This window comes from Amblyomma americanum, chromosome 1 (assembly GCF_052857255.1).
Source record: "Amblyomma americanum isolate KBUSLIRL-KWMA chromosome 1, ASM5285725v1, whole genome shotgun sequence".
NCBI lineage: Eukaryota > Metazoa > Arthropoda > Arachnida > Ixodida > Ixodidae > Amblyomma > Amblyomma americanum.
In genome coordinates this window covers 103,895,865-103,967,675 of record NC_135497.1, presented here as the reverse complement: position 1 = coordinate 103,967,675, position 71,811 = coordinate 103,895,865, and the positions used below count along the sequence as shown (strand labels likewise).

Here is a 71,811-nt window from a genome sequence, read left to right as displayed (position 1 = left end):
GCTACTCTTGAACACCAACTTTTTTGTTTCTTGAGATATCTGAATGAAATTTTCAGGGTAGGCTAACAGCACAACCATTTGAAGAACTACCAAGTTTCGTGTAGCTGTGGGCACTGGTTCTCAAGTTACAGGAGTATATCAAAGTGGTCCACATAAGGTCGCTTATTCCAGGCTTGGAGAATTTTAAAATAGCCTTGGCACTGTGAAATTCATTACGGTCATTCCTGGATAGGTGCCCCAGGGCAAAAGCTGGAAAAGTTTAGCACAGCACAGAATTAGTTTCAATAAATTAGACCTTCATTAGGCATATTTCAATAACTTGAAAAGGCGGGCTTGTCTTGTGCTCAAAAATTTATTCAGGTGCGGAATTAAAAAAAACCCCATGGAAATCCGATAAGCGGTTCCCGAACAGCAGCCAGAATGAGCAGCCGTGCCAGGCAAGAAATACATTCTGAGAAAACGGCCCTCAAAGGTTGCGAGAACACCAGCTTCCTTGTGTCTTGAGATATATCTGAATGAAACATTCAGGGTAGGCTCTAAACACAGACATTTGAGGAAATACTAAGTTTCATGAAGCTGTGTACACTGGCTCTAAATTTACTGGAGCATATCAAAATGGTTCACATAGGTCCTTTACTCCAGGCCTGGAGAATTGGAAAACAGCGCCGTAACTGTGAAATTCATTATGGTTATTCCTAGTCGGGTACCGCAGGTCAAGACAAGGCCCTTTTGATGAATTTCCTTGCTGAAAAATTTTAACATAGCACTGAATTTAGTGTCGTTGATTAGACCACATTAGCCAATATTAATTGCTTATGACAAATTCCAGGCACAATAATCTGAATAAACGAGCTCGACTTTCCCTCGGAAATTTATTCAGGTATGGAATAAAAAAACCCCATGGAAATCCGATAAGTGGCTCCCGAGATGCAGCCAGAATCTCGATCTCCTCGCACGTCAGGAAATGCGTTTCCAAGTGAACGGCGGGCGACGCGTTCTCACGCCTCGGGGTAGGTGCGAGACAGGAGCTGGAGGCCGCAGTCGCCCAGGTTGATGCGTTTGGTACACAAGGCATGCCCGAAGCAACGCATTCTTGCACCGATGAAGGTGCTGGTACGTCGCTGGAACCGGCGACGCAATCGCTGTCTAGTTGCGATGTAGCAGAAGTTACGCGGCATGAAGCATCGACAGTCCTTGTTGGCGACACGCTTTGCCGAACGAACACACTTCATTGCATGCTTCCGTGCACCGAACACGCTCTTTAGCCTTGTTGGACGCATCGTGACGGACTGCGCAATAGTCAGCAGTCTGCAGGAAGCTGTTCGGACGACACGGCGAGAGATGGTAAAGACGGCGACTACAACGACAAAAGTACAGAGCCAAGTCGCTCCGGCCACCGCCGGAGGGGGCCGCCGCGTCAGCGCGCAGCAGCCAATAGCGGCCGCGCGATCCCCCGTGTTTTCAAGGAGCGCGCCCTCCGGCCAATCGCAGCCTCGCATTTCAAAGGCAGGAAAAGCGAAAGGCGCTTTGAGGGCCCCAATCACATGCGAGCCACGCTCCCACCATGCCGCCGCCTTCGAAAGTGGCAAAAAAAAAGACCAAGAATTCACGAACAAAAGAAGACCAAGATGGCGGCGCTTGGTTCGCTGGCTGAGGAACAGCATCCGCACGAAGTTGGGGTATTTTCTGCGCTCTCTCGCAGCTCACCGGCCACCACGGCTCTTTAGATAATTGATTTGAAATACTTTCACGGCTAATTAGTCATTCATATTTGCAGAAAAGTTAGTTTATGACACATACTGCCGGAATATGCACTTTTCCAAAGCTTGATTTTTCGTGATTTTTCGCTTTTAAAGGGCCACGTCCCCCCTTAAGCGCTGGAGGATGCCGAACAGTGTTGGTCAGGCAGCAGTGTAGTGAAGACAGTCCCGCTTTGGCCTGTGTGCGGTTACTGTGCCATATGCGCTAAACTTGGGCTTTCAACAATTGGCATGCGGCTTTAGCTAATTTGAGCTACTAGTTCTTCTAAGCTAATGCTTTGGTCAGCATCGAGGGCAACAATGAGTCACTCAAGAGTGTTCACAGAAGGGCTTTAGCTTTGTCTTGACATGACTGAAATGTAGCAGACCATGTTTGAGGTTTGATGCTGTGCTCATTGCGCTGGCCCTCTCCCAACTTTACTTGTTTAGATGCTTCTACCATGCCGAGATCGACAACAGGCACTGTGCCCTTGGAGAGAGCAGGAGGATTGGCTTGGCATCTTTTCTTAATTTTGGTGCTTGGCAGACTACAAAAATAAACCGACTTTCTAATCTAAAATTTTAACAGCGCTGAACTGGGGACGTCAGTGCCACATATATTTTTTACGCATGTCGATTTAATGTTCGCTGCTTGTGTAGTGATGTTAGGCCTGACACATGGTGGTGATGCTAACAATTGCCAAAATGTTCACTCTCATCTGCTGCTAATGGACGAGGTTTACTGCATGAATGCTGCCACTCCTTCAGGTCGATGCACAAGTTGTTTTTCGCTATCATTGTTTGGAGGCAGAGTTTTTTTCTCTAGTGCAAGAGCACTATTCCAATGAGTAAACCCCAAGCAACATTTCTTTTGTCCTGTGTTTATAAACTTGGCCTCACTGCTATGGAGAGAGGTTATGTCTCGCACTCGTTAGGTTTCGGCCACGTGGATTAGTACAGTCAGTCCTGGATGCAAATCTGAGTTGAAGGGGGCTGGAGGTTTGTTAGAATTAATGCGGGCCTATTTAAGTGTGGCGGAGCATAAATTTTGGTCTTTTATGGCCGGATAAACGAGGAAGGCATGCAGCATTAGCCGTTAGCTGTAGCTTTCTCATGCTGCATGCGAGCTAGACTGTCCCACTTTTTGTGCAGAACCCAGCCAGAACAGAGGTACCAGGCTGAATTATGGGATGTCTTCTCGGCTGACTGCTTAATTTCCGGAGCAGTCCTCTGCCTTGCCTGAAGTGTAAGGCAGTGGCCGCGGCATGGTGCCAGGTGGCTCCGCGGTGGGACCCACACGCAGTGCCGCCTGCCTATATTCAACTCGGGAAGCCGGGCGACGGCAAGTCTGCCAAGGGTTAGTCTTTCCTTTGTGTGCACGCTAGCCGTGGAATGTGAATGCACAAGACGGGGGTGCAAGCGCAGTGTGTCATGTAAAAGGCAAGTGGTGACTGTAGGTGGTGTGATGTTACTGTGAACTACTGCTTGAGTGAGCTCCATGAAACATGAGAAAAAATTCTACTCAACTCCTCTGAATATATGAATGTGCACTGAGCTGATGCTCAAATGTAGATACACCGTGCATATATCATCGAGGATGCAAGCAAGCGTAACGTAGAACAAGCAACAAATTTTTTGTTTGTCATTAGCCTTGCCTTGCAACTGTTTCTAGCATAGGAGCTGAAAGAAAATGTGCACACAGCAGCAAGGCTGACATGCAGCTGCAATCAGAATGATTTGCAACGCAATGCTGGCGTCAAAATGGCAAAAGTGAACAAAGCTGACTTGAAGTTAATGTATGCTGTGCCTGTGCTGTCTAATCTTGCCTGCCACTGTTGCCGGCTGATATCAACGTCTCGGCCTTTTAGCGAGTGGGCCGGGTTACATGTATGGCACATTGCTTGTGCACTAAAACTACTCTTCAAGTACTTCGTATCCGCTGAGTAGTATAAATTTTCGTATGCAAGAAATTACTGGACAAGTACCTCGCAGCAAAGGGGCATAATTTTGTCTCACTATATTGATGCTTTGCATAGCTGCTGTGATTGAGGGGCCGAATCGCAGCTAGGTCGGCTAAATTTGAATATAACTGATATTAAAAACGTTCCTGGGCTGGGTGACGTCGGCACTCATTGGAAGAATTCCCACTGGTAGAAACTAGTACCGAGCCATCCACTAAGCGTCAATCGTAGCCGACTGGTGCCTTTGGGGCGCTACATATTAAAATTTGGAGAAGCTGTGTTCCGAACAGTCCGAAGCCAAAAGCATATAATTGCTTAGGCAGCTTCTTAGACGGTCATTGGATATAGTCTAGCATGTGCCGTGTATACCCGCGTAATGATCCCACTGTCATAATGAACCCGCCCTCCACTTTCATCGGCCAGAATCTACTTTTTTTTTCAACCTTTAGCTTTTGTTGCGGGGTCCACTTTGCACTCCATCGGCAGTGCGAACCTTGGCAGCGTGCCACTATTGTGCGCCCCCCACCATGTTGCATGCCCTCATTCTGCCCACTTGTATGTTTGCACATGTGCGGTTGGTCAGTAAATTTATTACACGAGCACAGTTTTCCGAAAGTTTAAACGTAGTAGTTGGGAAATCGTGTTTTCTGGAAACGTATTAACCTGGAAAAATATGGCGTAATGCTATGGGACATTTTTAATGTCCGCGATTTTGAGCGTATTAACAGTGATATCGTATGAACTGGGAACATATCAACGATTCATTGTTTTCATTGACATTGGCGTTGACAACGTTCTAGATGCGGATAGTTTTGAGGAAAGGAAGGGCGCATAACTGGCTCCCTGGATAGCCCTGGCTCCCTGGACGGAGTCTGCGTTTACGTGACATTTCACGTCGCTCCGTCCTGTGATGCCATATGAGTGTGCAGTTTGAATCGGAGGACGGGAAAAACTTCTTTGAAATAAATGCATCTTTCGCTCCCAGACGAGCGGCAAACAAGCCATGAAATGCTGAACTATCAATGATTTTGCTAAGCAAAAAAAAAATTGATAGAGTTCTTTCACTGTCCCTCTAATAGTATGTATTTGCTCTCAGTTGTCAAGAACTGGTTATTCCATATGCTTATGGCTACTCTGTATGAATGCTTCCACTTTTGGAGCTCAGTGGCAGCACGGGATATTGGTGACTGTGTCCATAAATCTACCTGCTTTTTGTTCTGCTGCTTTGCCATGCAACTGTTTAATGGCTTCTTGCAGTTTTTGCTACATTCGTGAAACAAGATGCTTTTGGAGGGCATTGGATGAAATCTGTGTTGGCAGAGGCACAAGGCCTGTAGGGACTTTTTTTTTTACTTTAACAGCCCACTCACCCGGCTCATAGGAGCTCTTTCAGTTAGGAAGTTGTGAAATGATACAGTAGAACTACGCTGTTTTTCATGGCGCCACAAGGAAAATTATATCAGCCAGGCAATGTAGCCAAACAATGTGTGTGGAAAAGATTGCGAGTGTTGTATGCCGCTAAGTGTGAAGCGCTGGAGGATGCTGAGCAGTGTTGTTCAGACACCAATGTTGGTCAGGCACCAGTCCTGCTTCAGCCAGTGTGCGGTCACTCTGCCACATGCGCTAAACATGGGCTTTCAAAAATTAACATGCGGATTTTGCTAATTTGAGCTTCTAGTTCTTCTAAGCTAATGCTTTGGTCAGCATCGAGGGCAACAATGAGTCACTCAAGAGTGTTCGCGTAAGGGCTTTAGCTTTGTCTTGACATGATAGAAATGTAGCAAACCATGTTTGAGATTTGATGCCATGCTCACTGCCCTGGCCCTCTCCCTACTTTACTTGTTTAGGTGCATCTAGCACGTTGACATCGCCAACATGCACTGTGCCCTCGGAGAGAGCAGGAGGATTGGGTTGGGTAAGGCATCTTTTCTTAATTTTGGTGCTTTGCAAACAACAAAAATAAACCGACTTTCTCATCTAAAATTTTAACAACGCTGAACTGGGGACGTCAGTGCCACATATATTTGGTGTAGAACTAAAGAACTCCTTACCATCCAGCAGTGGCAGTATGCATGTTGATTTAATGTTCGCTGCTTGTTTAGTGACGGTAGGCCTGACACATGGTGGTGATGCTAACAATTGCCAAAATGTTCACTTTCATCTGCTTGGTTCTAAAATTCACTCGCATCTGCTGCTAATGCGTGAGGTTTACTGCATGAATGCTGCCACTCCTTCAGGTCGATGCACAAGTTGTTTTTCGCTGTCATTGTTTGGAGGCAGACTTTTTTTCTTTAGTGCAAGAGGACTATTCCATTGGTAAACCCCAAGGAACATTTCTGTTGTCCTTTGCTTATAAACTTTGCCTCACTGCTATGGAGGGGTTATGTCTCGCAATCATTAGGTTTCGGCCAGCTATGGAGAGGTTTTGTCTCGCACTCATTAGGTTTCGGCCACGTGGTTTAGTACAGTCAGTCCTGGATGTAAATCTGAGTTGAACGGGGCTGGAGGTTTGTTAGAATTAATGCGGGCCTATTTGAGTGTAGCGGAGCATACATTTTGGTCTTTTATGGCCGGATAAACGAGGAAGGAATGCAGCATTAGCCATTAGCTGTAGCTTTCTCATGCCGCTTGCGAGCTAGACTGTCCCTCTTTTTGTGCAGAACCCAGCCAGAAAAGAGGTGCCAGGCCGAAGTATGGGCTGTCTTCTCGGCAACTGCTCAATTTCCGGAGCAATCCTCCGCCTCGCCTGAAGTGCAAGGCAGTGGCTGAACTCACTCGGGAAGCCGGCCGCCATCATGTCTGCTAAGGGTGAGTCTTTCCTTTGTGTGCGCGCTAGCAGTGGATTGTGAATGCACCAGAGGGGGTGCAAGTGCAGTGTGTCATGTAAAAGGCAAGTGGTGACTGCAGGGGGTGTGATGTTACTGTGAACTACTGTAACGCTGGTGACAAGACGACCTGGTGTCATTTTGATGCAGAGTTGTAACACCTAGAATAGAGCAGTGGAATGCCTGTGGCCATTTCAAAAGTGTCTCGTGACCTCCGTAAGAAAGGCTAGTTCTGAAGGTTGTTTGACTGCTGTGTATTGCGGCGCTGGCACATTTACAGAGAGGCAAGATGGCAGCCAGCCATACTCCTTGCCGAGCACCCCGACGAGAGCAGTCTCTGGACCGCCTGAGAAATGACAATGTTCAACTACGGGGTCAGGTGTGTGGTCCTTTCCTAATAATAATAAAAAAATGTTATTGTATATATCATATGTTATGTAAATTGCGTGGCCTGTTGCTTGAGATGAAATACGTTTTCGGCTCATGGTTGACTCTTGCTCTCGGTGGCCCTGACTAACGTTTCTTTATTAAGAAGGTAGTGACATTCTCCGTTTCCTGCTGGCTTCCTTCTAAAACCTCCATGCCCAACACTGCGTGAGAGCGTCGCTGGAAGGTTCGAAACTATTTGGTGCACTTGCAAAATTGCAAAGCTTTTCCTTTGTTTTGCCATTTATTGGCCGGGCAGGAGTTTCCTGCTTGAACTGTCTGCACCCGTTGGTGGCTCCTGCCCGACCTGCTTTAACTGCACCGTGTGATTGTGGTCTGTTCACCACCAGAAAAATCTGCTCTTCAAATACAATGTTTTCAGTGCATTAGGTTCGACGTAACTGCAGCGCGAAAGAAAGACTAACACAATGTAAGGAAAACACTCACGACACGAACAGTCGGTGCACTCAAAATTGGTTTTATTTTGCCAATGCATGGGAAATATAAAGGTTCCGCCGTGCACGCGCTCACATAATACAGAAGAAAAGGAGACGTGCCAACGACAGTATAGCTCTTCTTAGCTCGTGCCTCAGTTCCAATACCATCGGGGTTGATGCCGTCTGTGGTGCAGGCCACGGCAATTTGCCAGAATGCTGCGCCAGTAACAGCATGGTGTGTTTATATTTTGACGAGAGCGCCAGCGGCAATGGCTCACTTGGGAAACTTGGCAGCGTTACAGTACACTGGTGTGGCCGGCTGCCGACAGGGTATGTGGTGTAAGAAAGCGGGCGAGACTGTCAAGAAGAGTCATGGGGCGTGAGGTAGCGTGTGTCGGGGTACGTGCACTCGAGCACCGGAGGAGAACCTGGTAGTTTAGGCCAGAATATCACAAAAATTCATAGCTTTCATGCCACAGCTAACGCTAAAACATTCGCGGTACACACTTGTAACTGTCCTCAGAGTTTTATTTATGTAGAATGTTGTTCCAGTCATTTGTGTAACCTCTTCTGTGCAATTGGTCATGAAATCGGCTATGGAGCAGCTGTGTTTCGTGCATACGCTGAAGTTACTATCCTTTCTAAACCAAGAAAAAAACTGGTAGGGTTTTAACGTAGTTATGGGGGGAGGCTACCCTTGAACACCAACTTTTTTGTTTCTTGAGATATCTGAATGAAATTTTCAGGGTAGGCTAACAGCACAACCATTTGAAGAACTACCAAGTTTCGTGTAGCTGTGGGCACTGGTTCTCAAGTTACAGGAGTATATCAAAGTGGTCCACATAAGGTCGCTTATTCCAGGCTTGGAGAATTTTAAAATAGCCTTGGCACTGTGAAATTCATTACGGTCATTCCTGGATAGGTGCCCCAGGGCAAAAGCTGGAAAAGTTTAGCACAGCACAGAATTAGTTTCAATAAATTAGACCTTCATTAGGCATATTTCAATAACTTGAAAAGGCGGGCTTGTCTTGTGCTCAAAAATTTATTCAGGTGCGGAAATAAAAAAAACCCCATGGAAATCCGATAAGCGGTTCCCGAACAGCAGCCAGAATGAGCAGCCGTGCCAGGCAAGAAATACATTCTGAGAAAACGACCCTCAAAGGTTGCGAGAACACCAGCTTCCTTGTGTCTTGAGATATATCTGAATGAAACATTCAGGGTAGGGTCTAAACACAGACATTTGAAGAAATACTAAGTTTCATGAAGCTGTGTACACTGGCTCTAAATTTACTGGAGCATATCAAAATGGTTCACATAGGTCCTTTACTCCAGGCCTGGAGAATTGGAAAACAGTGCCGTAACTGTAAAATTCATTATGGGTATTCCTAGTCGGGTACCGCAGGTCAAGACAAGGCCCTTTTGATGAATTTCCTTGCTGAAAAATTTTAACATAGCACTGAATTTAGTGTCGTTGATTAGACCTCATTAGCCAATATGAATTGCTTATGACAAATTCCAGGCGCAATAATCTGAATAAACGAGCTCGACTTTCCCTTGGAAATTTATTCAGGTATGGAATAAAAAAACCCCATGGAAATCTGATAAGTGGCTCCCGAGATGCAGCCAGAATCTCGATCTCCTCGCACGTCAGGAAATGCGTTTCCAAGTGAACGGCGGGCGACGCGTTCTCACGCCTCGGGGTAGGTGCGAGACAGGAGCTGGAGGCCGCAGTCGCCCAGGTTGATGCGTTTGGTACACAAGGCATGCCCGAAGCAACGCATTCTTGCACCGATGAAGGTGCTGGTACGTCGCTGGAACCGGCGACGCAATCGCTGTCTAGTTGCGATGTAGCAGAAGTTACGCGGCATGAAGCATCGACAGTCCTTGTTGGCGACACGCTTTGCCGAACGAACACACTTCATTGCATGCTTCCGTGCACCGAACACGCTCTTTAGCCTTGTTGGACGCATCGTGACGGACTGCGCAATAGTCAGCAGTCTGCAGGAAGCTGTTCGGACGACACGGCGAGAGATGGTAAAGACGGCGACCACAACGACAAAAGTACAGAGCCAAGTCGCTCCGGCCACCGCCGGAGGGGGCCGCCGCGTCAGCGCGCAGCAGCCAATAGCGGCTGTGCGATCCCCCGTGTTTTCAAGGAGCGCGCCCTCCGGCCAATCGCAGCCTCGCATTTCAAAGGCAGGAAACTCGAAAGGCGCTTTGAGGGCCCCAATCACATGCGAGCCACGCTCCCACCATGCCGCCGCCTTCGAAAGTGGCAAAAAAAAAGACCAAGAATTCACGAACAAAAGAAGACCAAGATGGCGGCGCTTGGTTCGCTGGCTGAGGAACAGCGTCCGCACGAAGTTGGGGTATTTTCTGCGCTCTCTCGCAGCTCACCGGCCACCACGGCTCGTTAGATAATTGATTTGAAATACTTTCACGGCTAATTAGTCATTCATATTTGCAGAAAAGTTAGTTTATGACACATACTGCCGGAATATGCACTTTTCTAAAGCTTGATTTTTCGTGATTTTTCGCTTTTAAAGGGCCACGTCCCCCCTTAAGCGCTGGAGGATGCCGAACAGTGTTGGTCAGGCAGCAGTGTAGTGAAGACAGTCCCGCTTTGGCCTGTGTGCGGTTACTGTGCCATATGCGCTAAACTTGGGCTTTCAACAATTGGCATGCGGCTTTAGCTAATTTGAGCTTCTAGTTCTTCTAAGCTAATGCTTTGGTCAGCATCGAGGGCAACAATGAGTCACTCAAGAGTGTTCACAGAAGGGCTTTAGCTTTGTCTTGACATGACAGAAATGTAGCAGACCATGTTTGAGGTTTGATGCTGTGCTCATTGCGCTGGCCCTCTCCCAACTTGTTTAGATGCTTCTACCATGCCGAGATCGACAACAGGCACTGTGCCCTTGGAGAGAGCAGGAGGATTGGCTTGGCATCTTTTCTTAATTTTGGTGCTTGGCAGACTACGAAAATAAACCGACTTTCTAATCTAAAATTTTAACAGCGCTGAACTGGGGACGTCAGTGCCACATATATTTTTTACGCATGTCGATTTAATGTTCGCTGCTTGTGTAGTGATGTTAGGCCTGACACATGGTGGTGATGCTAACAATTGCCAAAATGTTCACTCTCATCTGCTGCTAATGGACGAGGTTTACTGCATGAATGCTGCCACTCCTTCAGGTCGATGCACAAGTTGTTTTTCGCTGTCATTGTTTGGAGGCAGAGTTTTTTTCTCTAGTGCAAGAGCACTATTCCAATGAGTAAACCCCAAGCAACATTTCTTTTGTCCTGTGTTTATAAACTTGGCCTCACTGCTATGGAGAGAGGTTATGTCTCGCACTCGTTAGGTTTCGGCCACGTGGATTAGTACAGTCAGTCCTGGATGCAAATCTGAGTTGAAGGGGGCTGGAGGTTTGTTAGAATTAATGCGGGCCTATTTAAGTGTGGCGGAGCATAAATTTTGGTCTTTTATGGCCGGATAAACGAGGAAGGCATGCAGCATTAGCCGTTAGCTGTAGCTTTCTCATGCCGCATGCAAGCTAGACTGTCCCACTTTTTGTGCAGAACCCAGCCAGAACAGAGGTACCAGGCTGAATTATGGGATGTCTTCTCGGCTGACTGCTTAATTTCCGGAGCAGTCCTCTGCCTTGCCTGAAGTGTAAGGCAGTGGCCGCGGCATGGTGCCAGGTGGCTCCGCGGTGGGACCCACACGCAGTGCCGCCTGCCTATATTCAACTCGGGAAGCCGGGCGACGGCAAGTCTGCCAAGGGTGAGTCTTTCCTTTGTGTGCACGCTATCCGTGGAATGTGAATGCACAAGACGGGGGTGCAAGCGCAGTGTGTCATGTAAAAGGCAAGTGGTGACTGTAGGTGGTGTGATGTTACTGTGAACTACTGCTTGAGTGAGCTCCATGAAACATGAGAAAAAATTCTACTCAACTCCTCTGAATATATGAATGTGCACTGGGCTGATGCACAAATGTAGATACACCGTGCATATATCATTGAGGATGCAAGCAAGCGTAACGTAGAACAAGCAACAAACTTTTTGTTTGTCATTAGCTTTGCCTTGCAACTGTTTCTCTCATAGGAGCTGAAAGAAAATGTGCACACAGCAGCAAGGCTGACATGCAGCTGCAATCAGAATATGATTTGCAACGCAATGCTGGCGTCAAAATGGCAAAAGTGAACAAAGCTGACTTGAAGTTAATGTATGCTGTGCCTGTGCTGTCTAATCTTGCCTGCCACTGTTGCCGGCTTATATCGGCGTCTCGGCCTTTTAGCGAGTGGGCCGGGTTACATGTATGGCACTGTGCTTGTGCACTAAAACTACTGGTAAAGTACTTCGTAGCCACTGAGTAGGATAAATTTTCGTATGCAAGAAATTACTGGACAAGTACCTCGCAGCAAAGGGGCATAATTTTGTCTCACTATGTTGATGCTTTGCATAGCTGCTGTGATTGAGGGGCCGAATCGCAGCTAGGTCGGCTAAATTTGAATATAACTGATATTAAAAACGTTCCTGGGCTGGGTGACGTCGGCACTCATTGGAAGAATTCCCACTGGTAGAAACTAGTCCCAAGCCATCCACTAAGCGTCAGTCGTAGCCGACTGGTGCCTTTGGGGCGCTACATATTAAAATTTGGAGAAGCTGTGTTCCGAAGAGTCTGAAGCCAAAAGGATATAATTGCTTAGGCAGCTTCTTAGACGGTCATTGGATATAGTCTAGCATGTGCCGTGTATACCCGCGTAATGATCCCACTGTCATAATGAACCCGCCCTCCACTTTCATCGGCCAGAATCTACTTTTTTTTTCAACCTTTAGCTTTTGTTGCGGGGTCCACTTTGCACTCCATCGGCAGTGCGAAATTTGGCAGCGTGCCACTATTGTGCGCCCCCCACCATGTCGCATGCCCTCATTCTGCCCACTTGTATGTTTGCACATGTGCAGTTGGTCAGTAAATTTAATACACGAGCACAGTTTTCCGAAAGTTTAAACGTAGTAGTTGGGAAATCGTGTTTTCTGAAAACGTATTAACCTGGAAAAATATGCCGTAATGCTATGGGACATTTTTAATGTCCGCGATTTTGAGCATATTAACAGTGATATCGTATGAACTGGGAACATATCAACGATTCATTGTTTTCATTGACATTGGCGTTGACAACGTTCTAGATGCGGATGGTTTTGAGGAAAGGAAGGGCGCATAACTGGCTCCCTGGATAGCCCTGGCTCCCTGGACGGAGTCTGCGTTTACGTGACATTTCACGTCGCTCCGTCCTGTGATGCCATATGAGTGTGCAGTTTGAATCGGAGGACGGGAAAAACTTCTTTGAAATAAATGCATCTTTCGCTCCCAGACGAGCGGCAAACAAGCCATGAAATGCTGAACTATCAATGATTTTGCTAAGCAAAAAAAAAATTGATAGAGTTCTTTCACTGTCCCTCTAATAGGATGTATTTGCTCTCAGTTGTCAAGAACTGGTTATTCCATATGCTTATGGCTACTCTGTATGAATGCTTCCACTTTTGGAGCTCAGTGGCAGCACGGGATATTGGTGACTGTGTCCATAAATCTACCTGCTTTTTGTTCTGCTGCTTTGCCATGCAACTGTTTAATGGCTTCTTGCAGTTTTTGCTACATTCGTGAAACAAGATGCTTTTGGAGGGCATTGGATGAAATCTGTGTTGGCAGAGGCACAAGGCCTGTAGGGACTTTTTTTTTTACTTTAACAGCCCACTCACCCGGCTCATAGGAGCTCTTTCAGTTAGGAAGTTGTGAAATGATACAGTAGAACTACGCTGTTTTTCATGGCGCCACAAGGAAAATTATATCAGCCAGGCAATGTAGCCAAACAATGTGTGTGGAAAAGATTGCGAGTGTTGTATGCCGCTAAGTGTGAAGCGCTGGAGGATGCTGAGCAGTGTTGGTCAGACACCAATGTTGGTCAGGCACCAGTCCTGCTTCAGCCAGTGTGCGGTCACTCTGCCACATGCGCTAAACATGGGCTTTCAAAAATTAACATGCGGATTTTGCTAATTTGAGCTTCTAGTTCTTCTAAGCTAATGCTTTGGTCAGCATCGAGGGCAACAATGAGTCACTCAAGAGTGTTCGCGTAAGGGCTTTAGCTTTGTCTTGACATGATAGAAATGTAGCAAACCATGTTTGAGATTTGCTGCCATGCTCACTGCCCTGGCCCTCTCCCTACTTTACTTGTTTAGGTGCATCTAGCACGTTGACATCGCCAACATGCACTGTGCCCTCGGAGAGAGCAGGAGGATTGGGTTGGGTAAGGCATCTTTTCTTAATTTTGGTGCTTTGCAAACAACAAAAATAAACCGACTTTCTCATCTAAAATTTTAACAACGCTGAACTGGGGACGTCAGTGCCACATATATTTGGTGTAGAACTAAAGAACTCCTTACCATCCAGCAGTGGCAGTATGCATGTTGATTTAATGTCCGCTGCTTGTTTAGTGACGGTAGGCCTGACACATGGTGGTGATGCTAACAATTGCCAAAATGTTCACTTTCATCTGCTTGGTTCTAAAATTCACTCGCATCTGCTGCTAATGCGTGAGGTTTACTGCATGAATGCTGCCACTCCTTCAGGTCGATGCACAAGTTGTTTTTCGCTGTCATTGTTTGGAGGCAGACTTTTTTTCTTTAGTGCAAGAGGACTATTCCAATGGGTAAACCCCAAGGAACATTTCTGTTGTCCTTTGCTTATAAACTTCGCCTCACTGCTATGGAGGGGTTATGTCTCGCAATCATTAGGTTTCGGCCACGTGGTTTAGTACAGTCAGTCCTGGATGTAAATCTGAGTTGAACGGGGCTGGAGGTTTGTTAGAAATAATGCGGGCCTATTTGAGTGTAGCGGAGCATACATTTTGGTCTTTTATGGCCGGATAAACGAGGAAGGAATGCAGCATTAGCCATTAGCTGTAGCTTTCTCATGCCGCTTGCGAGCGAGACTGTCCCTCTTTTTGTGCAGAACCCAGCCAGAAAAGAGGTGCCAGGCCGAAGTATGGGCTGTCTTCTCGGCAACTGCTCAATTTCCGGAGCAATCCTCCGCCTCGCCTGAAGTGCAAGGCAGTGGCTGAACTCACTCGGGAAGCCGGCCGCCATCATGTCTGCTAAGGGTGAGTCTTTCCTTTGTGTGCGCGCTAGCAGTGGATTGTGAATGCACCAGAGGGGGTGCAAGTGCAGTGTGTCATGTAAAAGGCAAGTGGTGACTGCAGGGGGTGTGATGTTACTGTGAACTACTGTAACGCTGGTGACAAGACGACCTGGTGTCATTTTGATGCAGAGTTGTAACACCTAGAATAGAGCAGTGGAATGCCTGTGGCCATTTCAAAAGTGTCTCGTGACCTCCGTAAGAAAGGCTAGTTCTGAAGGTTGTTTGACTGCTGTGTATTGCGGCGCTGGCACATTTACAGAGAGGCAAGATGGCAGCCAGCCATACTCCTTGCCGAGCACCCCGACGAGAGCAGTCTCTGGACCGCCTGAGAAATGACAATGTTCAACTACGGGGTCAGGTGTGTGGTCCTTTCCTAATAATAATAAAAAAATGTTATTGTATATATCATATGTTATGTAAATTGCGTGGCCTGTTGCTTGAGATGAAATATGTTTTCGGCTCATGGTTGACTCTTGCTCTCGGTGGCCCTGACTAACGTTCCTTTATTAAGAAGGTAGTGACATTCTCCGTTTCCTGCTGGCTTCCTTCTAAAACCTCCATGCCCAACACTGCGTGAGAGCGTCGCTGGAAGGTTCGAAACTATTTGGTGCACTTGCAAAATTGCAAAGCTTTTCCTTTGTTTTGCCATTTATTGGCCGGGCAGGAGTTTCCTGCTTGAACTGTCTGCACCCGTTGGTGGCTCCTGCCCGACCTGCTTTAACTGCACCGTGTGATTGTGGTCTGTTCACCACCAGAAAATCTGCTCTTCAAATACAATGTTTTCAGTGCATTAGGTTCGACGTAACTGCAGCGCGAAAGAAAGACTAACACAATGTAAGGAAAACACTCACGACACGAACAGTCGGTGCACTCAAAATTGGTTTTATTTTGCCAATGCATGGGAAATATAAAGGTTCCGCCGTGCACGCGCTCACATAATACAGAAGAAAAGGAGACGTGCCAACGACAGTATAGCTCTTCTTAGCTCGTGCCTCAGTTCCAATACCATCGGGGTTGATGCCGTCTGTGGTGCAGGCCACGGAAATTTGCAAGAATGCTGCGCCAGTAACAGCATGGTGTGTTTATATTTTGACGAGAGCGCCAGCGGCAATGGCTCACTTGGGAAACTTGGCAGCGTTACAGTACACTGGTGTGGCCGGCTGCCGACAGGGTATGTGGTGTAAGAAAGCGGGCGAGACTGTCAAGAAGAGTCATGGGGCGTGAGGTAGCGCGTGTCAGGGTACGTGCACTCGAGCACCGGAGGAGAACCTGGTAGTTTAGGCCAGAATATCACAAAAATTCATAGCTTTCATGCCACAGCTAACGCTAAAACATTCGCGGTACACACTTGTAACTGTCCTCAGAGTTTTATTTATGTAGAATGTTGTTCCAGTCATTTGTGTAACCTCTTCTGTGCAATTGGTCATGAAATCGGCTATGGAGCAGCTGTGTTTCGTGCATACGCTGAAGTTACTATCCTTTCTAAACCAAGAAAAAATCTGGTAGGGTTTTAACGTAGTTATGGGGGGAGGCTACCCTTGAACACCAACTTTTTTGTTTCTTGAGATATCTGAATGAAATTTTCAGGGTAGGCTAACAGCACAACCATTTGAAGAACTACCAAGTTTCGTGTAGCTGTGGGCACTGGTTCTCAAGTTACAGGAGTATATCAAAGTGGTCCACATAAGGTCGCTTATTCCAGGCTTGGAGAATTTTAAAATAGCCTTGGCACTGTGAAATTCATTACGGTCATTCCTGGATAGGTGCCCCAGGGCAAAAGCTGGAAAAGTTTAGCACAGCACAGAATTAGTTTCAATAAATTAGACCTTCATTAGGCATATTTCAATAACTTGAAAAGGCGGGCTTGTCTTGTGCTCAAAAATTTATTCAGGTGCGGAATTAAAAAAAACCCCATGGAAATCCGATAAGCGGTTCCCGAACAGCAGCCAGAATGAGCAGCCGTGCCAGGCAAGAAATACATTCTGAGAAAACGGCCCTCAAAGGTTGCGAGAACACCAGCTTCCTTGTGTCTTGAGATATATCTGAATGAAACATTCAGGGTAGGCTCTAAACACAGACATTTGAAGAAATACTAAGTTTCATGAAGCTGTGTACACTGGCTCTAAATTTACTGGAGCATATCAAAATGGTTCACATAGGTCCTTTACTCCAGGCCTGGAGAATTGGAAAACAGCGCCGTAACTGTGAAATTCATTATGGTTATTCCTAGTCGGGTACCGCAGGTCAAGACAAGGCCCTTTTGATGAATTTCCTTGCTGAAAAATTTTAACATAGCACTGAATTTAGTGTCGTTGATTAGACCTCATTAGCCAATATTAATTGCTTATGACAAATTCCAGGCTTAATAATCTGAATAAACGAGCTCGACTTTCCCTCGGAAATTTATTCAGGTATGGAATAAAAAAACCCCATGGAAATCTGATAAGTGGCTCCCGAGATGCAGCCAGAATCTCGATCTCCTCGCACGTCAGGAAATGCGTTTCCAAGTGAACGGCGGGCGACGCGTTCTCACGCCTCGGGGTAGGTGCGAGACAGGAGCTGGAGGCCGCAGTCGCCCAGGTTGATGCGTTTGGTACACAAGGCATGCCCGAAGCAACGCATTCTTGCACCGATGAAGGTGCTGGTACGTCGCTGGAACCGGCGACGCAATCGCTGTCTAGTTGCGATGTAGCAGAAGTTACGCGGCATGAAGCATCGACAGTCCTTGTTGGCGACACGCTTTGCCGAACGAACACACTTCATTGCATGCTTCCGTGCACCGAACACGCTCTTTAGCCTTGTTGGACGCATCGTGACGGACTGCGCAATAGTCAGCAGTCTGCAGGAAGCTGTTCGGACGACACGGCGAGAGATGGTAAAGACGGCGACCACAACGACAAAAGTACAGAGCCAAGTCGCTCCGGCCACCGCCGGAGGGGGCCGCCGCGTCAGCGCGCAGCAGCCAATAGCGACCGTGCGATCCCCCGTGTTTTCAAGGAGCGCGCCCTCCGGCCAATCGCAGCCTCGCATTTCAAAGGCAGGAAACTCGAAAGGTGCTTTGATGGCCAAAATCACATGCGAGCCACGCTCCCACCATGCCGCCGCCTTCGAAAGTGGCAAAAAAAAAGACCAAGAATTCACGAACAAAAGAAGACCAAGATGGCGGCGCTTGGTTCGCTGGCTGAGGAACAGCGTCCGCACGAAGTTGGGGTATTTTCTGCGCTCTCTCGCAGCTCACCGGCCACCACGGCTCGTTAGATAATTGATTTGAAATACTTTCACGGCTAATTAGTCATTCATATTTGCAGAAAAGTTAGTTTATGACACATACTGCCGGAATATGCACTTTTCTAAAGCTTGATTTTTCGTGATTTTTCGCTTTTAAAGGGCCACGTCCCCCCTTAAGCGCTGGAGGATGCCGAACAGTGTTGGTCAGGCAGCAGTGTAGTGAAGACAGTCCCGCTTTGGCCTGTGTGCGGTTACTGTGCCATATGCGCTAAACTTGGGCTTTCAACAATTGGCATGCGGCTTTAGCTAATTTGAGCTACTAGTTCTTCTAAGCTAATGCTTTGGTCAGCATCGAGGGCAACAATGAGTCACTCAAGAGTGTTCACAGAAGGGCTTTAGCTTTGTCTTGACATGACTGAAATGTAGCAGACCATGTTTGAGGTTTGATGCTGTGCTCATTGCGCTGGCCCTCTCCCAACTTTACTTGTTTAGATGCTTCTACCATGCCGTGATCGACAACAGGCACTGTGCCCTTGGAGAGAGCAGGAGGATTGGCTTGGCATCTTTTCTTAATTTTGGTGCTTGGCAGACTACGAAAATAAACCGACTTTCTAATCTAAAATTTTAACAGCGCTGAACTGGTGACGTCAGTGCCACATATATTTTTTACGCATGTCGATTTAATGTTCGCTGCTTGTGTAGTGATGTTAGGCCTGACACATGGTGGTGATGCTAACAATTGCCAAAATGTTCACTCTCATCTGCTGCTAATGGACGAGGTTTACTGCATGAATGCTGCCACTCCTTCAGGTCGATGCACAAGTTGTTTTTCGCTGTCATTGTTTGGAGGCAGAGTTTTTTTCTCTAGTGCAAGAGCACTATTCCAATGAGTAAACCCCAAGCAACATTTCTTTTGTCCTGTGTTTATAAACTTGGCCTCACTGCTATGGAGAGGTTATGTCTCCCACTCGTTAGGTTTCGGCCACGTGGATTAGTACAGTCAGTCCTGGATGCAAATCTGAGTTGAAGGGGGCTGGAGGTTTGTTAGAATTAATGCGGGCCTATTTAAGTGTGGCGGAGCATAAATTTTGGTCTTTTATGGCCGGATAAACGAGGAAGGCATGCAGCATTAGCCGTTAGCTGTAGCTTTCTCATGCCGCATGCGAGCTAGACTGTCCCACTTTTTGTGCAGAACCCAGCCAGAACAGAGGTACCAGGCTGAATTATGGGATGTCTTCTCGGCTGACTGCTTAATTTCCGGAGCAGTCCTCTGCCTTGCCTGAAGTGTAAGGCAGTGGCCGCGGCATGGTGCCAGGTGGCTCCGCGGTGGGACCCACACGCAGTGCCGCCTGCCTATATTCAACTCGGGAAGCCGGGCGACGGCAAGTCTGCCAAGGGTGAGTCTTTCCTTTGTGTGCACGCTATCCGTGGAATGTGAATGCACAAGACGGGGGTGCAAGCGCAGTGTGTCATGTAAAAGGCAAGTGGTGACTGTAGGTGGTGTGATGTTACTGTGAACTACTGCTTGAGTGAGCTCCATGAAACATGAGAAAAAATTCTACTCAACTCCTCTGAATATATGAATGTGCACTGAGCTGATGCACAAATGTAGATACACCGTGCATATATCATCGAGGATGCAAGCAAGCGTAACGTAGAACAAGCAACAAATTTTTTGTTTGTCTTTAGCCTTGCCTTGCAACTGTTTCTAGCATAGGAGCTGAAAGAAAATGTGCACACAGCAGCAAGGCTGACATGCAGCTGCAATCAGAATGATTTGCAACGCAATGCTGGCGTCAAAATGGCAAAAGTGAACAAAGCTGACTTGAAGTTAATGTATGCTGTGCCTGTGCTGTCTAATCTTGCCTGCCACTGTTGCCGGCTGATATCAACGTCTCGGCCTTTTAGCGAGTGGGCCGGGTTACATGTATGGCACATTGCTTGTGCACTAAAACTACTCTTCAAGTACTTCGTATCCGCTGAGTAGTATAAATTTTCGTATGCAAGAAATTACTGGACAAGTACCTTGCAGCAAAGGGGCATAATTTTGTCTCACTATGTTGATGCTTTGCATAGCTGCTGTGATTGAGGGGCCGAATCGCAGCTAGGTCGGCTAAATTTGAATATAACTGATATTAAAAACGTTCCTGGGCTGGGTGACGTCGGCACTCATTGGAAGAATTCCCACTGGTAGAAACTAGTACCGAGCCATCCACTAAGCGTCAATCGTAGCCGACTGGTGCCTTTGGGGCGCTACATATTAAAATTTGGAGAAGCTGTGTTCCGAACAGTCCGAAGCCAAAAGCATATAATTGCTTAGGCAGCTTCTTAGGCGGTCATTGGATATAGTCTAGCATGTGCCGTGTATACCCGCGTAATGATCCCACTGTCATAATGAACCCGCCCTCCACTTTCATCGGCCAGAATCTACTTTTTTTTTTCAACCTTTAGCTTTTGTTGCGGGGTCCACTTTGCACTCCATCGGCAGTGCGAACCTTGGCAGCGTGCCACTATTGTGCGCCCCCCACCATGTTGCATGCCCTCATTCTGCCCACTTGTATGTTTGCACATGTGCGGTTGGTCAGTAAATTTATTACACGAGCACAGTTTTCCGAAAGTTTAAACGTAGTAGTTGGGAAATCGTGTTTTCTGGAAACGTATTAACCTGGAAAAATATGGCGTAATGCTATGGGACATTTTTAATGTCCGCGATTTTGAGCGTATTAACAGTGATATCGTATGAACTGGGAACATATCAACGATTCATTGTTTTCATTGACATTGGCGTTGACAACGTTCTAGATGCGGATGGTTTTGAGGAAAGGAAGGGCGCATAACTGGCTCCCTGGACGGAGTCTGCGTTTACGTGACGTTTCACGTCGCTCCGTCCTGTGATGCCATATGAGTGTGCAGTTTGAATCGGAGGGTGGGAAAAACTTCTTTGAAATAAATGCATCTTTCGCTCCCAGACGAGCGGCAAACAAGCCATGAAATGCTGAACTATCAATGATTTTGCTAAGCAAAAAAAACATTGATAGACTTTTTTCACTGTCCCTCTAATAGTATGTATTTGCTCTCAGTTGTCAAGAAGTGGTTATTCCATATGCTTATGGCTACTCTGTATGAATGCTTGCTCTTTTGGAGCTCAGTGGCAGCACGGGATATTGGTGATTGGGTCCAAAAATCTGCCTGCTCTTTGTTCTGCTGCTTTGCCATGCAACTGTTTAATGGCTTCATGCAGTTTTTGCTACATTCGTGAAACAAGATGCTTTTGGAGGGCATTGGAAGAAGGCTGTGTTGGCAGAGGCACAAGGCCTTTAGGGACTTTTTTTTTACTTTAACAGCCCACTCACCCGGCTCATACGAGCTCTTTCAGTTAGGAAGTTGTGAAATGATACAGTAGAACTACGCTGTTTTTCATGGGGCCACGAGGAAAATCATATCAGCCAGGCAATGTAGCCAAACAATGTGTGTGGAAAAGATTGCGAGTGTTGTATACCGCTAAGTGTGAAGCGCTGGAGGATGCAGAGCAGTGTTGGTCAGGCACCAGTGTTGGTCAGGCACCAGTCCCGCTTCAGCCAGTGTGCGGTCACTGTGCCACATGCGCTAAACATGGGCTTTCAAAAATTAACATGCGGATTTTGCTAATTTGAGCTTCTAGTTCTTCTAAGCTAATGCTTTGGTCAGCATCGAGGGCAACAATGAGTCACTCAAGAGTGTTCGCGTAAAGGCTTTAGCTTTGTCTTGACATGATTGAAATGTAGCAAACCATGTTTGAGATTTGCTGCCATGCTCACTGCCCTGGCCCTCTCCCTACTTTACTTGTTTAGGTGCATCTAGCAGGCTGACATCGACAACAGGCACTGTGCCCTCGGAGAGAGCAGGAGGATTGGGTTGGGTAAGGCATCTTTTCTTAATCTTGGTGCTTGAAAACAAAAATAAACTGACTTTCTCATCTGAAATTTTAACAGCGCTGAACTGGGGACGTCAGTGCCACATATATTTGGTGTAGAACTAAAGAACTCCTTCATGGCATTACAGCTTACCATCCAGCAATGGCAGTATGCATGTTGATTTAATGTTCGCTGCTTCTTTAGTGACGTTAGGCCTGACACATGGTGGTGATGCTAACAATTGCCAAAATGTTCTCTCATCTGCTTGGTTCTAAAATTCACTCGCATCTGCGGCTAATGCGTGAGGTTTACTGCATGAATGCTGCCACTCCTTCAGGTCGATGCACAAGTTGTTTTTCGCTGTCATTGTTTGGAGGCAGACTTTTTTTCTTTAGTGCAAGAGCACTATTCCAATGGGTAAACCCCAAGCAACATTTCTTTTGCCCTGTGTTTATAAACTTTGCGTCACTGCTATGGAGAGGTTATGTCTCGCACTCACTAGGTTTCGGCCACGTGGATTAGTACAGTCAGTCCTGGATGTAAATCATAGTTGAAGGGGGCTGGAGGTTAGTTAGAATTAATGTGGTCCTATTTAAATGTAGCAGAGCTAAATTTTGGTCTTTTATGGCCAGATAAACGAGGAAGGCATGCAGAATTAGCCATTAGCTGTAGCTTTCTCATGCCGCTTGCGAGCTAGACTGTCCCGCTTTTTGTGCAGAACCCATCCAGAACAGAGGTGCCAGGCCGAAGTATGTGATGGCTTCGCGGCATGGTGCCAGGTGGCTCCGCGGTGGGACCCACACGCAGTGCCGCCTGCCTATATTCAACTCTGGAAGCCGGGCGACGGCAAGTCTGCCAAGGGTGAGTCTTTCCTTTGTGTGCACGCTATCCGTGGAATGTGAATGCACAAGACGGGGGTGCAAGCGCAGTGTGTCATGTAAAAGGCAAGTGGTGACTGTAGGTGGTGTGATGTTACTGTGAACTACTGCTTGAGTGAGCTCCATGAAACATGAGAAAAAATTCTACTCAACTCCTCTGAATATATGAATGTGCACTGGGCTGATGCACAAATGTAGATACACCGTGCATATATCATCGAGGATGCAAGCAAGCGTAACGTAGAACAAGCAACAAACTTTTTGTTTGTCATTAGTCTTGCCTTGCAAATGTTTCTAGCATAGGAGCTGAAAGAAAATGTGCACACAGCAGCATGGCTGACATGCAGCTGCAATCAGAATTTGATTTGCAACGCAATGCTGGCGTCAAAATGGCAAAAGTGAACAAAGCTGACTTGAAGTTAATGTATGCTGTGCCTGTGCTGTCTAATCTTGCCTGCCACTGTTGCCGGCTTATATCGGCGTCTCGGCCTTTTAGCGAGTGGGCCGGGTTACATGTATGGCACTGTGCTTGTGCACTAAAACTACTGGTAAAGTACTTCGTAGCCACTGAGTAGGATAAATTTTCGTATGCAAGAAATTACTGGACAAGTACCTCGCAGCAAAGGGGCATAATTTTGTCTCACTATGTTGATGCTTTGCATAGCTGCTGTGATTGAGGGGCCGAATCGCAGCTAGGTCGGCTAAATTTGAATATAACTGATATTAAACACGTTCCTGGGCTGGGTGACGTCGGCACTCATTGGAAGAATTCCCACTGGTAGAAACTAGTCCCAAGCCATCCACTAAGCGTCAGTCGTAGCCGACTGGTGCCTTTGGGGCGCTACATATTAAAATTTGGAGAAGCTGTGTTCCGAAGAGTCCGAAGCCAAAAGGATATAATTGCTTAGGCAGCTTCTTAGACGGTCATTGGATATAGTCTAGCATGTGCCGTGTATACCCGCGTAATGATCCCACTGTCATAATGAACCCGCCCTCCACTTTCATCGGCCAGAATCTACTTTTTTTTTTCAACCTTTAGCTTTTGTTGCGGGGTCCACTTTGCACTCCATCGGCAGTGCGAAATTTGGCAGCGTGCCACTATTGTGCGCCCCCCACCATGTCGCATGCCCTCATTCTGCCCACTTGTATGTTTGCACATGCGCAGTTGGTCAGTAAATTTAATACACGAGCACAGTTTTCCGAAAGTTTAAACGTAGTAGTTGGGAAATCGTGTTTTCTGGAAACGTATTAACCTGGAAAAATATGGCGTAATGCTATGGGACATTTTTAATGTCCGCGATTTTGAGCATAATAACAGTGATATCGTATGAACTGGGAACATATCAACGATTCATTGTTTTCATTGACATTGGCGTTGACAACGTTCTAGATGCGGATGGTTTTGAGGAAAGGAAGGGCGCATAACTGGCTCCCTGGATAGCCCTGGCTCCCTGGACGGAGTCTGCGTTTACGTGACATTTCACGTCGCTCCGTCCTGTGATGCCATATGAGTGTGCAGTTTGAATCGGAGGACGGGAAAAACTTCTTTGAAATAAATGCATCTTTCGCTCCCAGACGAGCGGCAAACAAGCCATGAAATGCTGAACTATCAATGATTTTGCTAAGCAAAAAAAAAATTGATAGAGTTCTTTCACTGTCCCTCTAATAGGATGTATTTGCTCTCAGTTGTCAAGAACTGGTTATTCCATATGCTTATGGCTACTCTGTATGAATGCTTCCACTTTTGGAGCTCAGTGGCAGCACGGGATATTGGTGACTGTGTCCATAAATCTACCTGCTTTTTGTTCTGCTGCTTTGCCATGCAACTGTTTAATGGCTTCTTGCAGTTTTTGCTCATTCGTGAAACAAGATGCTTTTGGAGGGCATTGGATGAAATCTGTGTTGGCAGAGGCACAAGGCCTGTAGGGACTTTTTTTTTTACTTTAACAGCCCACTCACCCGGCTCATAGGAGCTCTTTCAGTTAGGAAGTTGTGAAATGATACAGTAGAACTACGCTGTTTTTCATGGCGCCACAAGGAAAATTATATCAGCCAGGCAATGTAGCCAAACAATGTGTGTGGAAAAGATTGCGAGTGTTGTATGCCGCTAAGTGTGAAGCGCTGGAGGATGCTGAGCAGTGTTGGTCAGACACCAATGTTGGTCAGGCACCAGTCCTGCTTCAGCCAGTGTGCGGTCACTCTGCCACATGCGCTAAACATGGGCTTTCAAAAATTAACATGCGGATTTTGCTAATTTGAGCTTCTAGTTCTTCTAAGCTAATGCTTTGGTCAGCATCGAGGGCAACAATGAGTCACTCAAGAGTGTTCGTGTAAGGGCTTTAGCTTTGTCTTGACATGATAGAAATGTAGCAAACCATGTTTGAGATTTGCTGCCATGCTCACTGCCCTGGCCCTCTCCCTACTTTACTTGTTTAGGTGCATCTAGCACGTTGACATCGACAACAGGCACTGTGCCCTCGGAGAGAGCAGGAGGATTGGGTTGGGTAAGGCATGTTTTCTTAATTTTGGTGCTTTGCAAACAACAAAAATAAACCGACTTTCTCATCTAAAATTTTAACAACGCTGAACTGGGGACGTCAGTGCCACATATATTTGGTGTAGAACTAAAGAACTCCTTACCATCCAGCAGTGGCAGTATGCATGTTGATTTAATGTTCGCTGCTTGTTTAGTGACGGTAGGCCTGACACATGGTGGTGATGCTAACAATTGCCAAAATGTTCACTTTCATCTGCTTGGTTCTAAAATTCACTCGCATCTGCTGCTAATGCGTGAGGTTTACTGTATGAATTCTGCCACTCCTTCAGGTCGATGCACAAGGTGTTTTTCGCTGTCATTGTTTGGAGGCAGACTTTTTTTCTTTAGTGCAAGAGGACTATTCCAATGGGTAAACCCCAAGGAACATTTCTGTTGTCCTTTGCTTATAAACTTTGCCTCACTGCTATGGAGGGGTTATGTCTCGCAATCATTAGGTTTCGGCCAGCTATGGAGAGGTTTTGTCTCGCACTCATTAGGTTTCGGCCACGTGGTTTAGTACAGTCAGTCCTGGATGTAAATCTGAGTTGAACGGGGCTGGAGGTTTGTTAGAAATTATGCGGGCCTATTTGAGTGTAGCGGAGCATACATTTTGGTCTTTTATGGCCGGATAAACGAGGAAGGAATGCAGCATTAGCCATTAGCTGTAGCTTTCTCATGCCGCTTGCGAGCGAGACTGTCCCTCTTTTTGTGCAGAACCCAGCCAGAAAAGAGGTGCCAGGCCGAAGTATGGGCTGTCTTCTCGGCAACTGCTCAATTTCCGGAGCAATCCTCCGCCTCGCCTGAAGTGCAAGGCAGTGGCTGAACTCACTCGGGAAGCCGGCCGCCATCATGTCTGCTAAGGGTGAGTCTTTCCTTTGTGTGCGCGCTAGCAGTGGATTGTGAATGCACCAGAGGGGGTGCAAGTGCAGTGTGTCATGTAAAAGGCAAGTGGTGACTGCAGGGGGTGTGATGTTACTGTGAACTACTGTAACGCTGGTGACAAGACGACCTGGTGTCATTTTGATGCAGAGTTGTAACACCTAGAATAGAGCAGTGGAATGCCTGTGGCCATTTCAAAAGTGTCTCGTGACCTCCGTAAGAAAGGCTAGTTCTGAAGGTTGTTTGACTGCTGTGTATTGCGGCGCTGGCACATTTACAGAGAGGCAAGATGGCAGCCAGCCATACTCCTTGCCGAGCACCCCGACGAGAGCAGTCTCTGGACCGCCTGAGAAATGGCAATGTTCAACTACGGGGTCAGGTGTGTGGTCCTTTCCTAATAATAATAAAAAAATGGTATTGTATATATCATATGTTATGTAAATTGCGTGGCCTGTTGCTTGAGATGAAATATGTTTTCGGCTCATGGTTGACTCTTGCTCTCGGTGGCCCTGACTAACGTTCCTTTATTAAGAAGGTAGTGACATTCTCCGTTTCCTGCTGGCTTCCTTCTAAAACCTCCATGCCCAACACTGCGTGAGAGCGTCGCTGGAAGGTTCGAAACTAATTGGTGCACTTGCAAAATTGCAAAGCTTTTCCTTTGTTTTGCCATTTATTGGCCGGGCAGGAGTTTCCTGCTTGAACTGTCTGCACCCGTTGGTGGCTCCTGCCCGACCTGCTTTAACTGCACCGTGTGATTGTGGTCTGTTCACCACCAGAAAATCTGCTCTTCAAATACAATGTTTTCAGTGCATTAGGTTCGACGTAACTGCAGCGCGAAAGAAAGACTAACACAATGTAAGGAAAACACTCACGACACGAACAGTCGGTGCACTCAAAATTGGTTTTATTTTGCCAATGCATGGGAAATATAAAGGTTCCGCCGTGCACGCGCTCACATAATACAGAAGAAAAGGAGACGTGCCAACGACAGTATAGCTCTTCTTAGCTCGTGCCTCAGTTCCAATACCATCGGGGTTGATGCCGTCTGTGGTGCAGGCCACGGCAATTTGCCAGAATGCTGCGCCAGTAACAGCATGGTGTGTTTATATTTTGACGAGAGCGCCAGCGGCAATGGCTCACTTGGGAAACTTGGCAGCGTTACAGTACACTGGTGTGGCCGGCTGCCGACAGGGTATGTGGTGTAAGAAAGCGGGCGAGACTGTCAAGAAGAGTCATGGGGCGTGAGGTAGCGCGTGTCGGGGTACGTGCACTCGAGCACCGGAGGAGAACCTGGTAGTTTAGGCCAGAATATCACAAAAATTCATAGCTTTCATGCCACAGCTAACGCTAAAACATTCGCGGTACACACTTGTAACTGTCCTCAGAGTTTTATTTATGTAGAATGTTGTTCCAGTCATTTGTGTAACCTCTTCTGTGCAATTGGTCATGAAATCGGCTATGGAGCAGCTGTGTTTCGTGCATACGCTGAAGTTACTATCCTTTCTAAACCAAGAAAAAATCTGGTAGGGTTTTAACGTAGTTATGGGGGGAGGCTTCCCTTGAACACCAACTTTTTTGTTTCTTGAGATATCTGAATGAAATTTTCAGGGTAGGCTAACAGCACAACCATTTGAAGAACTACCAAGTTTCGTGTAGCTGTGGGCACTGGTTCTCAAGTTACAGGAGTATATCAAAGTGGTCCACATAAGGTCGCTTATTCCAGGCTTGGAGAATTTTAAAATAGCCTTGGCACTGTGAAATTCATTACGGTCATTCCTGGATAGGTGCCCCAGGGCAAAAGCTGGAAAAGTTTAGCACAGCACAGAATTAGTTTCAATAAATTAGACCTTCATTAGGCATATTTCAATAACTTGAAAAGGCGGGCTTGTCTTGTGCTCAAAAATTTATTCAGGTGCGGAATTAAAAAAAACCCCATGGAAATCCGATAAGCGGTTCCCGAACAGCAGCCAGAATGAGCAACCGTGCCAGGCAAGAAATACATTCTGAGAAAACGGCCCTCAAAGGTTGCGAGAACACCAGCTTCCTTGTGTCTTGAGATATATCTGAATGAAACATTCAGGGTAGGCTCTAAACACAGACATTTGAAGAAATACTAAGTTTCATGAAGCTGTGTACACTGGCTCTAAATTTACTGGAGCATATCAAAATGGTTCACATAGGTCCTTTACTCCAGGCCTGGAGAATTGGAAAACAGCGCCGTAACTGTGAAATTCATTATGGTTATTCCTAGTCGGGTACCGCAGGTCAAGACAAGGCCCTTTTGATGAATTTCCTTGCTGAAAAATTTTAACATAGCACTGAATTTAGTGTCGTTGATTAGACCTCATTAGCCAATATTAATTGCTTATGAGAAATTCCAGGCTTAATAATCTGAATAAACGAGCTCGACTTTCCCTCGGAAATTTATTCAGGTATGGAATAAAAAAACCCCATGGAAATCTGATAAGTGGCTCCCGAGATGCAGCCAGAATCTCGATCTCCTCGCACGTCAGGAAATGCGTTTCCAAGTGAACGGCGGGCGACGCGTTCTCACGCCTCGGGGTAGGTGCGAGACAGGAGCTGGAGGCCGCAGTCGCCCAGGTTGATGCGTTTGGTACACAAGGCATGCCCGAAGCAACGCATTCTTGCACCGATGAAGGTGCTGGTACGTCGCTGGAACCGGCGACGCAATCGCTGTCTAGTTGCGATGTAGCAGAAGTTACGCGGCATGAAGCATCGACAGTCCTTGTTGGCGACACGCTTTGCCGAACGAACACACTTCATTGCATGCTTCCGTGCACCGAACACGCTCTTTAGCCTTGTTGGACGCATCGTGACGGACTGCGCAATAGTCAGCAGTCTGCAGGAAGCTGTTCGGACGACACGGCGAGAGATGGTAAAGACGGCGACCACAACGACAAAAGTACAGAGCCAAGTCGCTCCGGCCACCGCCGGAGGGGGCCGCCGCGTCAGCGCGCAGCAGCCAATAGCGGCCGTGCGATCCCCCGTGTTTTCAAGGAGCGCGCCCTCCGGCCAATCGCAGCCTCGCATTTCAAAGGCAGGAAACTCGAAAGGCGCTTTGAGGGCCCCAATCACATGCGAGCCACGCTCCCACCATGCCGCCGCCTTCGAAAGTGGCAAAAAAAAAGACCAAGAATTCACGAACAAAAGAAGACCAAGATGGCGGCGCTTGGTTCGCTGGCTGAGGAACAGCGTCCGCACGAAGTTGGGGTATTTTCTGCGCTCTCTCGCAGCTCACCGGCCACCACGGCTCGTTAGATAATTGATTTGAAATACTTTCACGGCTAATTAGTCATTCATATTTGCAGAAAAGTTAGTTTATGACACATACTGCCGGAATATGCACTTTTCTAAAGCTTGATTTTTCGTGATTTTTCGCTTTTAAAGGGCCACGTCCCCCCTTAAGCGCTGGAGGATGCCGAACAGTGTTGGTCAGGCAGCAGTGTAGTGAAGACAGTCCCGCTTTGGCCTGTGTGCGGTTACTGTGCCATATGCGCTAAACTTGGGCTTTCAACAATTGGCATGCGGCTTTAGCTAATTTGAGCTACTAGTTCTTCTAAGCTAATGCTTTGGTCAGCATCGAGGGCAACAATGAGTCACTCAAGAGTGTTCACAGAAGGGCTTTAGCTTTGTCTTGACATGACTGAAATGTAGCAGACCATGTTTGAGGTTTGATGCTGTGCTCATTGCGCTGGCCCTCTCCCAACTTTACTTGTTTAGATGCTTCTACCATGCCGAGATCGACAACAGGCACTGTGCCCTTGGAGAGAGCAGGAGGATTGGCTTGGCATCTTTTCTTAATTTTGGTGCTTGGCAGACTACGAAAATAAACCGACTTTCTAATCTAAAATTTTAACAGCGCTGAACTGGTGACGTCAGTGCCACATATATTTTTTACGCATGTCGATTTAATGTTCGCTGCTTGTGTAGTGATGTTAGGCCTGACACATGGTGGTGATGCTAACAATTGCCAAAATGTTCACTCTCATCTGCTGCTAATGGACGAGGTTTACTGCATGAATGCTGCCACTCCTTCAGGTCGATGCACAAGTTGTTTTTCGCTGTCATTGTTTGGAGGCAGAGTTTTTTTCTCTAGTGCAAGAGCACTATTCCAATGAGTAAACCCCAAGCAACATTTCTTTTGTCCTGTGTTTATAAACTTGGCCTCACTGCTATGGAGAGGTTATGTCTCCCACTCGTTAGGTTTCGGCCACGTGGATTAGTACAGTCAGTCCTGGATGCAAATCTGAGTTGAAGGGGGCTGGAGGTTTGTTAGAATTAATGCGGGCCTATTTAAGTGTGGCGGAGCATAAATTTTGGTCTTTTATGGCCGGATAAACGAGGAAGGCATGCAGCATTAGCCGTTAGCTGTAGCTTTCTCATGCCGCATGCGAGCTAGACTGTCCCACTTTTTGTGCAGAACCCAGCCAGAACAGAGGTACCAGGCTGAATTATGGGATGTCTTCTCGGCTGACTACTTAATTTCCGGAGCAGTCCTCTGCCTTGCCTGAAGTGTAAGGCAGTGGCCGCGGCATGGTGCCAGGTGGCTCCGCGGTGGGACCCACACGCAGTGCCGCCTGCCTATATTCAACTCGGGAAGCCGGGCGACGGCAAGTCTGCCAAGGGTGAGTCTTTCCTTTGTGTGCACGCTAGCCGTGGAATGTGAATGCACAAGACGGGGGTGCAAGCGCAGTGTGTCATGTAAAAGGCAAGTGGTGACTGTAGGTGGTGTGATGTTACTGTGAACTACTGCTTGAGTGAGCTCCATGAAACATGAGAAAAAATTCTACTCAACTCCTCTGAATATATGAATGTGCACTGAGCTGATGCACAAATGTAGATACACCGTGCATATATCATCGAGGATGCAAGCAAGCGTAACGTAGAACAAGCAACAAATTTTTTGTTTGTCATTAGCCTTGCCTTGCAACTGTTTCTAGCATAGGAGCTGAAAGAAAATGTGCACACAGCAGCAAGGCTGACATGCAGCTGCAATCAGAATGATTTGCAACGCAATGCTGGCGTCAAAATGGCAAAAGTGAACAAAGCTGACTTGAAGTTAATGTATGCTGTGCCTGTGCTGTCTAATCTTGCCTGCCACTGTTGCCGGCTGATATCAACGTCTCGGCCTTTTAGCGAGTGGGCCGGGTTACATGTATGGCACATTGCTTGTGCACTAAAACTACTCTTCAAGTACTTCGTATCCGCTGAGTAGTATAAATTTTCGTATGCAAGAAATTACTGGACAAGTACCTCGCAGCAAAGGGGCATAATTTTGTCTCACTATGTTGATGCTTTGCATAGCTGCTGTGATTGAGGGGCCGAATCGCAGCTAGGTCGGCTAAATTTGAATATAACTGATATTAAAAACGTTCCTGGGCTGGGTGGCGTCGGCACTCATTGGAAGAATTCCCACTGGTAGAAACTAGTACCGAGCCATCCACTAAGCGTCAATCGTAGCCGACTGGTGCCTTTGGGGCGCTACATATTAAAATTTGGAGAAGCTGTGTTCCGAACAGTCCGAAGCCAAAAGCATATAATTGCTTAGGCAGCTTCTTAGGCGGTCATTGGATATAGTCTAGCATGTGCCGTGTATACCCGCGTAATGATCCCACTGTCATAATGAACCCGCCCTCCACTTTCATCGGCCAGAATCTACTTTTTTTTTCAACCTTTAGCTTTTGTTGCGGGGTCCACTTTGCACTCCATCGGCAGTGCGAACCTTGGCAGCATGCCACTATTGTGCGCCCCCCACCATGTTGCATGCCCTCATTCTGCCCACTTGTATGTTTGCACATGTGCGGTTGGTCAGTAAATTTATTACACGAGCACAGTTTTCCGAAAGTTTAAACGTAGTAGTTGGGAAATCGTGTTTTCTGGAAACGTATTAACCTGGAAAAATATGGCGTAATGCTATGGGACATTTTTAATGTCCGCGATTTTGAGCGTATTAACAGTGATATCGTATGAACTTGGAACATATCAACGATTCATTGTTTTCATTGACATTGGCGTTGACAACGTTCTAGATGCGGATGGTTTTGAGGAAAGGAAGGGCGCATAACTGGCTCCCTGGACGGAGTCTGCGTTTACGTGACGTTTCATGTCGCTCCGTCCTGTGATGCCATATGAGTGTGCAGTTTGAATCGGAGGGTGGGAAAAACTTCTTTAAAAGAAATGCATCTTTCGCTCCCAGACGAGCGGCAAACAAGCCATCAAATGCTGAACTATCAATGATTTTGCTAACCAAAAAAAACATTGATAGACTTTTTTCACTGTCCCTCTAATATTATGTATTTGCTCTCAGTTGTCAAGAACTGGTTATGTCATATGCTTATGGCTACTCTGTATGAATGGTTGCACTTTTGGAGCTCAATGGCAGCACGGGATATTGGTGATTGGGTCCCTAAATCTGCCTGCTTATTGTTCTGCTGCTTTGCCATGCAACTGTTTAATGGCTTCATGCAGTTTTTGCTACATTCGTGAAACAAGATGCTTTTGGAGGGCATTGGAAGAAGGCTGTGTTGGCAGAGGCACAAGGCCTGTAGGGACCCGGCTCATACGAGCTCTTTCAGTTAGGAAGTTGTGAAATGATACAGTAGAACTACGCTGTTTTTCATGGGGCCACGAGGAAAATTATATCAGCCAGGCAATGTAGCCAAACAATGTGTGTGGAAAAGATTGCGAGTGTTGTATACCGCTAAGTATGAAGCGCTGGAGGATGCAGAGCAGTGTTGGTCAGGCACCAGTGTTGGTCAGGCACCAGTCCCGCTTCAGCCAGTGTGCGGTCACTGTGCCACATGCGCTAAACATGGGCTTTCAAAAATTAACATGCGGATTTTGCTAATTTGAGCTTCTAGTTCTTCTAAGCTAATGCTTTGGTCAGCATCGAGGGCAACAATGAGTCACTCAAGAGTGTTCGCGTAAAGGCTTTAGCTTTGTCTTGACATGATTGAAATGTAGCAAACCATGTTTGAGATTTGATGCCATGCTCACTGCCCTGGCCCTCTCCCTACTTTACTTGTTTAGGTGCATCTAGCAGGCTGACATCGACAACAGGCACTGTGCCCTCGGAGAGAGCAGGAGGATTGGGTTGGGTAAGGCATCTTTTCTTAATCTTGGTGCTTGAAAACAAAAATAAACTGCCTTTCTCATCTGAAATTTTAACAGCGCTGAACTGGGGACGTCAGTGCCACATATATTTGGTGTAGAACTAAAGAACTCCTTCATGGCATTACAGCTTACCATCCAGCAATGGCAGTATGCATGTTGATTTAATGTTCGCTGCTTCTTTAGTGACGTTAGGCCTGACACATGGTGGTGATGCTAACAATTGCCAAAATGTTCTCTCATCTGCTTGGTTCTAAAATTCACTCGCATCTGCGGCTAATGCGTGAGGTTTACTGCATGAATGCTGCCACTCCTTCAGGTCGATGCACAAGTTGTTTTTCGCTGTCATTGTTTGGAGGCAGACTTTTTTTCTTTAGTGCAAGAGCACTATTCCAATGGGTAAACCCCAAGCAACATTTCTTTTGCCTTGTGTTTATAAACTTTGCCTCACTGCTATGGAGAGGTTATGTCTCGCACTCACTAGGTTTCGGCCACGTGGATTAGTACAGTCAGTCCTGGATGTAAATCATAGTTGAAGGGGGCTGGAGGTTAGTTAGAATTAATGTGGTCCTATTTAAATGTAGCAGAGCTAAATTTTGGTCTTTTATGGCCAGATAAACAAGGAAGGCATGCAGAATTAGCCATTAGCTGTAGCTTTCTCATGCCGCTTGCGAGCTAGACTGTCCCGCTTTTTGTGCAGAACCCATCCAGAACAGAGGTGCCAGGCCGAAGTATGTGATGGCTTCGCGGCATGGTGCCAGGTGGCTCCGCGGTGGGACCCACACGCAGTGCCGCCTGCCTATATTCGACTCGGGAAGCCGGGCGACGGCAAGTCTGCCAAGGGTGAGTCTTTCCTTTGTGTGCACGCTAGCTGTGGAATGTGAATGCACAAGACGGGGGTGCAAGCGCAGTGTGTCATGTTAAAGGCAAGTGGTGACTGTAGGTGGTGTGATGTTACTGTGAACTACTGCTTGAGTGAGCTCCATGAAACATGAGAAAAAATTCTACTCAACTCCTCTGAATATATGAATGTGCACTGAGCTGATGCACAAATGTAGATACACCGTGCATATATCATCAAGGATGCAAGCAAGCGTAACGTAGAACAAGCAACAAATTTTTTGTTTGTCATTAGCTTTGCCTTGCAACTGTTTCTCTCATAGGAGCTGAAAGAAAATGTGCACACAGCAGCATGGCTGACATGCAGCTGCAATCAGAATTTGATTTGCAACGCAATGCTGGCGTCAAAATGGCAAAAGTGAACAAAGCTGACTTGAAGTTAATGTATGCTGTGCCTGTGCTGTCTAATCTTGCCTGCCACTGTTGCCGGCTTATATCGGCGTCTCGGCCTTTTAGCGAGTGGGCCGGGTTACATGTATGGCACTGTGCTTGTGCACTAAAACTACTGGTAAAGTACTTCGTAGCCACTGAGTAGGATAAATTTTCGTATGCAAGAAATTACTGGACAAGTACCTCGCAGCAAAGGGGCATAATTTTTTCTCACTATGTTGATGCTTTGCATAGCTGCTGTGATTGAGGGGCCGAATCGCAGCTAGGTCGGCTAAATTTGAATATAACTGATATTAAAAACGTTCCTGGGCTGGGTGACGTCGGCACTCATTGGAAGAATTCCCACTGGTAGAAACTAGTCCCAAGCCATCCACTAAGCGTCAGTCGTAGCCGACTGGTGCCTTTGGGGCGCTACATATTAAAATTTGGAGAAGCTGTGTTCCGAAGAGTCCGAAGCCAAAAGGATATAATTGCTTAGGCAGCTTCTTAGACGGTCATTGGATATAGTCTAGCATGTGCCGTGTATACCCGCGTAATGATCCCACTGTCATAATGAACCCGCCCTCCACTTTCATCGGCCAGAATCTACTTTTTTTTTCAACCTTTAGCTTTTGTTGCGGGGTCCACTTTGCACTCCATCGGCAGTGCGAAATTTGGCAGCGTGCCACTATTGTGCGCCCCCCACCATGTCGCATGCCCTCATTCTGCCCACTTGTATGTTTGCACATGTGCAGTTGGTCAGTAAATTTAATACACGAGCACAGTTTTCCGAAAGTTTAAACGTAGTAGTTGGGAAATCGTGTTTTCTGGAAACGTATTAACCTGGAAAAATATGGCGTAATGCTATGGGACATTTTTAATGTCCGCGATTTTGAGCATATTAACAGTGATATCGTATGAACTGGGAACATATCAACGATTCATTGTTTTCATTGACATTGGCGTTGACAACGTTCTAGATGCGGATGGTTTTGAGGAAAGGAAGGGCGCATAACTGGCTCCCTGGATAGCCCTGGCTCCCTGGACGGAGTCTGCGTTTACGTGACATTTCACGTCGCTCCGTCCTGTGATGCCATATGAGTGTGCAGTTTGAATCGGAGGACGGGAAAAACTTCTTTGAAATAAATGCATCTTTCGCTCCCAGACGAGCGGCAAACAAGCCATGAAATGCTGAACTATCAATGATTTTGCTAAGCAAAAAAAAAATTGATAGAGTTCTTTCACTGTCCCTCTAATAGGATGTATTTGCTCTCAGTTGTCAAGAACTGGTTATTCCATATGCTTATGGCTACTCTGTATGAATGCTTCCACTTTTGGAGCTCAGTGGCAGCACGGGATATTGGTGACTGTGTCCATAAATCTACCTGCTTTTTGTTCTGCTGCTTTACCATGCAACTGTTTAATGGCTTCTTGCAGTTTTTGCTCATTCGTGAAACAAGATGCTTTTGGAGGGCATTGGATGAAATCTGTGTTGGCAGAGGCACAAGGCCTGTAGGGACTTTTTTTTTTACTTTAACAGCCCACTCACCCGGCTCATAGGAGCTCTTTCAGTTAGGAAGTTGTGAAATGATACAGTAGAACTACGCTGTTTTTCATGGCGCCACAAGGAAAATTATATCAGCCAGGCAATGTAGCCAAACAATGTGTGTGGAAAAGATTGCGAGTGTTGTATGCCGCTAAGTGTGAAGCGCTGGAGGATGCTGAGCAGTGTTGGTCAGACACCAATGTTGGTCAGGCACCAGTCCTGCTTCAGCCAGTGTGCGGTCACTCTGCCACATGCGCTAAACATGGGCTTTCAAAAATTAACATGCGGATTTTGCTAATTTGAGCTTCTAGTTCTTCTAAGCTAATGCTTTGGTCAGCATCGAGGGCAACAATGAGTCACTCAAGAGTGTTCGTGTAAGGGCTTTAGCTTTGTCTTGACATGATAGAAATGTAGCAAACCATGTTTGAGATTTGCTGCCATGCTCACTGCCCTGGCCCTCTCCCTACTTTACTTGTTTAGGTGCATCTAGCACGTTGACATCGACAACAGGCACTGTGCCCTCGGAGAGAGCAGGAGGATTGGGTTGGGTAAGGCATGTTTTCTTAATTTTGGTGCTTTGCAAACAACAAAAATAAACCGACTTTCTCATCTAAAATTTTAACAACGCTGAACTGGGGACGTCAGTGCCACATATATTTGGTGTAGAACTAAAGAACTCCTTACCATCCAGCAGTGGCAGTATGCATGTTGATTTAATGTTCGCTGCTTGTTTAGTGACGGTAGGCCTGACACATGGTGGTGATGCTAACAATTGCCAAAATGTTCACTTTCATCTGCTTGGTTCTAAAATTCACTCGCATCTGCTGCTAATGCGTGAGGTTTACTGCATGAATGCTGCCACTCCTTCAGGTCGATGCACAAGTTGTTTTTCGCTGTCATTGTTTGGAGGCAGACTTTTTTTCTTTAGTGCAAGAGGACTATTCCAATGGGTAAACCCCAAGGAACATTTCTGTTGTCCTTTGCTTATAAACTTTGCCTCACTGCTATGGAGAGGTTTTGTCTCGCACTCATTAGGTTTCGGCCACGTGGTTTAGTACAGTCAGTCCTGGATGTAAATCTGAGTTGAACGGGGCTGGAGGTTTGTTAGAATTAATGCGGGCCTATTTGAGTGTAGCGGAGCATACATTTTGGTCTTTTATGGCCGGATAAACGAGGAAGGAATGCAGCATTAGCCATTAGCTGTAGCTTTCTCATGCCGCTTGCGAGCTAGACTGTCCCTCTTTTTGTGCAGAACCCAGCCAGAAAAGAGGTGCCAGGCCGAAGTATGGGCTGTCTTCTCGGCAACTGCTCAATTTCCGGAGCAATCCTCCGCCTCGCCTGAAGTGCAAGGCAGTGGCTGAACTCACTCGGGAAGCCGGCCGCCATCATGTCTGCTAAGGGTGAGTCTTTCCTTTGTGTGCGCGCTAGCAGTGGATTGTGAATGCACCAGAGGGGGTGCAAGTGCAGTGTGTCATGTAAAAGGCAAGTGGTGACTGCAGGGGGTGTGATGTTACTGTGAACTACTGTAACGCTGGTGACAAGACGACCTGGTGTCATTTTGATGCAGAGTTGTAACACCTAGAATAGAGCAGTGGAATGCCTGTGGCCATTTCAAAAGTGTCTCGTGACCTCCGTAAGAAAGGCTAGTTCTGAAGGTTGTTTGACTGCTGTGTATTGCGGCGCTGGCACATTTACAGAGAGGCAAGATGGCAGCCAGCCATACTCCTTGCCGAGCACCCCGACGAGAGCAGTCTCTGGACCGCCTGAGAAATGACAATGTTCAACTACGGGGTCAGGTGTGTGGTCCTTTCCTAATAATAATAAAAAAATGTTATTGTATATATCATATGTTATGTAAATTGCGTGGCCTGTTGCTTGAGATGAAATACGTTTTCGGCTCATGGTTGACTCTTGCTCTCGGTGGCCCTAACGTTTCTTTATTAAGAAGGTAGTGACATTCTCCGTTTCCTGCTGGCTTCCTTCTAAAACCTCCATGCCCAACACTGCGTGAGAGCGTCGCTGGAAGGTTCGAAACTATTTGGTGCACTTGCAAAATTGCAAAGCTTTTCCTTTGTTTTGCCATTTATTGGCCGGGCAGGAGTTTCCTGCTTGAACTGTCTGCACCCGTTGGTGGCTCCTGCCCGACCTGCTTTAACTGCACCGTGTGATTGTGGTCTGTTCACCACCAGAAAAATCTGCTCTTCAAATACAATGTTTTCAGTGCATTAGGTTCGACGTAACTGCAGCGCGAAAGAAAGACTAACACAATGTAAGGAAAACACTCACGACACGAACAGTCGGTGCACTCAAAATTGGTTTTATTTTGCCAATGCATGGGAAATATAAAGGTTCCGCCGTGCACGCGCTCACATAATACAGAAGAAAAGGAGACGTGCCAACGACAGTATAGCTCTTCTTAGCTCGTGCCTCAGTTCCAATACCATCGGGGTTGATGCCGTCTGTGGTGCAGGCCACGGCAATTTGCCAGAATGCTGCGCCAGTAACAGCATGGTGTGTTTATATTTTGACGAGAGCGCCAGCGGCAATGGCTCACTTGGGAAACTTGGCAGCGTTACAGTACACTGGTGTGGCCGGCTGCCGACAGGGTATGTGGTGTAAGAAAGCGGGCGAGACTGTCAAGAAGAGTCATGGGGCGTGAGGTAGCGTGTGTCGGGGTACGTGCACTCGAGCACCGGAGGAGAACCTGGTAGTTTAGGCCAGAATATCACAAAAATTCATAGCTTTCATGCCACAGCTAACGCTAAAACATTCGCGGTACACACTTGTAACTGTCCTCAGAGTTTTATTTATGTAGAATGTTGTTCCAGTCATTTGTGTAACCTCTTCTGTGCAATTGGTCATGAAATCGGCTATGGAGCAGCTGTGTTTCGTGCATACGCTGAAGTTACTATCCTTTCTAAACCAAGAAAAAAACTGGTAGGGTTTTAACGTAGTTATGGGGGGAGGCTACCCTTGAACACCAACTTTTTTGTTTCTTGAGATATCTGAATGAAATTTTCAGGGTAGGCTAACAGCACAACCATTTGAAGAACTACCAAGTTTCGTGTAGCTGTGGGCACTGGTTCTCAAATTACAGGAGTATATCAAAGTGGTCCACATAAGGTCGCTTATTCCAGGCTTGGAGAATTTTAAAATAGCCTTGGCACTGTGAAATTCATTACGGTCATTCCTGGATAGGTGCCCCAGGGCAAAAGCTGGAAAAGTTTAGCACAGCACAGAATTAGTTTCAATAAATTAGACCTTCATTAGGCATATTTCAATAACTTGAAAAGGCGGGCTTGTCTTGTGCTCAAAAATTTATTCAGGTGCGGAATTAAAAAAAACCCCATGGAAATCCGATAAGCGGTTCCCGAACAGCAGCCAGAATGAGCAGCCGTGCCAGGCAAGAAATACATTCTGAGAAAACGGCCCTCAAAGGTTGCGAGAACACCAGCTTCCTTGTGTCTTGAGATATATCTGAATGAAACATTCAGGGTAGGCTCTAAACACAGACATTTGAAGAAATACTAAGTTTCATGAAGCTGTGTACACTGGCTCTAAATTTACTGGAGCATATCAAAATGGTTCACATAGGTCCTTTACTCCAGGCCTGGAGAATTGGTAAACAGTGCCGTAACTGTGAAATTCATTATGGGTATTCCTAGTCGGGTACCGCAGGTCAAGACAAGGCCCTTTTGATGAATTTCCTTGCTGAAAAATTTTAACATAGCACTGAATTTAGTGTCGTTGATTAGACCTCATTAGCCAATATTAATTGCTTATGACAAATTCCAGGCACAATAATCTGAATAAACGAGCTCGACTTTCCCTTGGAAATTTATTCAGGTATGGAATAAAAAAACCCCATGGAAATCTGATAAGTGGCTCCCGAGATGCAGCCAGAATCTCGATCTCCTCGCACGTCAGGAAATGCGTTTCCAAGTGAACGGCGGGCGACGCGTTCTCACGCCTCGGGGTAGGTGCGAGACAGGAGCTGGAGGCCGCAGTCGCCCAGGTTGATGCGTTTGGTACACAAGGCATGCCCGAAGCAACGCATTCTTGCACCGATGAAGGTGCTGGTACGTCGCTGGAACCGGCGACGCAATCGCTGTCTAGTTGCGATGTAGCAGAAGTTACGCGGCATGAAGCATCGACAGTCCTTGTTGGCGACACGCTTTGCCGAACGAACACACTTCATTGCATGCTTCCGTGCACCGAACACGCTCTTTAGCCTTGTTGGACGCATCGTGACGGACTGCGCAATAGTCAGCAGTCTGCAGGAAGCTGTTCGGACGACACGGCGAGAGATGGTAAAGACGGCGACTACAACGACAAAAGTACAGAGCCAAGTCGCTCCGGCCACCGCCGGAGGGGGCCGCCGCGTCAGCGCGCAGCAGCCAATAGCGGCCGTGCAATCCCCCGTGTTTTCAAGGAGCGCGCCCTCCGGCCAATCGCAGCCTCGCATTTCAAAGGCAGGAAACTCGAAAGGCGCTTTGAGGGCCCCAATCACATGCGAGCCACGCTCCCACCATGCCGCCGCCTTCGAAAGTGGCAAAAAAAAAGACCAAGAATTCACGAACAAAAAAAGACCAAGATGGCGGCGCTTGGTTCGCTGGCTGAGGAACAGCGTCCGCACGAAGTTGGGGTATTTTCTGCGCTCTCTCGCAGCTCACCGGCCACCACGGCTCGTTAGATAATTGATTTGAAATACTTTCACGGCTAATTAGTCATTCATATTTGCAGAAAAGTTAGTTTATGACACATACTGCCGGAATATGCACTTTTCTAAAGCTTGATTTTTCGCTTTTAAAGGGCCGCGTACCCCCTTAAGCGCTGGAGGATGCCGAACAGTGTTGGTCAGGCAGCAGTGTAGTGAAGACAGTCCCGCTTTGGCCTGTGTGCGGTTACTGTGCCATATGCGCTAAACTTGGGCTTTCAACAATTGGCATGCGGCTTTAGCTAATTTGAGCTACTAGTTCTTTTAAGCTAATGCTTTGGTCAGCATCGAGGGCAACAATGAGTCACTCAAGAGTGTTCACAGAAGGGCTTTAGCTTTGTCTTGACATGACTGAAATGTAGCAGACCATGTTTGAGGTTTGATGCTGTGCTCATTGCGCTGGCCCTCTCCCAACTTGTTTAGATGCTTCTACCATGCCGAGATCGACAACAGGCACTGTGCCCTTGGAGAGAGCAGGAGGATTGGCTTGGCATCTTTTCTTAATTTTGGTGCTTGGCAGACTACGAAAATAAACCGACTTTCTAATCTAAAATTTTAACAGCGCTGAACTGGGGACGTCAGTGCCACATATATTTTTTACGCATTTCGATTTAATGTTCGCTGCTTGTGTAGTGATGTTAGGCCTGACACATGGTGGTGATGCTAACAATTGCCAAAATGTTCCCTCTCATCTGCTGCTAATGGACGAGGTTTACTGCATGAATGCTGCCACTCCTTCAGGTCGATGCACAAGTTGTTTTTCGCTGTCATTGTTTGGAGGCAGAGTTTTTTTCTCTAGTGCAAGAGCACTATTCCAATGAGTAAACCCCAAGCAACGTTTCTTTTGTCCTGTGTTTATAAACTTGGCCTCACTGCTATGGAGAGAGGTTATGTCTCGCACTCGTTAGGTTTCGGCCACGTGGATTAGTACAGTCAGTCCTGGATGCAAATCTGAGTTGAAGGGGGCTGGAGGTTTGTTAGAATTAATGCGGGCCTATTTAAGTGTGGCGGAGCATAAATTTTGGTCTTTTATGGCCGGATGAACGAGGAAGGCATGCAGCATTAGCCGTTAGCTGTAGCTTTCTCATGCCGCATGCGAGCTAGACTGTCCCACTTTTTGTGCAGAACCCAGCCAGAACAGAGGTACCAGGCTGATATATGGGATGTCTTCTCGGCTGACTGCTTAATTTCCGGAGCAGTCCTCTGCCTTGCCTGAAGTGTAAGGCAGTGGCCGCGGCATGGTGCCAGGTGGCTCCGCGGTGGGACCCACACGCAGTGCCGCCTGCCTATATTCAACTCGGGAAGCCGGGCGACGGCAAGTCTGCCAAGGGTGAGTCTTTCCTTTGTGTGCACGCTAGCCGTGGAATGTGAATGCACAAGACGGGGGTGCAAGCGCAGTGTGTCATGTAAAAGGCAAGTGGTGGCTGTAGGTGGTGTGATGTTACTGTGAACTACTGCTTGAGTGAGCTCCATGAAACATGAGAAAAAATTCTACTCAACTCCTCTGAATATATGAATGTGCACTGAGCTGATGCACAAATGTAGATACACCGTGGATATATCATCGAGGATGCAAGCAAGCGTAACGTAGAACAAGCAACAAATTTTTTGTTTGTCATTAGCCTTGCCTTGCAACTGTTTCTAGCATAGGAGCTGAAAGAAAATGTGCACACAGCAGCAAGGCTGACATGCAGCTGCAATCAGAATGATTTGCAACGCAATGCTGGCGTCTAAATGGCAAAAGTGAACAAAGCTGACTTGAAGTTAATGTATGCTGTGCCTATGCTGTCTAATCTTGCCTGCCACTGTTGCCGGCTGATATCAACGTCTCGGCCTTTTAGCGAGTGGGCCGGGTTACATGTATGGCACATTGCTTGTGCACTAAAACTACTCTTCAAGTACTTCGTATCCGCTGAGTAGTATAAATTTTCGTATGCAAGAAATTACTGGACAAGTACCTCGCAGCAAAGGGGCATAATTTTGTCTCACTATGTTGATGCTTTGCATAGCTGCTGTGATTGAGGGGCCGAATCGCAGCTAGGTCGGCTAAATTTGAATATAACTGATATTAAAAACGTTCCTGGGCTGGGTGACGTCGGCACTCATTGGAAGAATTCCCACTGGTAGAAACTAGTCCCGAGCCATCCACTAAGCGTCAATCGTAGCCGACTGGTGCCTTTGGGGCGCTACATATTAAAATTTGGAGAAGCTGTGTTCCGAAGAGTCCGAAGCCAAAAGCATATAATTGCTTAGGCAGCTTCTTAGACGGTCATTGGATATAGTCTAGCATGTGCCGTGTATACCCGCGTAATGATCCCACTGTCATAATGAACCCGCCCTCCACTTTCATCGGCCAGAATCTACTTTTTTTTTCAACCTTTAGCTTTTGTTGCGGGGTCCACTTTGCACTCCATCGGCAGTGCGAACCTTGGCAGCGTGCCACTATTGTGCGCCCCCCACCATGTTGCATGCCCTCATTCTGCCCACTTGTATGTTTGCACATGTGCGGTTGGTCAGTAAATTTATTACACGAGCACAGTTTTCCGAAAGTTTAAACGTAGTAGTTGGGAAATCGTGTTTTCTGGAAACGTATTAACCTGGAAAAATATGGCGTAATGCTATGGGACATTTTTAATGTCCGCGATTTTGAGCGTATTAACAGTGATATCGTATGAACTGGGAACATATCAACGATTCATTGTTTTCATTGACATTGGCGTTGACAACGTTCTAGATGCGGATGGTTTTGAGGAAAGGAAGGGCGCATAACTGGCTCCCTGGACGGAGTCTGCGTTTACGTGACGTTTCACGTCGCTCCGTCCTGTGATGCCATATGAGTGTGCAGTTTGAATCGGAGGGTGGGAAAAACTTCTTTAAAAGAAATGCATCTTTCGCTCCCAGACGAGCGGCAAACAAGCCATCAAATGCTGAACTATCAATGATTTTGCTAACCAAAAAAAACATTGATAGACTTTTTTCACTGTCCCTCTAATAGTATGTATTTGCTCTCAGTTGTCAAGAACTGGTTATTCCATATGCTTATGGCTACTCTGTATGAATGCTTCCACTTTTGGAGCTCAGTGGCAGCACGGGATATTGGTGACTGTGTCCATAAATCTACCTGCTTTTTGTTCTGCTGCTTTGCCATGCAACTGTTTAATGGCTTCTTGCAGTTTTTGCTACATTCGTGAAACAAGATGCTTTTGGAGGGCATTGGATGAAATCTGTGTTGGCAGAGGCACAAGGCCTGTAGGGACTTTTTTTTTTACTTTAACAGCCCACTCACCCGGCTCATAGGAGCTCTTTCAGTTAGGAAGTTGTGAAATGATACAGTAGAACTACGCTGTTTTTCATGGCGCCACAAGGAAAATTATATCAGCCAGGCAATGTAAACAAACAATGTGTGTGGAAAAGATTACGAGTGTTGTATGCCGCTAAGTGTGAAGCGCTGGAGGATGCTGAGCAGTGTTGGTCAGACACCAATGTTGGTCAGGCACCAGTCCTGCTTCAGCCAGTGTGCGGTCACTGTGCCACATGCGCTATACATGGGCTTTCAAAAATTAACATGCGGATTTTGCTAATTTGAGCTTCTAGTTCTTCTAAGCTAATGCTTTGGTCAGCATCGAGGGCAACAATGAGTCACTCAAGAGTGTTCGCGTAAGGGCTTTAGCTTTGTCTTGACATGATAGAAATGTAGCAAACCATGTTTGAGATTTGCTGCCATGCTCACTGCCCTGGCCCTCTCCCTACTTTACTTGTTTAGGTGCATCTAGCACGTTGACATCGACAACAGGCACTGTGCCCTCGGAGAGAGCAGGAGGATTGGGTTGGGTAAGGCATCTTTTCTTAATTTTGGTGCTTTGCAAACAACAAAAATAAACCGACTTTCTCATCTAAAATTTTAACAACGCTGAACTGGGGACGTCAGTGTCACATATATTTGGTGTAGAACTAAAGAACTCCTTACCATCCAGCAGTGGCAGTATGCATGTTGATTTAATGTTCGCTGCTTGTTTAGTGACGGTAGGCCTGACACATGGTGGTGATGCTAACAATTGCCAAAATGTTCACTTTCATCTGCTTGGTTCTAAAATTCACTCGCATCTGCTGCTAATGCGTGAGGTTTACTGCATGAATGCTGCCACTCCTTCAGGTCGATGCACAAGTTGTTTTTCGCTGTCATTGTTTGGAGGCAGACTTTTTTTCTTTAGTGCAAGAGGACTATTCCAATGGGTAAACCCCAAGGAACATTTCTGTTGTCCTTTGCTTATAAACTTTGCCTCACTGCTATGGAGGGGTTATGTCTCGCAATCATTAGGTTTCGGCCACGTGGTTTAGTACAGTCAGTCCTGGATGTAAATCTGAGTTGAACGGGGCTGGAGGTTTGTTAGAATTAATGCGGGCCTATTTGAGTGTAGCGGAGCATACATTTTGGTCTTTTATGGCCGGATAAACGAGGAAGGCATGCAGCATTAGCCATTAGCTGTAGCTTTCTCATGCCGCTTGCGAGCTAGACTGTCCCTCTTTTTGTGCAGAACCCAGCCAGAAAAGAGGTGCCAGGCCGAAGTATGGGCTGTCTTCTCGGCAACTGCTCAATTTCCGGAGCAATCCTCCGCCTCGCCTGAAGTGCAAGGCAGTGGCTGAACTCACTCGGGAAGCCGGCCGCCATCATGTCTGCTAAGGGTGAGTCTTTCCTTTGTGTGCGCGCTAGCAGTGGATTGTGAATGCACCAGAGGAGGTGCAAGTTCAGTGTGTCATGTAAAAGGCAAGTGGTGACTGCAGGGGGTGTGATGTTACTGTGAACTACTGTAACGCTGGTGACAAGACGACCTGGTGTCATTTTGATGCAGAGTTGTAACACCTAGAATAGAGCAGTGGAATGCCTGTGGCCATTTCAAAAGTGTCTCGTGACCTCCGTAAGAAAGGCTAGTTCTGAAGGTTGTTTGACTGCTGTGTATTGCGGCGCTGGCACATTTACAGAGAGGCAAGATGGCAGCCAGCCATACTCCTTGCCGAGCACCCCGACGAGAGCAGTCTCTGGACCGCCTGAGAAATGACAATGTTCAACTACGGGGCCAGGTGGGTGGTTCTTTCCTAATAATAATAAAAAAATGTTATTGTATATATCATATGTTATGTAAATTGCGTGGCCTGTTGCTTGAGATGAAATATGTTTTCGGCTCATGGTTGACTCTTGCTCTCGGTGGCCCTGACTAACGTTCCTTTATTAAGAAGGTAGTGACATTCTCCGTTTCCTGCTGGCTTCCTTCTAAAACCTCCATGCCCAACACTGCGTGAGAGCGTTGCTGGAAGGTTCGAAACTATTTGGTGCACTTGCAAAATTGCAAAGCTTTGCCTTTGTTTTGCCATTTATTGGCCGGGCAGGAGTTTCCTGCTTGAACTGTCTGCACCCGTTGGTGGCTCCTGCCCGACCTGCTTTAACTGCACCGTGTGATTGTGGTCTGTTCACCACCAGAAAATCTGCTCTTCAAATACAATGTTTTCAGTGCATTAGGTTCGACGTAACGGCAGCGCGAAAGAAAGACTAACACAATGTAAGGAAAACACTCACGACACGAACAGTCGGTGCACTCAAAATTGGTTTTATTTTGCCAATGCATGGGAAATATAAAGGTTCCGCCGTGCACGCGCTCACATAATACAGAAGAAAAGGAGACGTGCCAACGACAGTATAGCTCTTCTTAGCTCGTGCCTCAGTTCCAATACCATCGGGGTTGATGCCGTCTGTGGTGCAGGCCACGGCAATTTGCCAGAATGCTGCGCCAGTAACAGCATGGTGTGTTTATATTTTGACGAGAGCGCCAGCGGCAATGGCTCACTTGGGAAACTTGGCAGCGTTACAGTACACTGGTGTGGCCGGCTGCCGACAGGGTATGTGGTGTAAGAAAGCGGGCGAGACTGTCAAGAAGAGTCATGGGGCGTGAGGTAGCGCGTGTCAGGGTACGTGCACTCGAGCACCGGAGGAGAACCTGCTAGTTTAGGCCAGAATATCACAAAAATTCTTAGCTTTCGCCCCACAGCTAACGCTAAAACATTCGCGGTACACACTTGTAACTGTCCTCAGAGTTTTATTTATGTAGAATGTTGTTCCAGTCATTTGTGTAACCTCTTCTGTGCAATTGGTCATGAAATCGGCTATGGAGCAGCTGTGTTTCGTGCATACGCTGAAGTTACTATCCTTTCTAAACCAAGAAAAAATCTGGTAGGGTTTTAACGTAGTTATGGGGGGAGGCTTCCCTTGAACACCAACTTTTTTGTTTCTTGAGATATCTGAATGAAATTTTCAGGGTAGGCTAACAGCACAACCATTTGAAGAACTACCAAGTTTCGTGTAGCTGTGGGCACTGGTTCTCAAGTTACAGGAGTATATCAAAGTGGTCCACATAAGGTCGCTTATTCCAGGCTTGGAGAATTTTAAAATAGCCTTGGCACTGTGAAATTCATTACGGTCATTCCTGGATAGGTGCCCCAGGGCAAAAGCTGGAAAAGTTTAGCACAGCACAGAATTAGTTTCAATAAATTAGACCTTCATTAGGCATATTTCAATAACTTGAAAAGGCGGGCTTGTCTTGTGCTCAAAAATTTATTCAGGTGCGGAATTAAAAAAAACCCCATGGAAATCCGATAAGCGGTTCCCGAACAGCAGCCAGAATGAGCAGCCGTGCCAGGCAAGAAATACATTCTGAGAAAACGGCCCTCAAAGGTTGCGAGAACACCAGCTTCCTTGTGTCTTGAGATATATCTGAATGAAACATTCAGGGTAGGCTCTAAACACAGACATTTGAAGAAATACTAAGTTTCATGAAGCTGTGTACACTGGCTCTAAATTTACTGGAGCATATCAAAATGGTTCACATAGGTCCTTTACTCCAGGCCTGGAGAATTGGAAAACAGCGCCGTAACTGTGAAATTCATTATGGTTATTCCTAGTCGGGTACCGCAGGTCAAGACAAGGCCCTTTTGATGAATTTCCTTGCTGAAAAATTTTAACATAGCACTGAATTTAGTGTCGTTGATTAGACCTCATTAGCCAATATTAATTGCTTATGACAAATTCCAGGCTTAATAATCTGAATAAACGAGCTCGACTTTCCCTCGGAAATTTATTCAGGTATGGAATAAAAAAACCCCATGGAAATCTGATAAGTGGCTCCCGAGATGCAGCCAGAATCTCGATCTCCTCGCACGTCAGGAAATGCGTTTCCAAGTGAACGGCGGGCGACGCGTTCTCACGCCTCGGGGTAGGTGCGAGACAGGAGCTGGAGGCCGCAGTCGCCCAGGTTGATGCGTTTGGTACACAAGGCATGCCCGAAGCAACGCATTCTTGCACCGATGAAGGTGCTGGTACGTCGCTGGAACCGGCGACGCAATCGCTGTCTAGTTGCGATGTAGCAGAAGTTACGCGGCATGAAGCATCGACAGTCCTTGTTGGCGACACGCTTTGCCGAACGAACACACTTCATTGCATGCTTCCGTGCACCGAACACGCTCTTTAGCCTTGTTGGACGCATCGTGACGGACTGCGCAATAGTCAGCAGTCTGCAGGAAGCTGTTCGGACGACACGGCGAGAGATGGTAAAGACGGCGACCACAACGACAAAAGTACAGAGCCAAGTCGCTCCGGCCACCGCCGGAGGGGGCCGCCGCGTCAGCGCGCAGCAGCCAATAGCGACCGTGCGATCCCCCGTGTTTTCAAGGAGCGCGCCCTCCGGCCAATCGCAGCCTCGCATTTCAAAGGCAGGAAACTCGAAAGGTGCTTTGATGGCCAAAATCACATGCGAGCCACGCTCCCACCATGCCGCCGCCTTCGAAAGTGGCAAAAAAAAAGACCAAGAATTCACGAACAAAAGAAGACCAAGATGGCGGCGCTTGGTTCGCTGGCTGAGGAACAGCGTCCGCACGAAGTTGGGGTATTTTCTGCGCTCTCTCGCAGCTCACCGGCCACCACGGCTCGTTAGATAATTGATTTGAAATACTTTCACGGCTAATTAGTCATTCATATTTGCAGAAAAGTTAGTTTATGACACATACTGCCGGAATATGCACTTTTCTAAAGCTTGATTTTTCGCTTTTAAAGGGCCGCGTACCCCCTTAAGCGCTGGAGGATGCCGAACAGTGTTGGTCAGGCAGCAGTGTAGTGAAGACAGTCCCGCTTTGGCCTGTGTGCGGTTACTGTGCCATATGCGCTAAACTTGGGCTTTCAACAATTGGCATGCGGCTTTAGCTAATTTGAGCTACTAGTTCTTTTAAGCTAATGCTTTGGTCAGCATCGAGGGCAACAATGAGTCACTCAAGAGTGTTCACAGAAGGGCTTTAGCTTTGTCTTGACATGACTGAAATGTAGCAGACCATGTTTGAGGTTTGATGCTGTGCTCATTGCGCTGGCCCTCTCCCAACTTGTTTAGATGCTTCTACCATGCCGAGATCGACAACAGGCACTGTGCCCTTGGAGAGAGCAGGAGGATTGGCTTGGCATCTTTTCTTAATTTTGGTGCTTGGCAGACTACGAAAATAAACCGACTTTCTAATCTAAAATTTTAACAGCGCTGAACTGGGGACGTCAGTGCCACATATATTTTTTACGCATTTCGATTTAATGTTCGCTGCTTGTGTAGTGATGTTAGGCCTGACACATGGTGGTGATGCTAACAATTGCCAAAATGTTCCCTCTCATCTGCTGCTAATGGACGAGGTTTACTGCATGAATGCTGCCACTCCTTCAGGTCGATGCACAAGTTGTTTTTCGCTGTCATTGTTTGGAGGCAGAGTTTTTTTCTCTAGTGCAAGAGCACTATTCCAATGAGTAAACCCCAAGCAACGTTTCTTTTGTCCTGTGTTTATAAACTTGGCCTCACTGCTATGGAGAGAGGTTATGTCTCGCACTCGTTAGGTTTCGGCCACGTGGATTAGTACAGTCAGTCCTGGATGCAAATCTGAGTTGAAGGGGGCTGGAGGTTTGTTAGAATTAATGCGGGCCTATTTAAGTGTGGCGGAGCATAAATTTTGGTCTTTTATGGCCGGAAAAACGAGGAAGGCATGCAGCATTAGCCGTTAGCTGTAGCTTTCTCATGCCGCATGCGAGCTAGACTGTCCCACTTTTTGTGCAGAACCCAGCCAGAACAGAGGTACCAGGCTGATATATGGGATGTCTTCTCGGCTGACTGCTTAATTTCCGGAGCAGTCCTCTGCCTTGCCTGAAGTGTAAGGCAGTGGCCGCGGCATGGTGCCAGGTGGCTCCGCGGTGGGACCCACACGCAGTGCCGCCTGCCTATATTCAACTCGGGAAGCCGGGCGACGGCAAGTCTGCCAAGGGTGAGTCTTTCCTTTGTGTGCACGCTAGCCGTGGAATGTGAATGCACAAGACGGGGGTGCAAGCGCAGTGTGTCATGTAAAAGGCAAGTGGTGGCTGTAGGTGGTGTGATGTTACTGTGAACTACTGCTTGAGTGAGCTCCATGAAACATGAGAAAAAATTCTACTCAACTCCTCTGAATATATGAATGTGCACTGAGCTGATGCACAAATGTAGATACACCGTGGATATATCATCGAGGATGCAAGCAAGCGTAACGTAGAACAAGCAACAAATTTTTTGTTTGTCATTAGCCTTGCCTTGCAACTGTTTCTAGCATAGGAGCTGAAAGAAAATGTGCACACAGCAGCAAGGCTGACATGCAGCTGCAATCAGAATGATTTGCAACGCAATGCTGGCGTCTAAATGGCAAAAGTGAACAAAGCTGACTTGAAGTTAATGTATGCTGTGCCTATGCTGTCTAATCTTGCCTGCCACTGTTGCCGGCTGATATCAACGTCTCGGCCTTTTAGCGAGTGGGCCGGGTTACATGTATGGCACATTGCTTGTGCACTAAAACTACTCTTCAAGTACTTCGTATCCGCTGAGTAGTATAAATTTTCGTATGCAAGAAATTACTGGACAAGTACCTCGCAGCAAAGGGGCATAATTTTGTCTCACTATGTTGATGCTTTGCATAGCTGCTGTGATTGAGGGGCCGAATCGCAGCTAGGTCGGCTAAATTTGAATATAACTGATATTAAAAACGTTCCTGGGCTGGGTGACGTCGGCACTCATTGGAAGAATTCCCACTGGTAGAAACTAGTCCCGAGCCATCCACTAAGCGTCAATCGTAGCCGACTGGTGCCTTTGGGGCGCTACATATTAAAATTTGGAGAAGCTGTGTTCCGAAGAGTCCGAAGCCAAAAGCATATAATTGCTTAGGCAGCTTCTTAGACGGTCATTGGATATAGTCTAGCATGTGCCGTGTATACCCGCGTAATGATCCCACTGTCATAATGAACCCGCCCTCCACTTTCATCGGCCAGAATCTACTTTTTTTTTCAACCTTTAGCTTTTGTTGCGGGGTCCACTTTGCACTCCATCGGCAGTGCGAACCTTGGCAGCGTGCCACTATTGTGCGCCCCCCACCATGTTGCATGCCCTCATTCTGCCCACTTGTATGTTTGCACATGTGCGGTTGGTCAGTAAATTTATTACACGAGCACAGTTTTCCGAAAGTTTAAACGTAGTAGTTGGGAAATCGTGTTTTCTGGAAACGTATTAACCTGGAAAAATATGGCGTAATGCTATGGGACATTTTTAATGTCCGCGATTTTGAGCGTATTAACAGTGATATCGTATGAACTGGGAACATATCAACGATTCATTGTTTTCATTGACATTGGCGTTGACAACGTTCTAGATGCGGATGGTTTTGAGGAAAGGAAGGGCGCATAACTGGCTCCCTGGACGGAGTCTGCGTTTACGTGACGTTTCACGTCGCTCCGTCCTGTGATGCCATATGAGTGTGCAGTTTGAATCGGAGGGTGGGAAAAACTTCTTTAAAAGAAATGCATCTTTCGCTCCCAGACGAGCGGCAAACAAGCCATCAAATGCTGAACTATCAATGATTTTGCTAACCAAAAAAAACATTGATAGACTTTTTTCACTGTCCCTCTAATAGTATGTATTTGCTCTCAGTTGTCAAGAACTGGTTATTCCATATGCTTATGGCTACTCTGTATGAATGCTTCCACTTTTGGAGCTCAGTGGCAGCACGGGATATTGGTGACTGTGTCCATAAATCTACCTGCTTTTTGTTCTGCTGCTTTGCCATGCAACTGTTTAATGGCTTCTTGCAGTTTTTGCTACATTCGTGAAACAAGATGCTTTTGGAGGGCATTGGATGAAATCTGTGTTGGCAGAGGCACAAGGCCTGTAGGGACTTTTTTTTTTACTTTAACAGCCCACTCACCCGGCTCATAGGAGCTCTTTCAGTTAGGAAGTTGTGAAATGATACAGTAGAACTACGCTGTTTTTCATGGCGCCACAAGGAAAATTATATCAGCCAGGCAATGTAAACAAACAATGTGTGTGGAAAAGATTACGAGTGTTGTATGCCGCTAAGTGTGAAGCGCTGGAGGATGCTGAGCAGTGTTGGTCAGACACCAATGTTGGTCAGGCACCAGTCCTGCTTCAGCCAGTGTGCGGTCACTGTGCCACATGCGCTATACATGGGCTTTCAAAAATTAACATGCGGATTTTGCTAATTTGAGCTTCTAGTTCTTCTAAGCTAATGCTTTGGTCAGCATCGAGGGCAACAATGAGTCACTCAAGAGTGTTCGCGTAAGGGCTTTAGCTTTGTCTTGACATGATAGAAATGTAGCAAACCATGTTTGAGATTTGCTGCCATGCTCACTGCCCTGGCCCTCTCCCTACTTTACTTGTTTAGGTGCATCTAGCACGTTGACATCGACAACAGGCACTGTGCCCTCGGAGAGAGCAGGAGGATTGGGTTGGGTAAGGCATCTTTTCTTAATTTTGGTGCTTTGCAAACAACAAAAATAAACCGACTTTCTCATCTAAAATTTTAACAACGCTGAACTGGGGACGTCAGTGTCACATATATTTGGTGTAGAACTAAAGAACTCCTTACCATCCAGCAGTGGCAGTATGCATGTTGATTTAATGTTCGCTGCTTGTTTAGTGACGGTAGGCCTGACACATGGTGGTGATGCTAACAATTGCCAAAATGTTCACTTTCATCTGCTTGGTTCTAAAATTCACTCGCATCTGCTGCTAATGCGTGAGGTTTACTGCATGAATGCTGCCACTCCTTCAGGTCGATGCACAAGTTGTTTTTCGCTGTCATTGTTTGGAGGCAGACTTTTTTTCTTTAGTGCAAGAGGACTATTCCAATGGGTAAACCCCAAGGAACATTTCTGTTGTCCTTTGCTTATAAACTTTGCCTCACTGCTATGGAGGGGTTATGTCTCGCAATCATTAGGTTTCGGCCACGTGGTTTAGTACAGTCAGTCCTGGATGTAAATCTGAGTTGAACGGGGCTGGAGGTTTGTTAGAATTAATGCGGGCCTATTTGAGTGTAGCGGAGCATACATTTTGGTCTTTTATGGCCGGATAAACGAGGAAGGCATGCAGCATTAGCCATTAGCTGTAGCTTTCTCATGCCGCTTGCGAGCTAGACTGTCCCTCTTTTTGTGCAGAACCCAGCCAGAAAAGAGGTGCCAGGCCGAAGTATGGGCTGTCTTCTCGGCAACTGCTCAATTTCCGGAGCAATCCTCCGCCTCGCCTGAAGTGCAAGGCAGTGGCTGAACTCACTCGGGAAGCCGGCCGCCATCATGTCTGCTAAGGGTGAGTCTTTCCTTTGTGTGCGCGCTAGCAGTGGATTGTGAATGCACCAGAGGAGGTGCAAGTTCAGTGTGTCATGTAAAAGGCAAGTGGTGACTGCAGGGGGTGTGATGTTACTGTGAACTACTGTAACGCTGGTGACAAGACGACCTGGTGTCATTTTGATGCAGAGTTGTAACACCTAGAATAGAGCAGTGGAATGCCTGTGGCCATTTCAAAAGTGTCTCGTGACCTCCGTAAGAAAGGCTAGTTCTGAAGGTTGTTTGACTGCTGTGTATTGCGGCGCTGGCACATTTACAGAGAGGCAAGATGGCAGCCAGCCATACTCCTTGCCGAGCACCCCGACGAGAGCAGTCTCTGGACCGCCTGAGAAATGACAATGTTCAACTACGGGGTCAGGTGGGTGGTTCTTTCCTAATAATAATAAAAAAATGTTATTGTATATATCATATGTTATGTAAATTGCGTGGCCTGTTGCTTGAGATGAAATATGTTTTCGGCTCATGGTTGACTCTTGCTCTCGGTGGCCCTGACTAACGTTCCTTTATTAAGAAGGTAGTGACATTCTCCGTTTCCTGCTGGCTTCCTTCTAAAACCTCCATGCCCAACACTGCGTGAGAGCGTTGCTGGAAGGTTCGAAACTATTTGGTGCACTTGCAAAATTGCAAAGCTTTGCCTTTGTTTTGCCATTTATTGGCCGGGCAGGAGTTTCCTGCTTGAACTGTCTGCACCCGTTGGTGGCTCCTGCCCGACCTGCTTTAACTGCACCGTGTGATTGTGGTCTGTTCACCACCAGAAAATCTGCTCTTCAAATACAATGTTTTCAGTGCATTAGGTTCGACGTAACTGCAGCGCGAAAGAAAGACTAACACAATGTAAGGAAAACACTCACGACACGAACAGTCGGTGCACTCAAAATTGGTTTTATTTTGCCAATGCATGGGAAATATAAAGGTTCCGCCGTGCACGCGCTCACATAATACAGAAGAAAAGGAGACGTGCCAACGACAGTATAGCTCTTCTTAGCTCGTGCCTCAGTTCCAATACCATCGGGGTTGATGCCGTCTGTGGTGCAGGCCACGGCAATTTGCCAGAATGCTGCGCCAGTAACAGCATGGTGTGTTTATATTTTGACGAGAGCGCCAGCGGCAATGGCTCACTTGGGAAACTTGGCAGCGTTACAGTACACTGGTGTGGCCGGCTGCCGACAGGGTATGTGGTGTAAGAAAGCGGGCGAGACTGTCAAGAAGAGTCATGGGGCGTGAGGTAGCGCGTGTCAGGGTACGTGCACTCGAGCACCGGAGGAGAACCTGCTAGTTTAGGCCAGAATATCACAAAAATTCTTAGCTTTCGCCCCACAGCTAACGCTAAAACATTCGCGGTACACACTTGTAACTGTCCTCAGAGTTTTATTTATGTAGAATGTTGTTCCAGTCATTTGTGTAACCTCTTCTGTGCAATTGGTCATGAAATCGGCTATGGAGCAGCTGTGTTTCGTGCATACGCTGAAGTTACTATCCTTTCTAAACCAAGAAAAAATCTGGTAGGGTTTTAACGTAGTTATGGGGGGAGGCTACCCTTGAACACCAACTTTTTTGTTTCTTGAGATATCTGAATGAAATTTTCAGGGTAGGCTAACAGCACAACCATTTGAAGAACTACCAAGTTTCGTGTAGCTGTGGGCACTGGTTCTCAAGTTACAGGAGTATATCAAAGTGGTCCACATAAGGTCGCTTATTCCAGGCTTGGAGAATTTTAAAATAGCCTTGGCACTGTGAAATTCATTACGGTCATTCCTGGATAGGTGCCCCAGGGCAAAAGCTGGAAAAGTTTAGCACAGCACAGAATTAGTTTCAATAAATTAGACCTTCATTAGGCATATTTCAATAACTTGAAAAGGCGGGCTTGTCTTGTGCTCAAAAATTTATTCAGGTGCGGAATTAAAAAAAACCCCATGGAAATCCGATAAGCGGTTCCCGAACAGCAGCCAGAATGAGCAGCCGTGCCAGGCAAGAAATACATTCTGAGAAAACGGCCCTCAAAGGTTGCGAGAACACCAGCTTCCTTGTGTCTTGAGATATATCTGAATGAAACATTCAGGGTAGGCTCTAAACACAGACATTTGAAGAAATACTAAGTTTCATGAAGCTGTGTACACTGGCTCTAAATTTACTGGAGCATATCAAAATGGTTCACATAGGTCCTTTACTCCAGGCCTGGAGAATTGGAAAACAGCGCCGTAACTGTGAAATTCATTATGGTTATTCCTAGTCGGGTACCGCAGGTCAAGACAAGGCCCTTTTGATGAATTTCCTTGCTGAAAAATTTTAACATAGCACTGAATTTAGTGTCGTTGATTAGACCTCATTAGCCAATATTAATTGCTTATGACAAATTCCAGGCTTAATAATCTGAATAAACGAGCTCGACTTTCCCTCGGAAATTTATTCAGGTATGGAATAAAAAAACCCCATGGAAATCTGATAAGTGGCTCCCGAGATGCAGCCAGAATCTCGATCTCCTCGCACGTCAGGAAATGCGTTTCCAAGTGAACGGCGGGCGACGCGTTCTCACGCCTCGGGGTAGGTGCGAGACAGGAGCTGGAGGCCGCAGTCGCCCAGGTTGATGCGTTTGGTACACAAGGCATGCCCGAAGCAACGCATTCTTGCACCGATGAAGGTGCTGGTACGTCGCTGGAACCGGCGACGCAATCGCTGTCTAGTTGCGATGTAGCAGAAGTTACGCGGCATGAAGCATCGACAGTCCTTGTTGGCGACACGCTTTGCCGAACGAACACACTTCATTGCATGCTTCCGTGCACCGAACACGCTCTTTAGCCTTGTTGGACGCATCGTGACGGACTGCGCAATAGTCAGCAGTCTGCAGGAAGCTGTTCGGACGACACGGCGAGAGATGGTAAAGACGGCGACCACAACGACAAAAGTACAGAGCCAAGTCGCTCCGGCCACCGCCGGAGGGGGCCGCCGCGTCAGCGCGCAGCAGCCAATAGCGGCCGTGCGATCCCCCGTGTTTTCAAGGAGCGCGCCCTCCGGCCAATCGCAGCCTCGCATTTCAAAGGCAGGAAACTCGAAAGGTGCTTTGAGGGCCCCAATCACATGCGAGCCACGCTCCCACCATGCCGCCGCCTTCGAAAGTGGCAAAAAAAAAGACCAAGAATTCACGAACAAAAGAAGACCAAGATGGCGGCGCTTGGTTCGCTGGCTGAGGAACAGCGTCCGCACGAAGTTGGGGTATTTTCTGCGCTCTCTCGCAGCTCACCGGCCACCACGGCTCGTTAGATAATTGATTTGAAATACTTTCACGGCTAATTAGTCATTCATATTTGCAGAAAAGTTAGTTTATGACACATACTGCCGGAATATGCACTTTTCTAAAGCTTGATTTTTCGCTTTTAAAGGGCCGCGTACCCCCTTAAGCGCTGGAGGATGCCGAACAGTGTTGGTCAGGCAGCAGTGTAGTGAAGACAGTCCCGCTTTGGCCTGTGTGCGGTTACTGTGCCATATGCGCTAAACTTGGGCTTTCAACAATTGGCATGCGGCTTTAGCTAATTTGAGCTACTAGTTCTTTTAAGCTAATGCTTTGGTCAGCATCGAGGGCAACAATGAGTCACTCAAGAGTGTTCACAGAAGGGCTTTAGCTTTGTCTTGACATGACTGAAATGTAGCAGACCATGTTTGAGGTTTGATGCTGTGCTCATTGCGCTGGCCCTCTCCCAACTTGTTTAGATGCTTCTACCATGCCGAGATCGACAACAGGCACTGTGCCCTTGGAGAGAGCAGGAGGATTGGCTTGGCATCTTTTCTTAATTTTGGTGCTTGGCAGACTACGAAAATAAACCGACTTTCTAATCTAAAATTTTAACAGCGCTGAACTGGGGACGTCAGTGCCACATATATTTTTTACGCATTTCGATTTAATGTTCGCTGCTTGTGTAGTGATGTTAGGCCTGACACATGGTGGTGATGCTAACAATTGCCAAAATGTTCCCTCTCATCTGCTGCTAATGGACGAGGTTTACTGCATGAATGCTGCCACTCCTTCAGGTCGATGCACAAGTTGTTTTTCGCTGTCATTGTTTGGAGGCAGAGTTTTTTTCTCTAGTGCAAGAGCACTATTCCAATGAGTAAACCCCAAGCAACATTTCTTTTGTCCTGTGTTTATAAACTTGGCCTCACTGCTATGGAGAGAGGTTATGTCTCGCACTCGTTAGGTTTCGGCCACGTGGATTAGTACAGTCAGTCCTGGATGCAAATCTGAGTTGAAGGGGGCTGGAGGTTTGTTAGAATTAATGCGGGCCTATTTAAGTGTGGCGGAGCATAAATTTTGGTCTTTTATGGCCGGATAAACGAGGAAGGCATGCAGCATTAGCCGTTAGCTGTAGCTTTCTCATGCCGCATGCGAGCTAGACTGTCCCACTTTTTGTGCAGAACCCAGCCAGAACAGAGGTACCAGGCTGATATATGGGATGTCTTCTCGGCTGACTGCTTAATTTCCGGAGCAGTCCTCTGCCTTGCCTGAAGTGTAAGGCAGTGGCCGCGGCATGGTGCCAGGTGGCTCCGCGGTGGGACCCACACGCAGTGCCGCCTGCCTATATTCAACTCGGGAAGCCGGGCGACGGCAAGTCTGCCAAGGGTGAGTCTTTCCTTTGTGTGCACGCTAGCCGTGGAATGTGAATGCACAAGACGGGGGGTGCAAGCGCAGTGTGTCATGTAAAAGGCAAGTGGTGGCTGTAGGTGGTGTGATGTTACTGTGAACTACTGCTTGAGTGAGCTCCATGAAACATGAGAAAAAATTCTACTCAACTCCTCTGAATATATGAATGTGCACTGAGCTGATGCACAAATGTAGATACACCGTGCATATATCATCGAGGATGCAAGCAAGCGTAACGTAGAACAAGCAACAAATTTTTTGTTTGTCATTAGCCTTGCCTTGCAACTGTTTCTAGCATAGGAGCTGAAAGAAAATGTGCACACAGCAGCAAGGCTGACATGCAGCTGCAATCAGAATGATTTGCAACGCAATGCTGGCGTCAAAATGGCAAAAGTGAACAAAGCTGACTTGAAGTTAATGTATGCTGTGCCTGTGCTGTCTAATCTTGCCTGCCACTGTTGCCGGCTGATATCAACGTCTCGGCCTTTTAGCGAGTGGGCCGGGTTACATGTATGGCACATTGCTTGTGCACTAAAACTACTCTTCAAGTACTTCGTATCCGCTGAGTAGTATAAATTTTCGTATGCAAGAAATTACTGGACAAGTACCTTGCAGCAAAGGGGCATAATTTTGTCTCAGTATGTTGATGCTTTGCATAGCTGCTGTGATTGAGGGGCCGAATCGCAGCTAGGTCGGCTAAATTTGAATATAACTGATATTAAAAACGTTCCTGGGCTGGGTGACGTCGGCACTCATTGGAAGAATTCCCACTGGTAGAAACTAGTACCGAGCCATCCACTAAGCGTCAATCGTAGCCGACTGGTGCCTTTGGGGCGCTACATATTAAAATTTGGAGAAGCTGTGTTCCGAACAGTCCGAAGCCAAAAGCATATAATTGCTTAGGCAGCTTCTTAGGCGGTCATTGGATATAGTCTAGCATGTGCCGTGTATACCCGCGTAATGATCCCACTGTCATAATGAACCCGCCCTCCACTTTCATCGGCCAGAATCTACTTTTTTTTTCAACCTTTAGCTTTTGTTGCGGGGTCCACTTTGCACTCCATCGGCAGTGCGAACCTTGGCAGCGTGCCACTATTGTGCGCCCCCCACCATGTTGCATGCCCTCATTCTGCCCACTTGTATGTTTGCACATGTGCGGTTGGTCAGTAAATTTATTACACGAGCACAGTTTTCCGAAAGTTTAAACGTAGTAGTTGGGAAATCGTGTTTTCTGGAAACGTATTAACCTGGAAAAATATGGCGTAATGCTATGGGACATTTTTAATGTCCGCGATTTTGAGCGTATTAACAGTGATATCGTATGAACTGGGAACATATCAACGATTCATTGTTTTCATTGACATTGGCATTGACAACGTTCTAGATGCGGATGGTTTTGAGGAAAGGAAGGGCGCATAACTGGCTCCCTGGACGGAGTCTGCGTTTACGTGACATTTCACGTCGCTCCGTCCTGTGATGCCATATGAGTGTGCAGTTTGAATCGGAGGGTGGGAAAAACTTCTTTAAAAGAAATGCATCTTTCGCTCCCAGACGAGCGGCAAACAAGCCATCAAATGCTGAACTATCAATGATTTTGCTAACCAAAAAAAAACATTGATAGACTTTTTTCACTGTCCCTCTAATAGTATGTATTTGCTCTCAGTTGTCAAGAAGTGGTTATTCCATATGCTTATGGCTACTCTGTATGAATGCTTGCTCTTTTGGAGCTCAGTGGCAGCACGGGATATTGGTGATTGGGTCCAAAAATCTGCCTGCTCTTTGTTCTGCTGCTTTGCCATGCAACTGTTTAATGGCTTCATGCAGTTTTTGCTACATTCGTGAAACAAGATGCTTTTGGAGGGCATTGGAAGAAGGCTGTGTTGGCAGAGGCACAAGGCCTGTAGGGACTTTTTTTTTACTTTAACAGCCCACTCACCCGGCTCATAGGAGCTCTTTCAGTTAGGAAGTTGTGAAATGATACAGTAGAACTACGCTGTTTTTCATGGCGCCACAAGGAAAATTATATCAGCCAGGCAATGTAGCCAAACAATGTGTGTGGAAAAGATTACGAGTGTTGTATACCGCTAAGTGTGAAGCGCTGGAGGATGCAGAGCAGTGTTGGTCAGGCACCAGTGTTGGTCAGGCACCAGTCTCGCTTCAGCCAGTGTGCGGTCACTGTGCCACATGCGCTAAACATGGGCTTTCAAAAATTAACATGCGGATTTTGCTAATTCGAGCTTCTAGTTCTTCTAAGCTAATGCTTTGGTCAGCATCGAGGGCAACAATGAGTCACTCAAGAGTGTTCGCGTAAAGGCTTTAGCTTTGTCTTGACATGATTGAAATGTAGCAAACCATGTTTGAGATTTGCTGCCATGCTCACTGCCCTGGCCCTCTCCCTACTTTACTTGTTTAGGTGCATCTAGCAGGCTGACATCGACAACAGGCACTGTGCCCTCGGAGAGAGCAGGAGGATTGGGTTGGGTAAGGCATCTTTTCTTAATCTTGGTGCTTGAAAACAAAAATAAACTCACTTTCTCATCTGAAATTTTAACAGCGCTGAACTGGGGACGTCAGTGCCACATATATTTGGTGTAGAACTAAAGAACTCCTTCATGGCATTACAGCTTACCATCCAGCAATGGCAGTATGCATGTTGATTTAATGTTCGCTGCTTCTTTAGTGACGTTAGGCCTGACACATGGTGGTGATGCTAACAATTGCCAAAATGTTCTCTCATCTGCTTGGTTCTAAAATTCACTCGCATCTGCGGCTAATGCGTGAGGTTTACTGCATGAATGCTGCCACTCCTTCAGGTCGATGCACAAGTTGTTTTTCGCTGTCATTGTTTGGAGGCAGACTTTTTTTCTTTAGTGCAAGAGCACTATTCCAATGGGTAAACCCCAAGCAACATTTCTTTTGCCCTGTGTTTATAAACTTTGCCTCACTGCTATGGAGAGGTTATGTCTCGCACTCACTAGGTTTCGGCCACGTGGATTAGTACAGTCAGTCCTGGATGTAAATCATAGTTGAAGGGGGCTGGAGGTTAGTTAGAATTAATGTGGTCCTATTTAAATGTAGCAGAGCTAAATTTTGGTCTTTTATGGCCAGATAAACGAGGAAGGCATGCAGAATTAGCCATTAGCTGTAGCTTTCTCATGCCGCTTGCGAGCTAGACTGTCCCGCTTTTTGTGCAGAACCCATCCAGAACAGAGGTGCCAGGCCGAAGTATGTGATGGCTTCGCGGCATGGTGCCAGGTGGCTCCGCGGTGGGACCCACACGCAGTGCCGCCTGCCTATATTCAACTCGGGAAGCCGGGCGACGGCAAGTCTGCCAAGGGTGAGTCTTTCCTTTGTGTGCACGCTATCCGTGGAATGTGAATGCACAAGACGGGGGTGCAAGCGCAGTGTGTCATGTAAAAGGCAAGTGGTGACTGTAGGTGGTGTGATGTTACTGTGAACTACTGCTTGAGTGAGCTCCATGAAACATGAGAAAAAATTCTACTCAACTCCTCTGAATATATGAATGTGCACTGGGCTGATGCACAAATGTAGATACACCGTGCATATATCATCGAGGATGCAAGCAAGCGTAACGTAGAACAAGCAACAAACTTTTTGTTTGTCATTAGTCTTGCCTTGCAACTGTTTCTAGCATAGGAGCTGAAAGAAAATGTGCACACAGCAGCAAGGCTGACATGCAGCTGCAATCAGAATATGATTTGCAACGCAATGCTGGCGTCAAAATGGCAAAAGTGAACAAAGCTGACTTGAAGTTAATGTATGCTGTGCCTGTGCTGTCTAATCTTGCCTGCCACTGTTGCCGGCTTATATCGGCGTCTCGGCCTTTTAGCGAGTGGGCCGGGTTACATGTATGGCACTGTACTTGTGCACTAAAACTACTGGTAAAGTACTTCGTAGCCACTGAGTAGGATAAATTTTCGTATGCAAGAAATTACTGGACAAGTACCTCGCAGCAAAGGGGCATAATTTTGTCTCACTATGTTGATGCTTTGCATAGCTGCTGTGATTGAGGGGCCGAATCGCAGCTAGGTCGGCTAAATTTGAATATAACTGATATTAAAAACGTTCCTGGGCTGGGTGACGTCGGCACTCATTGGAAGAATTCCCACTGGTAGAAACTAGTCCCAAGCCATCCACTAAGCGTCAGTCGTAGCCGACTGGTGCCTTTGGGGCGCTACATATTAAAATTTGGAGAAGCGGTGTTCCGAAGAGTCTGAAGCCAAAAGGATATAATTGCTTAGGCAGCTTCTTAGACGGTCATTGGATATAGTCTAGCATGTGCCGTGTATACCCGCGTAATGATCCCACTGTCATAATGAACCCGCCCTCCACTTTCATCGGCCAGAATCTACTTTTTTTTTCAACCTTTAGCTTTTGTTGCGGGGTCCACTTTGCACTCCATCGGCAGTGCGAAATTTGGCAGCGTGCCACTATTGTGCGCCCCCCACCATGTCGCATGCCCTCATTCTGCCCACTTGTATGTTTGCACATGCGCAGTTGGTCAGTAAATTTAATACACGAGCACAGTTTTCCGAAAGTTTAAACGTAGTAGTTGGGAAATCGTGTTTTCTGGAAACGTATTAACCTGGAAAAATATGGCGTAATGCTATGGGACATTTTTAATGTCCGCGATTTTGAGCATATTAACAGTGATATCGTATGAACTGGGAACATATCAACGATTCATTGTTTTCATTGACATTGGCGTTGACAACGTTCTAGATGCGGATGGTTTTGAGGAAAGGAAGGGCGCATAACTGGCTCCCTGGATAGCCCTGGCTCCCTGGACGGAGTCTGCGTTTACGTGACATTTCACGTCGCTCCGTCCTGTGATGCCATATGAGTGTGCAGTTTGAATCGGAGGACGGGAAAAACTTCTTTGAAATAAATGCATCTTTCGCTCCCAGACGAGCGGCAAACAAGCCATGAAATGCTGAACTATCAATGATTTTGCTAAGCAAAAAAAAAATTGATAGAGTTCTTTCACTGTCCCTCTAATAGTATGTATTTGCTCTCAGTTGTCAAGAACTGGTTATTCCATATGCTTATGGCTACTCTGTATGAATGCTTCCACTTTTGGAGCTCAGTGGCAGCACGGGATATTGGTGACTGTGTCCATAAATCTACCTGCTTTTTGTTCTGCTGCTTTGCCATGCAACTGTTTAATGGCTTCTTGCAGTTTTTGCTACATTCGTGAAACAAGATGCTTTTGGAGGGCATTGGATGAAATCTGTGTTGGCAGAGGCACAAGGCCTGTAGGGACTTTTTTTTTTACTTTAACAGCCCACTCACCCGGCTCATAGGAGCTCTTTCAGTTAGGAAGTTGTGAAATGATACAGTAGAACTACGCTGTTTTTCATGGCGCCACAAGGAAAATTATATCAGCCAGGCAATGTAGCCAAACAATGTGTGTGGAAAAGATTGCGAGTGTTGTATGCCGCTAAGTGTGAAGCGCTGGAGGATGCTGAGCAGTGTTGTTCAGACACCAATGTTGGTCAGGCACCAGTCCTGCTTCAGCCAGTGTGCGGTCACTCTGCCACATGCGCTAAACATGGGCTTTCAAAAATTAACATGCGGATTTTGCTAATTTGAGCTTCTAGTTCTTCTAAGCTAATGCTTTGGTCAGCATCGAGGGCAACAATGAGTCACTCAAGAGTGTTCGCGTAAGGGCTTTAGCTTTGTCTTGACATGATAGAAATGTAGCAAACCATGTTTGAGATTTGATGCCATGCTCACTGCCCTGGCCCTCTCCCTACTTTACTTGTTTAGGTGCATCTAGCACGTTGACATCGCCAACATGCACTGTGCCCTCGGAGAGAGCAGGAGGATTGGGTTGGGTAAGGCATCTTTTCTTAATTTTGGTGCTTTGCAAACAACAAAAATAAACCGACTTTCTCATCTAAAATTTTAACAACGCTGAACTGGGGACGTCAGTGCCACATATATTTGGTGTAGAACTAAAGAACTCCTTACCATCCAGCAGTGGCAGTATGCATGTTGATTTAATGTTCGCTGCTTGTTTAGTGACGGTAGGCCTGACACATGGTGGTGATGCTAACAATTGCCAAAATGTTCACTTTCATCTGCTTGGTTCTAAAATTCACTCGCATCTGCTGCTAATGCGTGAGGTTTACTGCATGAATGCTGCCACTCCTTCAGGTCGATGCACAAGTTGTTTTTCGCTGTCATTGTTTGGAGGCAGACTTTTTTTCTTTAGTGCAAGAGGACTATTCCATTGGTAAACCCCAAGGAACATTTCTGTTGTCCTTTGCTTATAAACTTTGCCTCACTGCTATGGAGGGGTTATGTCTCGCAATCATTAGGTTTCGGCCAGCTATGGAGAGGTTTTGTCTCGCACTCATTAGGTTTCGGCCACGTGGTTTAGTACAGTCAGTCCTGGATGTAAATCTGAGTTGAACGGGGCTGGAGGTTTGTTAGAATTAATGCGGGCCTATTTGAGTGTAGCGGAGCATACATTTTGGTCTTTTATGGCCGGATAAACGAGGAAGGAATGCAGCATTAGCCATTAGCTGTAGCTTTCTCATGCCGCTTGCGAGCTAGACTGTCCCTCTTTTTGTGCAGAACCCAGCCAGAAAAGAGGTGCCAGGCCGAAGTATGGGCTGTCTTCTCGGCAACTGCTCAATTTCCGGAGCAATCCTCCGCCTCGCCTGAAGTGCAAGGCAGTGGCTGAACTCACTCGGGAAGCCGGCCGCCATCATGTCTGCTAAGGGTGAGTCTTTCCTTTGTGTGCGCGCTAGCAGTGGATTGTGAATGCACCAGAGGGGGTGCAAGTGCAGTGTGTCATGTAAAAGGCAAGTGGTGACTGCAGGGGGTGTGATGTTTCTGTGAACTACTGTAACGCTGGTGACAAGACGACCTGGTGTCATTTTGATGCAGAGTTGTAACACCTAGAATAGAGCAGTGGAATGCCTGTGGCCATTTCAAAAGTGTCTCGTGACCTCCGTAAGAAAGGCTAGTTCTGAAGGTTGTTTGACTGCTGTGTATTGCGGCGCTGGCACATTTACAGAGAGGCAAGATGGCAGCCAGCCATACTCCTTGCCGAGCACCCCGACGAGAGCAGTCTCTGGACCGCCTGAGAAATGACAATGTTCAACTACGGGGTCAGGTGTGTGGTCCTTTCCTAATAATAATAAAAAAATGTTATTGTATATATCATATGTTATGTAAATTGCGTGGCCTGTTGCTTGAGATGAAATACGTTTTCGGCTCATGGTTGACTCTTGCTCTCGGTGGCCCTGACTAACGTTTCTTTATTAAGAAGGTAGTGACATTCTCCGTTTCCTGCTGGCTTCCTTCTAAAACCTCCATGCCCAACACTGCGTGAGAGCGTCGCTGGAAGGTTCGAAACTATTTGGTGCACTTGCAAAATTGCAAAGCTTTTCCTTTGTTTTGCCATTTATTGGCCGGGCAGGAGTTTCCTGCTTGAACTGTCTGCACCCGTTGGTGGCTCCTGCCCGACCTGCTTTAACTGCACCGTGTGATTGTGGTCTGTTCACCACCAGAAAAATCTGCTCTTCAAATACAATGTTTTCAGTGCATTAGGTTCGACGTAACTGCAGCGCGAAAGAAAGACTAACACAATGTAAGGAAAACACTCACGACACGAACAGTCGGTGCACTCAAAATTGGTTTTATTTTGCCAATGCATGGGAAATATAAAGGTTCCGCCGTGCACGCGCTCACATAATACAGAAGAAAAGGAGACGTGCCAACGACAGTATAGCTCTTCTTAGCTCGTGCCTCAGTTCCAATACCATCGGGGTTGATGCCGTCTGTGGTGCAGGCCACGGCAATTTGCCAGAATGCTGCGCCAGTAACAGCATGGTGTGTTTATATTTTGACGAGAGCGCCAGCGGCAATGGCTCACTTGGGAAACTTGGCAGCGTTACAGTACACTGGTGTGGCCGGCTGCCGACAGGGTATGTGGTGTAAGAAAGCGGGCGAGACTGTCAAGAAGAGTCATGGGGCGTGAGGTAGCGTGTGTCGGGGTACGTGCACTCGAGCACCGGAGGAGAACCTGGTAGTTTAGGCCAGAATATCACAAAAATTCATAGCTTTCATGCCACAGCTAACGCTAAAACATTCGCGGTACACACTTGTAACTGTCCTCAGAGTTTTATTTATGTAGAATGTTGTTCCAGTCATTTGTGTAACCTCTTCTGTGCAATTGGTCATGAAATCGGCTATGGAGCAGCTGTGTTTCGTGCATACGCTGAAGTTACTATCCTTTCTAAACCAAGAAAAAAACTGGTAGGGTTTTAACGTAGTTATGGGGGGAGGCTACCCTTGAACACCAACTTTTTTGTTTCTTGAGATATCTGAATGAAATTTTCAGGGTAGGCTAACAGCACAACCATTTGAAGAACTACCAAGTTTCGTGTAGCTGTGGGCACTGGTTCTCAAGTTACAGGAGTATATCAAAGTGGTCCACATAAGGTCGCTTATTCCAGGCTTGGAGAATTTTAAAATAGCCTTGGCACTGTGAAATTCATTACGGTCATTCCTGGATAGGTGCCCCAGGGCAAAAGCTGGAAAAGTTTAGCACAGCACAGAATTAGTTTCAATAAATTAGACCTTCATTAGGCATATTTCAATAACTTGAAAAGGCGGGCTTGTCTTGTGCTCAAAAATTTATTCAGGTGCGGAAATAAAAAAAACCCCATGGAAATCCGATAAGCGGTTCCCGAACAGCAGCCAGAATGAGCAGCCGTGCCAGGCAAGAAATACATTCTGAGAAAACGACCCTCAAAGGTTGCGAGAACACCAGCTTCCTTGTGTCTTGAGATATATCTGAATGAAACATTCAGGGTAGGGTCTAAACACAGACATTTGAAGAAATACTAAGTTTCATGAAGCTGTGTACACTGGCTCTAAATTTACTGGAGCATATCAAAATGGTTCACATAGGTCCTTTACTCCAGGCCTGGAGAATTGGAAAACAGTGCCGTAACTGTAAAATTCATTATGGGTATTCCTAGTCGGGTACCGCAGGTCAAGACAAGGCCCTTTTGATGAATTTCCTTGCTGAAAAATTTTAACATAGCACTGAATTTAGTGTCGTTGATTAGACCTCATTAGCCAATATTAATTGCTTATGACAAATTCCAGGCACAATAATCTGAATAAACGAGCTCGACTTTCCCTTGGAAATTTATTCAGGTATGGAATAAAAAAACCCCATGGAAATCTGATAAGTGGCTCCCGAGATGCAGCCAGAATCTCGATCTCCTCGCACGTCAGGAAATGCGTTTCCAAGTGAACGGCGGGCGACGCGTTCTCACGCCTCGGGGTAGGTGCGAGACAGGAGCTGGAGGCCGCAGTCGCCCAGGTTGATGCGTTTGGTACACAAGGCATGCCCGAAGCAACGCATTCTTGCACCGATGAAGGTGCTGGTACGTCGCTGGAACCGGCGACGCAATCGCTGTCTAGTTGCGATGTAGCAGAAGTTACGCGGCATGAAGCATCGACAGTCCTTGTTGGCGACACGCTTTGCCGAACGAACACACTTCATTGCATGCTTCCGTGCACCGAACACGCTCTTTAGCCTTGTTGGACGCATCGTGACGGACTGCGCAATAGTCAGCAGTCTGCAGGAAGCTGTTCGGACGACACGGCGAGAGATGGTAAAGACGGCGACCACAACGACAAAAGTACAGAGCCAAGTCGCTCCGGCCACCGCCGGAGGGGGCCGCCGCGTCAGCGCGCAGCAGCCAATAGCGGCCGTGCGATCCCCCGTGTTTTCAAGGAGCGCGCCCTCCGGCCAATCGCAGCCTCGCATTTCAAAGGCAGGAAACTCTAAAGGCGCTTTGAGGGCCCCAATCACATGCGAGCCACGCTCCCACCATGCCGCCGCCTTCGAAAGTGGCAAAAAAAAAGACCAAGAATTCACGAACAAAAGAAGACCAAGATGGCGGCGCTTGGTTCGCTGGCTGAGGAACAGCGTCCGCACGAAGTTGGGGTATTTTCTGCGCTCTCTCGCAGCTCACCGGCCACCACGGCTCGTTAGATAATTGATTTGAAATACTTTAACGGCTAATTAGTCATTCATATTTGCAGAAAAGTTAGTTTATGACACATACTGCCGGAATATGCACTTTTCTAAAGCTTGATTTTTCGCTTTTAAAGGGCCGCGTACCCCCTTAAGCGCTGGAGGATGCCGAACAGTGTTGGTCAGGCAGCAGTGTAGTGAAGACAGTCCCGCTTTGGCCTGTGTGCGGTTACTGTGCCATATGCGCTAAACTTGGGCTTTCAACAATTGGCATGCGGCTTTAGCTAATTTGAGCTACTAGTTCTTCTAAGCTAATGCTTTGGTCAGCATCGAGGGCAACAATGAGTCACTCAAGAGTGTTCACAGAAGGGCTTTAGCTTTGTCTTGACATGACTGAAATGTAGCAGACCATGTTTGAGGTTTGATGCTGTGCTCATTGCGCTGGCCCTCTCCCAACTTGTTTAGATGCTTCTACCATGCCGAGATCGACAACAGGCACTGTGCCCTTGGAGAGAGCAGGAGGATTGGCTTGGCATCTTTTCTTAATTTTGGTGCTTGGCAGACTACGAAAATAAACCGACTTTCTAATCTAAAATTTTAACAGCGCTGAACTGGGGACGTCAGTGCCACATATATTTTTTACGCATGTCGATTTAATGTTCGCTGCTTGTGTAGTGATGTTAGGCCTGACACATGGTGGTGATGCTAACAATTGCCAAAATGTTCACTCTCATCTGCTGCTAATGGACGAGGTTTACTGCATGAATGCTGCCACTCCTTCAGGTCGATGCACAAGTTGTTTTTCGCTGTCATTGTTTGGAGGCAGAGTTTTTTTCTCTAGTGCAAGAGCACTATTCCAATGAGTAAACCCCAAGCAACATTTCTTTTGTCCTGTGTTTATAAACTTGGCCTCACTGCTATGGAGAGAGGTTATGTCTCGCACTCGTTAGGTTTCGGCCACGTGGATTAGTACAGTCAGTCCTGGATGCAAATCTGAGTTGAAGGGGGCTGGAGGTTTGTTAGAATTAATGCGGGCCTATTTAAGTGTGGCGGAGCATAAATTTTGGTCTTTTATGGCCGGATAAACGAGGAAGGCATGCAGCATTAGCCGTTAGCTGTAGCTTTCTCATGCCGCATGCAAGCTAGACTGTCCCACTTTTTGTGCAGAACCCAGCCAGAACAGAGGTGCCAGGCCGAAGTATGTGATGGCTTCGCGGCATGGTGCCAGGTGGCTCCGCGGTGGGACCCACACGCAGTGCCGCCTGCCTATATTCGACTCGGGAAGCCGGGCGACGGCAAGTCTGCCAAGGGTGAGTCTTTCCTTTGTGTGCACGCTTGCCGTGGAATGTGAATGCACAAGACGGGGGTCAGTAAATTGGTCAGTAAATTTATTACACGAGCACAGTTTTCCGAAAGTTTAAACGTAGTAGTTGGGAAATCGTGTTTTCTGGGAACGTATTAACCAGGAAAAATATGGCGTAATGCTATGGAACATTTCTAATGTCCGCAATTTTGAGCGTACTAACTGAGAAATGTATGAACTGGGAACATATCAACGAGGTTTTACTGTAATTTTGTTTTATGGAGCAGGAGTTGACATACTAAGTAGCTTCATCTTTCATGCTCACTCTTACCACTTGTTTGCTTGTTACTTTTTTATTCTGGGATGTGTAAAAGTATTGTATTGCAGGGAGTGGATGATACCTTGGAAACAGTGTAATTTTGGAATATTATCGTACTGGTTAAGAGAAAGCTGTGGACTTTCTGTGGTGTGAAGTCCAAATTTTGTTTGTTTTGTGTATGAAGCAGTGAGACATGAAAATTGGGCATTTTATTTTTTTCAGGGGTTGGAAGAGGTGCCTTTTGAATCTGCCAGCGGTGCAAGTCTGTTTGTTTTTGCCTTTGATGCAGCTATGTGCCGGATGTGTTTGAAGCCTTTAGCTTGACCAGCTGTTATACCATGTTGCCTTTCATTTCTTTTTTTTTCTTTTTAGAGTGTGTGGATCAACATTTAGTTGGCAGGTCGGACTGATACGAAAAGGCTTAGGCTGTAGTTTTGTGTGTAGGGATTTTTTGCGTGTGTATAATGAAGTCCCAAAGTTGTGACTTCATGATATTGACTATAGCTGTGCTTCTTTTTTTGTTGTTGTTGTTGTCAAGTATGACAGTGGCTTAGGCCTCAGTTTTGAGGGTTTTTTTCCTAGTTTTCTAATCGAATGAATTCGTTGAGTTCGGACTTATTTGGGACATTGACTTTGGCTTTTGTTGTGCATCTAAGGCCCCGGTGCTGAAGTCAAGGAGAAGTCTCTGCAGCTTTTCTTTGTATCATAATAAACATTTGAATCAGTATGTGCTTGATCTTTGCCATATTTCAGTTGTGCTTCTTTGTCTTTTTGTGGTTCCACATCTTGGAGATGTGCAGGTGGTCAGACGACTGCCTATATGACACATTAATTGCCATCTTGTACTTGTTGATGTGGACGAGCAGCAAGGTTGCAGTCATCATATGTAAGTGAAAAATAGTGGCTAATTTAAACACACCTTTCATGAAAAGTTAATGTGGATATCTATAGCTGTCAATGGTATGCAGGCAGCAGTACAATGTTTACTCTCACATCGTGTACGTACAAAACACATACATTCACCCAGAGCAACTATCCTTTTATACATGGCGAAAAAAATGAATGTGGATTCCGTCAGTTAATCCAGGATATACAAAGCGAAAGCTGTCGGCATTCATTGTGTTCATTGGCATGGGCGTTGACAACGTTCTAGATGCGGATGGTTTTGAGGAAAGGAAGGGCGCATAACTGGCTCTCTGGGTCAGTGGACGCCTTAATTGCGCTTTGAGATATGTGGCTGTGGTGAGAGATGTGGGCTGCATGCATTAGGGCTGACAACTGGCAGACGCGCGGCACTGCAGCAATAGGCCACAGCGTTCATTGGGTGACCAACCTCTCGCGATCAACCATTAACTGCCAGGGTGGCAGGGTGGGCGCACTGCCCATCCAGTATGGAGAATGCACTAAATTCCATGCCGCGTTTGTTCAGCTAGATCACTTGATCGGGCAGCAGCCACTCTGTGGCTGTGGAGCCCCAGCACAGCGACGGGGAAGTCACGTGATGCGTTAGTATTTCTGCGGCGCAGCAAGGACTTTCAAAGTCGAACTGCAGCCCACGGCGAAATCAGTGCCACTAGGCCAGTAAAGCTCTCGCTTTAAAACTGTGTGCAACAAAAGGTGGAATGTACAGAGCGAATAAAGAAGTAACACACAGGTGCAGTGTGTTGCTGCGGTTGTATGTTCCTACTTAATTTGTCTTTGGTGGTTCCCTTCCATTTGAGCACACATTATCCCCTCAGGGGGCGTCTGGAGCTTGCAGGCGTTGGTGAGTGGTGACACCACGGGTTCCCGAGCATCCGCAGGGACATCCCCGCACGGGGATGATGGGGAACAGTGCATCACCATGGACCCGAGCACCCGTGCTTCGCCGTGCGTGGCATCGCCATGTCCGGGGAAAAGGGGATTCTGGTGGCTGAGCCGATGCCGAGCATTTGGACCTCGGCGGAGGCAACACACCACTTTGGTCCCAGCTTCCTGTAGACGGCACCTCCAGCCTGACCCGACCGGGGGAAATCTGCAGTCGCCTTTTCCTATCCTCCCCTCCGTCTTTCGCTTTCCTATCATCTTTCTTAGAACTTTCCTGTCTCTTCCTCCCTTCTCGGTTTTTTCAATTTTCATAGGCGGCGAGAGTTAACCTTGTGTGGC

General features: G+C 46.8%; 3 long non-coding RNA genes across 3 annotated transcripts; all 3 read left to right on the top strand.

Annotated features, from left to right (window-relative positions):
* Positions 1-30,438: 30,438 nt before the first annotated feature.
* LOC144134737 (uncharacterized) lies at positions 30,439-36,484 on the top strand. Its single transcript, XR_013315235.1, has 4 exons — positions 30,439-30,640; positions 33,045-33,112; positions 33,826-33,968; positions 36,421-36,484. It is a non-coding gene; the product is annotated as an uncharacterized LOC144134737 (long non-coding RNA).
* A 711-nt stretch (positions 36,485-37,195) lies between these two features.
* LOC144134731 (uncharacterized) lies at positions 37,196-45,730 on the top strand. Its single transcript, XR_013315228.1, has 4 exons — positions 37,196-37,340; positions 37,638-37,736; positions 45,193-45,340; positions 45,638-45,730. It is a non-coding gene; the product is annotated as an uncharacterized LOC144134731 (long non-coding RNA).
* A 7,468-nt stretch (positions 45,731-53,198) lies between these two features.
* Positions 53,199-70,418, top strand: LOC144113383 (uncharacterized). The gene is made up of 6 exons (XR_013310754.1): positions 53,199-53,343; positions 53,641-53,739; positions 64,618-64,765; positions 65,063-65,161; positions 69,212-69,354; positions 69,889-70,418. It is a non-coding gene; the product is annotated as an uncharacterized LOC144113383 (long non-coding RNA).
* The last annotated feature ends 1,393 nt before the right edge of the window (positions 70,419-71,811 follow it).